Source organism: Chlorocebus sabaeus, chromosome 1, assembly GCF_047675955.1.
Source record: "Chlorocebus sabaeus isolate Y175 chromosome 1, mChlSab1.0.hap1, whole genome shotgun sequence".
In the NCBI taxonomy this organism is placed as follows: Eukaryota; Metazoa; Chordata; class Mammalia; order Primates; family Cercopithecidae; genus Chlorocebus; species Chlorocebus sabaeus.
In genome coordinates, this window is record NC_132904.1 from 99,084,299 (window position 1) to 99,156,387 (window position 72,089).

At 39.1% G+C, this 72,089-nt stretch overlaps 1 protein-coding gene across 1 annotated transcript; it reads right to left on the bottom strand.

Moving 5' to 3' along the window:
* Positions 1-3,182: 3,182 nt before the first annotated feature.
* On the bottom strand, positions 3,183-51,687 carry MMP20 (matrix metallopeptidase 20). The gene is made up of 10 exons (XM_008020664.3): positions 51,427-51,687; positions 43,075-43,322; positions 38,118-38,266; positions 36,029-36,154; positions 35,067-35,228; positions 32,674-32,815; positions 20,998-21,134; positions 19,812-19,968; positions 5,396-5,499; positions 3,183-3,830 (listed from the first exon to the last, which is right to left on the bottom strand). The coding sequence occupies exons 1-10, from the start codon at positions 51,550-51,552 to the stop codon at positions 3,730-3,732; spliced, it is 1,452 nt and encodes a 483-aa protein (XP_008018855.1). The 5' UTR covers positions 51,553-51,687; the 3' UTR covers positions 3,183-3,729.
* Positions 51,688-72,089: the final 20,402 nt, after the last annotated feature.

Consider the following 72,089-nt stretch of genomic DNA (forward strand, 5'->3'; position numbering starts at 1 on the left):
GTATGCATTTCCTCTCAAATGGCACTTCACTGGGTACTTTTAGCTATGAATATTCACAAAGAACCTTCAATATCATTGTCTGTAGAAGAAAACTAACAGGAATAAAGAAAAACATCTGGATAACATATAAATAAAAGCACCCTGAAGACCCTGTGACCATTTAAAAATATTACACGCAGAATTCTGAATGAAAAACTGCAGTTTGTTTGCCATTTGCTTTGTGAAATGGACATCTAAGACGTTTCCCAATAAACATTTGAAAAGAAACAGAAGACCCAAAAGACAAACTTAGGTCTTTCATTTAGGACTAGGCTAAATGGAAGAGGTCTTGGTTTATACGAGAGAAAATTTAATATGGAGCTATTAGGAAAGCTCCCCACCGAGGTAAATCCATTCATCCTTAGTAGCCTGTCTAGTGCTTTCAAAGGTCTCTACCCACAAAGAGTCATCACTGAGGTTAATAGGATAATGCACAGAATTCATCAGGAAGTGAACTCTGTTTTGCTACCTCGTGATCCTCAAGGGAGTACTTCAACCACACTTTGTCCAAAACTGTTATTCAATGAGTCATGTTTGCACTCAGTTACTCGGAAACCAGATGAGTAGTATACGTTATAAATTATTTCTGTTCAAAGTTCTTGTATCATATGAGGATAAGTGCTCTATGTTATGACACAATCACCCCTTCTTGTGCTTTAGAGAGACTGTATCTTTCCAAAATACATAATAATTTTATATCTGAGAGCCAAGAGTTTTCTTTTTGAGACAGGGTCTTGCTCTGTCACCCAGGCAGGTGCGGTGGCACAATCTCAGCTCACTGCAACCTCTGACCCCTGGGCTCAAGTGGTCCTCCCACCTCAGGCTCCCAAGTAGCTGGGACTACTGGCATGTGCCACCGTGCCAAGATAATTTTCTGTATTTTTAGTAGAGATGGGGTCTCACCATCTTGCTCAGGCTGGTCTCAAACTCCTGAGCTCAAGTGATCCATCCACCTTAGCCTCCCAAAGTGTTAGGACTACAGGTGTGAGCCACTATGCTTGGCCTAAGAGCCAAGAGTTCTTTAACTTAACAAAAAATGATGATTTATAAGAATTATTTTTTGGAGATGGGGGATAAACATAGTATTTTTTAATTATTTGATTTAATTTGACATTTGGAAGAGAAAAATTTCAGGTCATTGATTATTAATTCTTGTGATATTATAGCTCATCAGATTTTTAGCTATCTCAAGGGATATGTACAAATTCTCCAAAATATCACAAAACAAAATGAACTCTAATGGCTTCAAAAACAACAATTATAGAGCCCCTGTAGAATGCCAGGGACTACTTTGCATATTTTTACTCATATATTTAAGCCTCTAAATATCTTTAGGAGATAAAAACTGCCATTATTCCAGTTTTAGAAAGGAAGACACTGAGACAGAGAATGAGGATGAGGGAATTTGGTCAACATCACACAGTTGAAAATAGAAGATCTGGAGTTTGAATCCATGAGCCAGACCTGAGAGCATGTGCTTTATTGCTTTCAGTGAATTCGTTGACTAGCGAAGTATCTTCTATATGTACAATTCTGGGCTAGTGCTGGACATGAGGAGGACATCTGGCTGGTTGTGTGCAGCACTGAATGTCCTCAGGCTGGTGCTTCATTGTCATGTGGTCCCTGACACAGTTGCCAGAATGCATGACCTCCATGGATCACCACACTACTTTGATCTCCTTGTTTTTTTTTTTTTTTTTTAATGTAGCAGCTTTATTGAGATATAGTTAACATAACATATAATTCACTCATGTAAAGTGTACAATTTAATGGCTTTGAATATATTCACAGAGTTGTACAACCATCATCATCGTCAGTTTTAGAAGATTTTCATTATTCCGAAAAAAAGAACCTCATACCCATTCGTAGTCACTCCTTGTAAGCCCCTCTCCCAATTACTGACAAGCACTGGTCTGCTTTATGTCTCCATAGATTTTTTTATTATGAACATTTCATATAAATAGAATCATACAATATGTGAACTTTTCTGTCTGGCTTCTTTCATTTAGCATGATGTTTTCAAGCTTCATCCATGTTATAGTACGTATTAGGACTTCATTTCTGTTTATTGTCAAATAACATTCTATTGTCTGAATTTGCCACATTTTATGTATTTATTCATTACTCAATGGACATTTTTCTACTCTTTGGCTATTATAAATAATGATACTATGAACATTTGTGTGCAAGTTTTTTGTGTAGATGTGTTTTAATTTCTCACAGGTATACACTTAGGAGTGAAATTGCTGTGTCATAGGGTAAGTCTACATTAAACATTTTAAGAAATTGCCAGCCTGTTTTCCTCCTTGCTTATTGATAGTAAGAAGTCCTTCTTAGCAGTTTTTGCAAAAGTGACTTTTTTCCTCTATAGAAGCACCCTTGACATTAGAAGGCAAGGATGCCAGACCTTGTCTTCAACAAATATTCAACATCTGGTGGACTATAAGTGGCCACTTCCAGTAACAGAAACCAAATGGAAAATGTAGAATAATCTTGAGTAACTACCCCAACGCTTCTTAATATTAGGTCTTTTAAGTGACTGTATGAAACAAATTTAATAAATGATGGTAACAATAGTAGCATCTGTTAAACACTGTAGATGTATCAGGAGGTCTATGAAGTATTACAAGTATTTTATCATTCAATTTTAGAACCACTAAAATATTTTAGAATCTTTATATTCTAGAGACTAAGACTAAAGCAAAATTATAAGAATGACAGAGCCATAGTTTTATCTATACTGATCACTAGGTAGTGGAAAAAGGTTTAGCTTGAAGTAAGAAAAACTAAAACAAAAAGATGAACTTCCCTGAATGGAAGACTATTCAAAAGACACTCACTTAGCTGGGTCACTGAGGCTGTTTTCAGGAAGCAGGAAGTAGAATGAGTTACTGTTATCTTTTTCTGGGTCTGTGTACTTATGATGCTATCTTATGGTTTAATTTTTCTGTAGGTACACAGGATGTGTGGGTGGCCAAATAAAGTATTACAGAAGCAAGTAAATATTAACAGAAAAAAGAAAAGAGGAACTGTTCTATTAAAACATTTTATTAGCTTTTGTTAAAAAATTTTCCAGTTGCAGAGTGCCCGTCTCTTGCCTACTATGAAAATTTATTTGAATAGGTTTATCCACCTAAGCCTACATCAGAGACCAGTGAGTAGACACAAAGTTAAACACACAAGAAACAACTCTTATGCAGTATTTTGTTGTGATGTCTTTTAAGTAAAAATTGGGAAATTTATATTTATTATAACAAATGATGGCCAAATGATGGCCACAAAAGCCATTGCTTGCAAATAATTATAATTCATACGGTAATGACATTTCCTGTGAAAAGAATTAAAATATATGTCGTGGGATCCACCACTAGTCTTCCTTCTGGAAATAAAAATCAAACTGATCAATTTGCTTCAGTATATTAGGTAAGAAAAAAATAATGGTGTCTAACTGCAGAGGGCGTTGTGTTGATTCGGATTTTGTATAGAGGTGTCCATATAGGAACTTTCTAATGTGGATTCTGATTATACAACTATGAAAAAATTTGGAAGTATTATTTTTCTCAATGAATTCTAATTTGATTTGAAGGCCATGGGAAGAATCCCTGTCCTATATTCTGCTTTAGTCCTTAAGATCCAGTTAGAAGCTGCTTGCAGTCGTCCTCATTGCTTGGGAAGACTAGGCTTTTCTATTTAGCAACCAATCCAGGAACTAGATTTCACCACACTAACCACATCTTCCTTCTCTGTGTCATACTTGTATGTTTTTGGTCCTGAAAAGAAGTAAATGTAGCCTAAAAGAGACAAAGTTGAAATTGTGGTTACTGAAGATGACCAGCACATATATAAATGGAAGGATTTGTCATTGTCACTTTCTTAAGGTGTCACCAAAGAGGAATTGTGAATTTGTCAGGTGGCAGTTAGCTTGTCTTCTGTCTTCATGCCCTAGAACCCGACTCCTAAACTTCTCAGTCATTTCTGAGTTTTCTCCTTGTTCCAGCTCGGGTAAGGCCTTCTCGTTGGGGTCATCCAATGTGTCATGCTCAGTTATGTGCTGTGCTTCTGCTCAGGCTGTTCTCCAGGAAGCCCCTTCCCTTCTCTTTGCCTAGTTAAGCCTCTGGCCAATCTTCAAAACCCATCTGAAGTCTCACTATAAAATTTCCAATGATTGCTGCCGATTCTGATCTTTTAATTCTCAGATCGGCTCTTGCAATTATTGTGAGGTCTACCACATGACTCAATACTAAATTATAGATGGTCTGTTTTCCAGTCATTTCATCTGTGTTGGGTGAACCATTCTGTGAGAGCAGAGGCCACGTCTGGAATGGTCTTTGCACTTCTGAACAGTGTCCAGCCCTGTGTTACTTTTTTCAGGAAGAGTGTACTGACTGATTCAGAAGATTCAATTAAATTTATTCGACAAAGTTCTATTGAACTTTCCTAGCTATGTGTTAAATTGCAGGAATTGGATGATGGAATGGGAAAAAGCACTGAGAAGCTTGAGAATATTTTTTTTTTTTTTGAGACAGGGTATCACTCTGTTGCCCAGGCTAGAGTTCAGTGATGCAATTACAGTTCACTGCAGCCTCGACCTCCTGAGCTCAAGTAATCCTCCCATCTCAGCATCCTGAGTAGCTGGGACTACAGGTGTGTGCCATTATTCCCAGCTAACTTTTTTGTAGAGACAGAGTTTCGCCATATTGCTCAGGCTGGTCTTGAATTTCTGGGCTGAAGCGATCCTACCACCTCACCCTCCCAAAGTGCTGGGATTACAGGTGTGAGCCACTGCCCCTGGCCAAGACTATGTGTACTTTAAAGATAGAAAAGGTAATCTTGACCCAGGCAGACTTTATGATCTAGCTGACTAATCGATTGAAGCTATACTTTAAAAACTTTCCGTTAGGTGGTCAACATGGTGAAACCCCATCTCTACAAAAAATACAAAAATTAGCTGGGCGTGGTGATACGCACCTGTAGTCCCAGCTACTTGGGAGGTTGAGGCAGAAGAATTGCTTGAACCTGAGAGGCAGAGGTTGCAGTGAGCAGAGATTGCACCACTGCACTCCAGCCTGGCCACAGAGCGAGACTCTGTCTCAACACACACACACACACACACACACACACATGAAAAAAAAACCAAAAAAACTTTCCGTTAGGAAAAAGAGAACTACAATAACCAGAACTTTTATAGTTACTCTTTCTAGTGGATAATCTGTTTAGATAAACTTATGAAAGGACCTAAGACCAAATATAAGAATCAATGACTCCCACTTGGAAATCCACTTTTTGTTGTGTTAAAGCAGAGCCCAGACTTCTTATGATAGTTTTCATGAAGAAAGTTTTCAGTGGAAACACTCACCATTTAATTCTACAGCAGCATCGATTTGGCCATTTACTCCTGAAAATTCTTCTTCAGTATTCTTTGGATAGTCTTTTTCCATTTTCCTTTTCCGTTCATCGTAGCTAGAAAAAGTATTATTTCATAAATAATATTACTAAGAGGTTTTTACTGGTTGTAAATGACACTATATTGATCAGGCATATGCACACTTATAACTTATTTAGGTTTCTCTCTCTGTCATATACGCATACACATGCACTTATGTTGTTGTTTATTTATTTTTTCTTTGTTGTGTTTTTGTTTCTTTTGAGATGCGGTCTCACTCTGTTGCCCAGACTGAAGTGCAGTGGTGCCATCATGGCTCACCACTGCCTTGACCTTCCAAGCTCAAGTGATCCTCCTGTCTCAGCCTCCTGAGTAACTGGGAATACAGGCATGTACCACCACACCCTGGATAATTTTTGTTTTTTATAGAGACAAGGTCTTGCCATGTTGCCCAGGCTGGTCTCAAACTCCTGGTCTCAAGCAATCCTCCCACGTCAACCTCCCAAAGTGCTAGGATTACAGGAATAAACCACTGGTCCTGGCACTTGTTGTTGTTTAAATTGGGCTCTTAAAATACCTAAAAGAGATTATAGACCTTTATCACTATGCTCACATGTCCCTGAGATTCTGGAAGTCACTTGCTTAAAGCAGTCTCCAAAAAATTTCCACATACATTGTTTAGAATTATTCATTCTACATATTATAGCAACATGTTCTGTTAAATCAAAAAAACCTTGCCATTTGAAAGGAACTCTCTATATTTTTTATTGCCTTATTTATTGTTGTAATTAGTTCTCTCTCTCAATTCCTTGGTTCATCAAACAATTGAAAGCCTTTCATAGGGGCTTTTATTCATGAACTTATGCTATGTATCCATGCAGAAAGGGTTGAACAAATAATGCACATTGAACAAATAAACAAATGTGTGAACAATAAGTAAATAAGAACCAAGTAAATATGTAATAATTGAACTTCTGCCTTTTAAACCAATTTACTTGAATTTCGTTGCTTTTGTTTCCTGGAAAGCTTATATGACTGACTGAATAGTAGACCTGATTTCTTTTTCTGGATCAGCAACCAGCATTCAATGATAACTCTGAAGATTGATTAACACATCTCTTTGTGATCTAAATTACTCATTGTTAAAAAAGACTGTGACCGTGTGAGTCAGCATGACTTGTATGAGAATCAGACTTCATTTAAAGTTTGAGAAAGTCCCTTCTTCATTAGCACAGAGTTCCAAATGGGGACACTCCCAGGTGGACACCCCACTCCTTTCCCACCAAAAGGTCAGACAATTTCTCCCAGTGCCTGGGCTACTGAGAAATTTCCTGTGGCAGCAGATCCCACCCACCGTCTCTTGAAATGTGCCTTTTGTGTGGCTATGACTACACAGGACAGGGACAACTCTCTAGTGATGTTGAGCCGGAGGCAAACATTGAAAAAGACATACTCAGGCTGAAACTAAATGCAAGTCTGAGCTGCTCTACAGAATGTCTGGAGCTAGGGGTGGAAGCTAACTGTCCCAGCATATTATCCATATTAACTATAACAATTAATGTTTCATGTGGACCTTATGTGTAGACATTATGCAGTGGCCTGCATAACAAACACAAGGTTACCTACTTTTCATTTCACTAAGTGAGAACATTACCATTTAACCTTGATTACCTTGATTACCACCTGTTTTCATAATCATTTCACAAAGAAAAAGAAACGTTAACACCAAAAAGGCAGAAAGGACATAAACTCAGAATAAAAGATGGTTTTCACCAATAATCTGTTTTTATGCTGACATAGACTGCAGCTCCCTGATTTATAATATTGTGCTGTTCTTATTTAGCTGTGAACTGGTGAGAACTTTGTGATGATCTAGCCCTTTGTTTCTGGACAGATATTTAAGGATTCCTATTATAGTCCAAAGAGCTCAACATGTACAGTCTGATGGTACTGGGTTTGAATTTCTGACTCTGTTACCTGCTGACTCCGTGATCAGGAGAACGTACTTTGAGCTCTGAACCCTGGTTTTTCTCATCTGGAAAACAGTGGTCATGAGGGTAAGAAACAATTTACACACACACACATGCACAGACACCACACACATACACACACACGTGGCACATGTAGCACCAAGAGCAGGCCCAAGCCAGCCGACTTTATCGTTTATTTTGGCCCCAAGAACAATTAACTCTGATTTGTCAGTATAAGATTGAGTGAATTTAGTGGTTTGATCTGGGATCCTAAGTCATTAAGGAGTTTAATCTTTAAACTTACTTTACAAGGTAATATTTGCGGTGGTAGGCAAAGTTGAGAAGGGGTGAAAAAGGAGGGCTAAAAAATGTGGGAGGCAGTCTGGAGAAGCAAGTCAGAGAGGGGATTAAGATGAAGTAGGTCTGCTGGTGTGGTGAGGATTTTGCTGAGAGAGTAACAGAAAAGGAGATTATATGATAGGATGAAGATCATGGGCATTTTGACTAACAACAAATAAATGATGAAGAGAATTGAAGAATGAACATATGTGGTGGTTGGGAAGGCCCACTGAATTTGGATTCAGAGGACACGAAATACATCTTCAGATGGACCACTGTAGCTGTGTGATCTTGAGTGAATCAGGTAACCTCTCGGAGACACAATGTTCAATGAAAATAAAAGAAATACCTACTTCTCAAGATTGTTGCAAAGGTAGATGGGACAATGAGAGAATATGAGAAAATGCTCAGCATGATTCCTGGCACATAGTGAGCCAGTTGTTAAGAAATAGTAACTGAATTTCAGTATTAAGGAAATAAATACAATTTTTATTGAGAATCAACTATATCTTGAGTATCTGCTAAAATCATTGCATATATCCTCTCATCACTGAGGTCTTATTTGTGAAACCTAAATACCAAACTAGAAATAGTGATCTGAATTATGTTTATTTCCTTTGTGGGCATTTGTTACATCATTTAATATTGATTCAAGGTATTTACATTTAATATATATTAAATAAATCATTGCCTATACAACAGATATGTGATGTGGTTTTTCAAATGTGTTATCTTACTCTCCACATTTGTATTCTAAGGACTCAGAGTCTGTCTTGATAAAGTGCCTGCATTTTTGTTTAACCTCATCTGTATGCTTAGAACTTAGATTTGTTAGGTATTTTTGGTGTTTTGATTGTGCTGATTTCAGTCATATGTCAAGGGCATAACTGACTCCATTCTACCCTCTTAGAAGCACTAAATGGGGATCTGAGTTTGCTAAAGGATGCTTAAACAGAATGCAAGAAAGGGCGGCAAAAAGGGGAATTTACTGATAAGGTTTCTGAAATGGTTTCAGGGAGTTTTCTCAAGGTGACCTTTCCAGTGTGGGTCAGGAGGGACAGTGAAATAGAAATCTGAAATTCCATTTTGAAGTTAATGATTTCAGCCAGACATCACATGACTTTCATGAATGAAGTGGTCTTTGTGATCTATACTAGAGACGGGCAGGTAGGAGAGTGATCGGGAACAAAGAGAAGGCAGGAGAGGAGGAAGCTGCCATGTACAATCCCAGATGAGAGTCAGGAAACAAGACCCCATGAGGAAAATGATTGTGAGGAGATTCTGGGACAAATAATTTGTAACAACATAGAAAAATATGTATCCTACAATATTAAGTAGAAGAATGTTAGGACACAAAATTGCATACATAATTACTTAAAAATGGGGAAAACTGCCAGGAAAAAAAATAGAAGAAAAACATTAAATGAGGATCAAAAGATGTTGCAGGTGTTGGCCATTGAAGAATTTCTTTCCCTTTCATATATTCTGTGTTTTCTGTAACAAACATCACGTGCTGCCCTTGGACTCCATCTTCCTGGGCAGGCTTATATCCTCACATGGCCTTAATCACCACCTGATTACATGATGAATTCCAAGCTTATCTTTCCAGCCTGAGTGCTCTTGAGTTCAAGACCTGTATGTCCAAATCTCTTTTTGATATTTTTCTTCTCAGTTCTCACCAGCACGTCAAACTCCATGTGTGCAAAATGAAACTGCTTCTTGTTCCCCTAAATCTGCTTCATTTCTTAAGTTTACTGTCTTGATAAATGCCAAAATTGAAAACCCATTTGTTAAGGAAATTACCCCCAACTAGTCAGTCACCCAGACCTATGTTTTCTACCATTTGAAGAACAATCAAATCTACCCCAACTCCCAAACTTATCATCTTTGGCAGAATTCTTGCAATAGTTCTCGCTCTTATTTAAACAATTCAGTGGTTTTTTAGTGCACAGTCATTTGCCATATATTGACATTTCAGGAAATGACAGACCATGTACATGATAGTGGTCCCATAAGATTGTAACACGTATTTTTACTATACCATTTCTATGTTTAGATACACAAATACTTACCATTGTATTGCAATTGCCTACAGTATTCAGTACAGTATCATGCTGTATAGGTCTGTAGGAGCTATAGGAGAAATAGGGTATACCATATGGCCTAAGTGGGTAGTAAGCAATACCATCTAGGTTTGTGTAAGTACACTCTATGATGTTTGCTGATTGACCAAATCACCTAATGACACATTCCTCAGATCACAGCCCCACTGTTAAGCAAGTGATGTATGACTATAGTCACAGAATTGTGCTACCATCAACACAATCAATTTTAGAATGTTGCCATCACCTGCCCCCACAAAAACCTTATACCTTTTCACTGTAAGTCCCCATATCCCACAAAAACCTTGTACCTTTTCACTGTAAGTCCCCATATCCCACACCCCCATCCCTCCATCTCAACCACACCTAGACAATCACTATCTACTTTCTGTCTGTTTAAACTTGCCTATTATGGACATTTTATATAATATGCAGATTTTCATGACTGACATCTTTCATTTAGTATAATGCTCTCAAGATTCATCCAGGTTGTACCGTGTACCAGCACTTCATTCATTTTTGTGGGCAAATAATATTCCATTGTATGAATTTATCACATTTTATATATCCATTCAACACTTGATGGAGATTTGGGTTGTTTCCAGCATTTGTCTATTATGAAAAATGCTGCTATGAACGTTTGTATACAGCTATTATGTGGACTTATGTTTTTACTTCTCTTGGGTATATCCTCAAGAGAAAGTGGAATTCTGGGTCAAATGATAATTCTATTTTCTACTTTTTGAGGAGAAAGAGACTGCTTTCCAAAGTGACTCCTAATTTGCATTTCTGCTACCAATATATGAGGGTTCTGATTTCTCCATATTCTCACCAACACTTATTATTATCTGACTTTTTGACAATGCATTCTAGTAGGTGTGAAGAAGTATTTCACTGTGGGTTTCATTTGCATTTTTCTCATGACTATTGATATTGAGCATCTGTTCATGTGCTTACTGGCCATTTGTATATCTTTGTTGGAGAAATGTCTATTTAGATCTTTTGCTTATATTTTAACTGAGTTATTTTTGTTATTAATTGAATAGTCCTTTATATATTCTAGACACAAGTTCTTTATCAGATATATGACTTACAAACGTTTCTTCCCATTCCTTGGGTTGTCTTTTTACTTTGTTGATAGTGTGCTGTGAAGCAGAAAAGTTTTTAATTTTGAGTAAGCCTAACTTGTCCATTTTTTCTTTTTGCTTATGCTTTTGGTGTTGTATCTGAGCATTCATTGCTAAATCCAAGCTCATGGAGATTTATCTTTGTATTTTCCTTTAAGAGTTATGTCATATTAGCTCTTATATTTAAGGAATTTGATCAATTTTGAGTTAATTTTTGTATATGTTGTGAGGTAGGGGTCTAAGTCCATTCTTTTGCATGTGGCTATCCACTCCTTCCAGCACCACTTGTTGAAGATACCATTTTTCTCCATTGAATGACTTTATATATTTGTCAAAAATCAGCTGCCCATAGATACATGGATTTATTTCTGAACTCTAAATTTTATTCTACTAACATATACGGCTATCCTTATGCTAATATGACAGTCTTAGTTACTGTTTCTTTGTAGTAAATTTTGAAATTGGGAAGTACGAATCCTCCAACTTTGTTCTTTTTAAAGATATTTTGGCTATTCTAGGCCCGTGAGTTTTGACTTTCAAGAAAAACTTAACAATTTCTACAAAGAAACTAATGGTACTCTGATAGAGATTGTGTTGATTGATACAGATCAATTTGGGGACTACTATCATCTTAAAAATATCCTGATTCATGAACATGAGATATCACTCCATTTAGATCTTGCTTAATTTCTTTCAACAATGTTTTGTAGTTTTCAGACTACAAAACGAAATTTTCCATTTCTTTTGTTAAATTTATTTCTAAGTATTTGACTCTTTTTGATGCTATTCCAGGCGGAAGTGCTTTCTTAATTTCATTTTCAAATTGTTTGTTGAGGTGTATAAAAACGCAATTGATTAAAACATTGAACTCATTCCTTTCAACCTTTCTGAACTCATTTATTATTTCTAAAAGGTTTTTTAGAGTATTCTCTAGGGTTTTTCTATTTAAAAGATAATACCATATGCAAAAAGAAATAGTTTTACTTTCTTTCCTATCCGGATAATTTTTATTTCATTTATTCTTATTTAATTCTCTTGTTTAGGTCCTCCAGTACAATGTGAATGGAGAGATGAGAGCAGAAATTTTTGTCTTGTTTTTGATTTTTAGGAGAAATGCATCCAGTCTTTCACCACTGACTATGCCATCAGCTATGGGTTTTCATAGATGCTCTTTATTGATTTGAGAAGGGATTTTTTTTATTCCTAGGTTGTTGAATGTTTTTTATTATGAAATAATGTTGAATTTTGCCAAATGCTTTTACTGCATCTATTGAGATGATTATATGATTTTTGTTTTTATTCTATTGATATGGTACATTACATTAATTGATTTTTGGATATTAAACCAATCTCGAATTCCTGTGACAAATCGCACTTAGTCTTGGTGTATAATTCTTTTTATATGTTGCTGGATTTAGTTTGTTAGTGTTTTTGGAGGATTTTTGTAGCCATATTTATAATAGATACTGGTCTGAAGCTTTATTTTCTTGTGATGTTTCTGTCTGGTTTTGGTATAAGGGTAATGCTTACTTCAGTGAGTTAGGTAGTGTTTTCTTCTTTTCTATGTTTTGGAAAAGTCTGTGAAAAACTGGTATTAATTCTGTTCTCTTCTAAGGTTTGGAGGAGTTTGTTAAAAAATGATATTAATTCTTCTTTAAATGTATTGGTAGAATTTACCAGTGAATGCTTCTGGACCTGGGCTTTTCTCTGTGGATAGTTTTTGATTACTACTTTAATCTCTTTTCTTATTGTAGGTATATTCAGACTGTGTATTTCTTTTTGACTTGGTTTCACTAGATTGTGTCTTCTTAGGAATTTGTCCATTTCATTTAAGTTACCTAATTTATTGGTATACAATCGTTCGCAGTATTCCTTTATGACCCTTTTTATTTCTGTAAGGTGGGTAGTAATGTCTCCTCTTTTATTTCTGATTTTAGTAATTTAAATTTTTTCTTTTGGCCGGGCACGGTGGCTCACGCCTGTAATCCCAGCACTATGGGAGGCTGAGGCGGTCGGATCACAAGGTCAGGAGATTGAGACCATTCTGGCTAACACAGTGAAACCCCGTCTCTACTAAAAAATACAAAATAAATTAGCCAGGCATGGGGGCGGGTGCCTGTAGTCTCAGCTACTTGGGAGGCTGAGGCAGGAGAATGGTGTGAACCCAGGAGGTGCAGCTTGCAGTGAGTGAGCCAAGATCGCGCCACTGCACTCCAGCCCCGGGGGGAAGAGCAAGACTCTGCCTCAAAAAAAAATTTTTTTTCTTTCTTATTTGGTCAATCTAGTAGAAAGTTTGTCACTTTTGTTTATTTTCTCAAAGAACCAATCTTTAATTTTGTTGGTTTTCTCAAACTGTTTATTTATCATCTACTTTATTTATTTGCATTATAATATTTGTATTTCCTTCTTTCTTCTTGCTTTAGGTTTAATATGTTCTTGATTTTCCAGTGCCTCAAAGTGGAAGGTGAAGTTATTGATTTAAGATTTTTCTCCTTTTTAAATATAGGCATTTATAGCTATAAATTTTTCTCTGAGTTCTGCTTTCACTGCATTACATAAGTTCTGGTATGTTGTATTTTAATTTTCATTTATTTCTAAGTACTTTCTAATTTCCCTTGTGATTTCTTCTTTGACTTATTGGTTGTTTAATAGTGTGTTGTTTAATTTCCACATATTTGTCAGTTTTCTAGTTTTCTTTCTAGTACTGATTTCTGGCTTTATTCTATTGTGATCAGACGAGATACTTGTATGACTTAAGTTGTTTTAAATTTGTTGAGACTTGTGTGGTGGCCTAACATATAGTCTGTTCTGGGGAATGTTCCATGTTCACTTGAAAAGAATGTGTATTCTGCTCTTTTTGGGTATAGCATTCTATAGATATATGTTAGGTTTAGTTGGTTTATAGTATTGTTCAAGTCTTTTATTCTTTGTTGATCTCTCTAGTTGTCCTATCCATTATTGAAAGTGAGGTATTGAAATCTTTATTATTGTTTCATTATTGAGTTATCCCTTCATTTCTGTCAATTAATGCTTCATACATTTTTGGGGCCCTGTGTTAGATGCACATATGTTTATAATTATGTCTTCATGGTATATTGACTTTTTGTCATTATAAAATGTCCTTCTTTATTGCTAGTAGCATTTTTTATTTCAAAGTCTGTTTTGCCTGATAATAGTATAGCCATTCAAGCTTTCTTATGGTTGCTATTTGCTGACGTATTTTTTCCATTCTTTTACTTTCAATCTATTTGTATCTTTGAACCTAAAATGTATCTCCTGTAGACAGCGTATAGTTGGGTCTTGTTTTTTACAATCCAATCTGGCAGTCTTTGCCATTTGATTAGACTGTTTAATTTATTCACATTTAAAGTCATTGATAAAGTTGGATTTATGCTTGCCATTTTACTTTTTGTTTTCTATATAACTCATGTCTTTTTGGTTCCTCTATTCATCCTCACTGTTTTCTTTTGCATTAGTAAAAATTTTCTAATGTAACATTTTAATTTCTTTTATAATTGTTTAACTATATTTTCCTAAGTGATTTCCTTAGTGGTTGATGTAGGGCTTGCCATATACATGTTAACTTACAAAAATCTTAAGACTTATACTAAATTAATTCCAGTGAGATATAGAAACATTACTCCTATTTAACTCTATTTCTCTTCCCTTCCTTCTGTGTTATTATTGTTATACGTATTATATCAATATACATCTGAAGCCCCAAATTAATTGTTACAATTATTATTTTATATAATTTAATGTCTTCTAAAGAAGCTGAGAAGAGAAAAGATAAGATGTATATATTTGCAGCTTTTGTTGCATTAATTGTCTTATTTGCCATTTCTGGTTCTGTTCTTTCGTTCCTATGAAATTTAGTTACCATCTAGTGTCATTTTTTTTTTAAGTCAAATACAGTTGTGCTCCCACCTACTTCCTTCATGTTATTGATAAATATATTTCTTTCTACATGTTGTAGCCTTAACAATACAAATATGCAATAATATGCACATTGTTTAATATAATTGATTTTCCATTTTTAAATTAAGAGAATAAAGAAGAAGAAATGTGCATTTATGCTGTCTTTTACATAATTACACTTACTGATGCTCTCTGGATATTTGTGGGGGCTTGAATTGCTATCTAGGCTCACTTACTTTCAGCCTAAAGAACTTTCTTTAGTATATCTGGTTAGACAATCTGCAAGTAACAAATTCTCTCAGTTTTTGTTTCTCTGGGAATGCCTTTATTTCTCCTTCATTTTTGAAAGATAACTCTGGTGGATGTAAGATTCTTGGTTGAGTTTTTTCTTTGAGAACTTTGAGTATGCTTTCCACTGCCTTTTGGCCTAACTAGTTTTTCTGGTTTCAAGTCTCATTTCCCTCTAATACAGTCGCATTGCTGGCAGAGTGTTATTTTTATAACATGAATCTTACTGAGTTTCTCCCTTGTCGAAGATATTTAACATGTCCCTCTTCTCTGCAGAATAAACACTGATCTCCCTAGAAAAGCATTGACCCTACCTGATCTTTACCCTGGTTTCCTTGGGCCACCGTTTTGATTTTAGTCTATATTCTAGTCATACTGAACTGCTTGAGGTTTTCCCCATGCTCACATGCTATTTTGTGCATCAGTGCCTTTGCTTTAACTGCTTTCTCTGCCTGGAAGCCACCCACCTGCACCTCAGCCTCTGTCTGGGAAACTCCTACACAACTCTCAAAATGGAGCTCAGCCATCACTTCCTCTAAGAATTATTTCCTGATAATTTTGCTAAGTTGGCCATATCCTCTTTGTTTTGACCCACTGATCTCCCTGAAGTCTTGAATCAGGGCACTTTTGGCACTTGGATTTCTGTTAGTTATTTATCTATGTATTTACCCTCAACTGTAAGACCTGTTCACCCAACATGAACTGAATGCTTATTATGTGACAGGCATTTCACATTTTTCTCTTTCAATGCCATAATTCTAGGAAGTGTATAGTATTTCTACCCCTATTTTGCAGATGATGAAACTAAGGCAGAAAGGTGATCCAAATTGCCAGATGATTGTTGGTAGAGTTAAGATGAACACTAGGACTCTTTTACTTCTGCCCATTCTTAACCAGCAAACTCTACACCTTCTCTTGAATGTCACTAGTACACAGGCTGACACATAATATGTCTAACAAATGTAGGTTGAATGTGGTAGTTTAGTCACAAATTTTTTAAAATTTAAAACGTGAAAAAACAAGATTTTTTAACCCTATTTCATCTTACTTCTTTTTGTTACTTATTATTTATTTATTTATGGTGACTATAAAATCCTCAGATAAAAACATCTATTTCTAGTATTTCTGAGGCATTCAGGAAGGAGAGAATATGGAAGACATATTCTACTTTGCAGCAATGATGTCCTGAGTCTGACTGTATAGAAAGAGTTGATTCATGGTAGAGGGGCAATATGATTGAAAAGGGGTAGGACCTGCAGATTTGCAAGTCACTTTGCATGAAATTCAGAAATCATTGACTATCTTGAAGAATTATGGAGGTGTTGACATCCCCTTCCCCCAGAAATCCCTTGATGTAGCCACTGCTGTGCTACTGGTAGGCGAGGGAGAACATCTAAAAGAAGAAATTAGCCATAGGAAGTGGAAATAATGTAAAAAATGAAAAACTGGTGGAACCATTAGGGCCTGCTAGAAAGAGAAAAGGAAGGAATAAAAGTAAGGGGAAGTGGCTCTAGCTGGCAAAGTTTAACCAATATGTCATTTGCTGATATAGCATGTAATGGCATCAACATAGTAGAGCCTCCTATTTGGATTTGACATTGTGGTCCTCTGTGTGCTGCTCCCCTGTAAGTAACTACCACACAGAGACATGGGTTCTCCCTTTTAGAGTCTAATCCAACCTGGCCCTAGGCCAACCTTCAATCCTCTGTGGAGGAAGTTCCTCGGTCATTTCCTTGTGGCATTTCATTCACTAAAACTGGGTCCAAACTCTGGGAGTTCTTGGAGAATTTCCAGAGACTTTTCTTCTCTTGGCACATTCCTCTGTCACAGAGTGAAGTAGCATGAGGGGCAAGGAAGAACCTGATAAATGTCTAAGATGAATAAGACCTAACACACTTTCAGTGGATGTCAATGTAGTGAAATTCTTATTCCATAACTTGAGGCTTGGGACCTTCCATATTTTTGAGTGTGGCCATGTGCTTACCTACAAAACTTCATTTGTCTCCTTTGTCCTTTCTTTGCAGTTGCATCCTTCTATAGTAGGGATGTAATGACTAAAGCTCCCCTGGCCACCACGAGTCATGAGGCAACCATGAGAATGGAAGTATGTGTTAAGAATAGCGGAGCAAAATGTTTAAGGGAACTTGGGTCCCTGGTGATCACCAGTCAGCCATACCAAACTGTCAGACTTTTTATATATATAAGAAAAACAAACCCTCATGTGTTTAAGCCACAATTATTTTGGGGTTTCTGATACTAATGGCTAAATTAAATTTCAAACCAATAGAGGACTTCACATGACATTAAGATGTCACACATATGAGGCCCTGTAAAGCACACTGTGCAGAATTCAGGGGTGTTTATGAATAGGGCCAGTACAATAGCTTTCTCTAAACTTTTGAGCTATAGGTCAGGGTTGTCTTACTCCTTGGGGCATACACCAGTGTGTGTGTTGGAGTGTGTAAAGTAGAAGATTCCCATTGCTGATGGGAGTGTCTATGTTTTGCCAAAAGCAGCAATTTCAGTCCAATGTTTGGGGCCTTCAGTATTTAAAAAGGAAATTCCCTTTGATGAGATTTTTGACTGAATCGCTGCTCAGAGAAATATTGAGGTTTAAGCAATTTGCTAAGCATCACAAGTTGTTATGAAATTATTTGTTAATTACCATATAAGTTCCTACTGTTGCTGAACAATAACTCTTTTTGAGCACCTACTTTGTGCAGACACTGCTAGGTGTCTGTGTCTGCATGCATTGTATCACTTAACACTCTCCGTAACCTGGGAAGGTTAGAAGTGCCTACCATGGTTTCCTTTCTTAACCAGAAAAATGAGCTTGTTAACATTTTAGTTAATGCTCTAGACCAACTTTTTGGTGAATCTATTTATCTAGATTATGAAAGACTTCTCCTTAGTAGATACTCACAGAGGGCCAGTTGGAAAGGACAGTATGATTTTCTCTGGGGGCAATGAGCATCACTAAAATCAGAGAGCCTTGACTTCCCCATCCTAAAACTTACAGAGAATTTTGAACCTCTGCCCACATCTCTTAACTTGGCTGTTAGGCTTCAATTCAGCCTGACTGAAGGTATATGCTTTACTGCAGGTGCTGGTGGGTGGTAGATTAGACCAAAGATCAGGTGATAAATGGGCAAGAGAGACAATGGGAGAGTGGTTAATTCCCCCATTGAGAATCACACTGTGAATACCCTTTAAAACGTTAACTGAATAATCCTAACATAAACGCCCTCATACTCCAACACACATGCTTACACATGCTTCTCTTGATTTTATTCTCTGAAAATTCAGCAGGGGAATTGGATTTCTCAATACCTATCTTCCTGTATATCTGCTCTGTGACTACAGCCACCTTATCTTAAAGAAAGACTTTAGAGAATCATATTCTGTCCTGCAGATATTAGGGCCTCAATAAGTGAATTCCTGTCATCACGTTTTAAAAAGGAAGGTCTGAGAGAAAAATAGCTGACCTAGTGGCTTAAACACTGGTCTGGAAGTGACAGCTCATGACACCACATGACACTAAGCAATGCTTCCATGGCTCTCAGTGGCCCAGAAGAGTCAGCAGAATCCATATTTGTTTGCAATTCTTTCTTTATACAAGAAATTTGCTTTCTTATGAAATGTATGTGTGCCTCACTTATATTATTTTCTCAACTCCAAATTGGGGAAGAAAATATGAATCAGAATAAGATGACAAATATCTATTTTAAAATTTCTTTTATATCACAAAAATGATTATTTAAAATATGTGATAGGAAATAAAATGAAAGCTCTTGGAACAAAGTTGGGTGCTCTGTTTTCTTCAAGACCCTTTCATGAGCCTAAGGTGTCTAGCATTGTCACCTGCTTAGAATCTGCTTTTGCTTTTATCTTCAGATGTTTAGGTAAACAGGCAAAAAGAGAAAACTGGGAACAGAGGGAAGGTGTGCAGAGGCAGGGGTGATCTTTGAAGGGGCTCCACTCGTTCCTCAACATGAGTCAACTAAGGATAGAAACTCAGTAGCTAAGATAAGGTGTGACCCTTTGTGCAGTGATTGGATGACAGATGACACCTAATTCAGATTTGCTCATACAAAGCCCCTGAGGACAGGAATTGAAATTATATGGTTTCCTTTGGATAAGAAGGATCCTCATATTCTAGGCTGGATAAAAGGACTAAGAAATAAGGCCTTTTCCTTCCAGCAGAACTATACTTCAAAGAGACCCATAGTCAGGACCATCTCCATTTTGCCCTAAATCATGGAGTATTGTGGAATGCATTTTATGCTCACATAATAGCAAAGTCAGGCATTCTCAGAGGGTAGTTAGGGATTTGGTGATGCTGCATCTACTCTTTTAGGCCACTAGGTGTCCAGTTAATGAGTGCATTGAAAGATCAGGATGTGTCATGTCCTAGAGATCAAACAATGAGATTGTTGAATGAAGGTTTCACTCATTATTTGGATGATTCCATATCTTGAAGACAGTCAACCATCTGTAATTGGCACCCCAGTGGCTGAAAAGAGTCAACAGGCCTATTGCAAACTTGCCTTGCACTCTTTCATGGAAGGGTTTTGTGTTTTTTTTGTTGTTGTTTTAATCCTTCTCATTGAATACATATAGAGAGTCAAAAGGAAAAAAGGCATACCTGTAGTATTCATCTCCCACAAAGAAAAGGGTCTTCTGTGGCTCCCTGAGGTAGACAGCAGCATCTATTCGCTGCACGTGCCTTGGAAATCCAAAGTCATAAATAGTTCGAGGAGGACCTTGCATTTGGAATCCTCTTGTTATCCAGTAGTGGGGACCTGAAAACAGAAATTAAAGTTTATGAAAACTCTGCACCACATGTTGATGCACTTCTCTCATAAAGATTTCTATGAAGGCTCATAAATGGTGTTAGTCTATGGGATACTTGCCATGGCTATAACCCAACAGGAGATATAAGCTTCTAACTACTCAGTTCAGTAAAAGACTTCAAACTTCTCTGGAGGTAAAATTCCCTAGTTATACCTTAAGAAAGCAATAACATTGATACAATTGTGTTTTACATTTAACATGTTATGTCTTTCAAGATATTCTTCATTTATAATCTCATTTCACCTTCAGAGATCTACGAGAGAGAATGGGCAAGTGACATGCAAATGCCATGATTTTTACTTAAGCTGGCACTTGCTTTCTAACCTTATCTCTCCGTATCAAGAACATATAAGCTGAAACTGCTAGTTATTACCTACTGGATAACTTCCATTGACTAGCCATTGTCACACCACATCTTCAAGGTTTGTATTGCCATAATCACTTTGCGGAGGAAGAATTGGAGCTCAGAGCCATTAGATAACTTTGCAAAGTCACTCAAATAGTAAAGGCTAGAGCCAGAGATTGGTATGTGTATCCACCTCCTGAAGTCAAAGGTGTCCTCGTCTCCTGGCTGCTTCTGACCACAGCATAGAAGGAAGGGTATTGTTTACCTCCCACTGAGTTCCGCGTTGGCTTTTATTTATTAGTGTCCCAGTAGAGTATACACTGTCACTCTGAGCAGAGGTCCTGTGTGGCAGTGACCAGGTTTTTAGCTCCCTGGGCGCTATCACCTAACACAGTGCCTTACTAGCCTAACAGGCATGGTTCCGAGAAGCTTAATGGCCACTGCCATCACTTTCATTGTTACACAATGTCGGGTATAACAAATGTAGGTGGCATTTCATACCCAACCTGAGGACAAAGAGCAACTGAAATGTGCTCCATGATGACTGGAAAATGCTGGCAGGGCTAGATACGCCAAATGGAGGGGGCACTGCAGCCCTGCCATTTCTTTCATTGAGAGATCTGGAGGGTACCTTTGAAGAAGTAAGCAATGCCCCTCTCAGCCACTTCGTAAGCTGCATCCACATTGGACATGAGCTGAGGGAAGGAGCTGGTAATAGTGCTGGGCCGAATTCCTGTCCGCAAGTGAACCTGCCGTCTCCAGAAAATCCTATGGGACATACCAAAAAAGAAAAAAAAAAAATCAAGATCAATGATTGATATACATATAAAATTACACTTGGACCGAAATGTACTCAGAGGCCACTTGCTAAATGCCCTTTACCCTCGCCTTGCCTTGTTTTTTTTTTTTGGGGGGGGGATGGAGTATCTCTGTGTGGCCCAGGCTGGAGTGCAGTGGTGCGATCTTGGCTCACTGCAACCTCGGCTCACTGCAACATCCACCTCTCCAGTTCAAGCGATTCTCCTGCCTTAGCTTCTGGAATAGCTGGGGCTACAGCTGTGTGTCACCATGCCTCGCTAATTTTTGTACTTTTAGTAGAGATAGGGTTTCACTTGACCACGTTGGCCAGGCTGGTCTCGAACTCCTGACCTCAAGTGACCCACCTGCCTCGGCCTCCCAAAGTGCTGGGATTACAGACATGAACGACCGTGTTCAGCCCACTCTTGCCTTGTTTTTAAGGAAGAACACAACTTTTTGGACCTTGGTAAACAGTTTCTACTCCCTTTTCATTGTCTTACCATTTCTGTGATCCCCTCTCCTTCATTTATTTAAGGATGTTCAAAATAATGAAAGAATATAGCAAAGTAATAGTATCAGTTATTTACGCATTTAAGTTATGCATCCCCCCCATTCCAAATATCACCTGATATAAATTTCTCTTTCCTTTTCTGATCTTTTGAAAGTTAAAATCTTTCAAAGGTAACTATGATCCAGAAGGTGGACATTATGGATAGTATGTAAATGAACCAGAAGTCTGTGGTTGAGTCATGCTGATTAGACCCTGTAAAAATAACAAAAACATTAATAATCATAAATTATGGTGTTGCCTACATAATTGTCTTCTGGAAGTGCTTGCATGCATGAACCTGATATCTAGTTAACAGAAAATCTAGTACACACATATTAATTTAAGGTTTAGCAATTCATCTATCCATTTACCCAATATTATAGTCATAAATTTGTGGCAGTATATCTGTGAGGGTACATTATTGAAACTGACAATGTAAATGTGCTCTATTTTATAGTTTGAAGAAGAAAATCATTTTGATAAAACATGAATAATCTACTTGGCTTCTTAGGAACCCAGAATTAATGCACAGGATTATTTGGGGACTGGGAAACCGTAATAAAATTTTGACATTGAACTTTCTTAGTGGCTAGTTTAGGAATTCTCCAAATTTTATGCTGAGTTTTCCTATTCAGTTAATCTAACAAATATTTACGGAGCACCTATCATCAGGCACTGTGGTGGACATCAAGAATGAAACACTGAAGAAGATGTTGGCCCTGCCCTCAATATGTTTACACTCTAGTAGTAGAGACTGATTAGTAATGATCAGAGTGATTGGTGCTACAAAGAGTTAAGTTCAGGATACTCTGAGAACACACAAGAGGGATATATGCCATTGCATTTAGGGGCTTAATAAAGGTATCCCCGATGAGGCAACTTAAGCTGATGATAAAATCAAAAAAGGGATATATTGAGAAAAGATAAATATTTCCTCATGTTTCATAAGAGGTATCATGGTGCAGAAGGAAAAGTACATTGTGTTTCAGAAAATGTGGACTAAAGTTTTAACTCCACTGCTAACCAGCCTCTCCAAGCCTCAGTTTAATCATCTTAAATGGGAAAAATAATTTCCTGGCCAATATCATGAGATCATTGTAAGGACCAAATGAGATAATGAATATGAAAGTGTATTATAAACTGTAAGGTGCCATATGGATAGATACCGTTTGTTTGAAAAGGTATTATTTGTTTAGGACTTAATTACCCACTAATTGGGCACCCACCATAGTCGATACACAAGCTCCAAACATCACAGCCTTATCTAAAACGCATGTATTAACTGATGAAAAACTGAGATCCAGAAAGGCTGCTGGGCCCAAAGGTCACCAGGTGGTGAGGGGGCAGACAGGGCCTGGCTCAGGCTTCAGCTGCCTTGATGTTGGTCACATGTCCAATCTCACCCACTTGCTCAAGCTCAGTCTTGTGATCTCTGGTTTTTCTTTGTTTGTACTTTGATCCTTTGTCCAATCAGATGTGGGCTTTTCTGAAGTCCAGAGGGACCGCTTCCCTTTTCTCTTTTCTCTCACCACCTTGTAATGAACACAGTTTTGGGTATCCGGAATTCAGCAACTACTTCTTGGATTAATTGAGAACCTGGGATGAAACCTAAATAGCAAGTGTGTTCCAATTAATGCAGTTCAATACACAGCTCTGAAATGTTGTCTCTTATAAGTTGCTGTGCTAAGACACAAAGTGTGCATTTCAGAATATTATAATGATGAGGCCATGTGGGGAAAGTGGGGAGGTAGAGGAGCAGATATGTCTTCCCAAAACTAGGCTCTGTCTGAATGATCTCTGATGAGGTGTAGTTGACTTCCAGCTGCTTTCTCTTTGATCACTCTAAAGCCAGATGCATTTTCTTTCATTTCTCACTTAAAAATCAACAAGCAACTCTAGGCAAAGCTAAGTCCTACTTTTTATTTGAAGTTATGGGACAGTGATGTCCTGAATGACTCAACATGAGAGGTAGTAAAGCTGAGTAGTTAAGAGCTCAGGCAAAGGGAAATCGTACTCTTGAAACTTTTCACAAGTGGTAGACTCTTAAATTCCTCACTAAAGAAACTTTGATGTAGGATATTGTGAGGACTAAATTGAAGTAGTCATTCTAAATCAAGTGTGATTTTGCACTCCGGGGTACATTAGGCAATATCTGGTGACAATTTTGGTTGTCACAGCTGGGGATGGGCAGTGCTGTTGGAGTCTAATGCGTGGAACCCGGGATGCCACTAAACATCCTAATGCAAAGCACAGCTCAACACAACAAAGACTTATCTGGTTCGAAATACCAGTAGTGTCAATGTTAAGAAACCCTGCTTTAAACACCACTATGATGTAGTATAATGTATATAGTGTGTACATAGGATAGAAATAAATGCTATCCATCACTTATATAAATTATCACAAATTTATTTCTTTTCTTTTTTTGAGATGGAGTTTCACTCTTGTTGCCCGGGCTGGAGTACAATGATGTGATCTAAGCTCACGGCAACCTCTGCCTCCTGGGTTCAAGCAATTTTCCTGCCTCAGCCTCCCGAGTAGCTGGGATTACAGGCATGTGCCACCACGCCTGGCTAATTTTGTATTTTTAGTAGAGATGGGGTTTCTCCATGTTGGTCAGGCTGATCTTGAACTGCCTACCTCAGGTGATCCCGCTGCCTTGGCCTCCCAAAGTGCTGGGATTACAGGCGTGAGCCACTATGCCTGGACAAATTATCACAAATTTCAAAAATAATCTGTAGTCATGAAAAACTTCAGTAAACTAATGAAAAAAAATGATGTGGCAATAAAACAGTAACATACTCAGAGAATTTGCATCCTTAGAGCTATAGATTGTAGTAATAAGTGAAGTAAAACTCATAAAAACAATTATAGCAAGTAACTTCCTTATACATCTGTGAATGGATTTAAAATATAAACAAAAAAATCTATAAACCTCTTGGAAAAGAACAGCTGCAGGATGTATTGGAATGAAAATAAAGAGATTATATCACTAGTCCATAATTTGATCTTTGATAAGGAAGGCAAAACAATGGAGTTTATTGATGTTTTAGATCTGCTGATTAGACATTTAGCTGCACTATTTACCTTCATGTACCCACATCTAATGCTGTGCTGGCACATAGTCAGGATTCAATACATATTTGTTGGCTAAATGAATGGGTGCCAGAGAGATGACTGGAACTTACTTGATCTGTTGATTTTTCATTCAAAGTTTCATATTCTTTGAAATTTTCATTCGCTTTTACCAAAGAACAGTAACTAACTCATCAAATTTGAGATTCGGTCTCTGGTAACTTTCACCTGGCCTCTTGCAGCTCTTTTCTAGTTCCTTGAACTCCTCCTCCAGCATCATGTGTTATTCATCTTTTTATCCTTGGGCTTAGCATGGTGCCTGGTGTATCCAGGGACTTGATGCATGTTGTCAAGCCTTAAAGGTCTTCTTTTGTTATACCCAGCCATCATTCTCCACCTACCTAAGCTGACCCCATTAGTCTTTCATTTTCAGGAGATGCCTTCACCCTTTATTTGCTGGACAATCAAGGCAATTTAGCACAAGCTGAATGAATGGCCCACTTTTCATCCTCTTTAGTCTCACACTCTCCTAGATTCTGATCTCTGTCATCCTCTTTCCTACTTGTGGGAAGGGGTGTCTTTTCTCCACCTTTTTTTTTTTTTTTTTTTTTTTTTTTTTTGAGATGGAGTCTTGCTTTGGCCCCTAGGCTGGAATGCAGTGACGCAATCTCAGCTTACTGCAACCTCTGCCTCCTGGGTTCAAACAATTCTCCTGCCTCAGCCTCCCAAGTAGTAGGGACTACAGGCACGTGTCACCACACCTGCCCAGCTAATTTTTGTATTTTTTTCAGTAGAGACGGGGTTTCACCATGTTGGCCAGGCTGGTCTCGAATTCCTGACCTCAAGTGATCTGCCCGCCTCGGCTTCCCAAAGTACTGGGATTACAGGCATGAGCCACCACACTGGCCTCTATCTTTTTGATGCTCTATTTGATTACTGCTCACTCCCCTGAGATCAGGCAATGTGATGCAATGAACAAAACAAGGAATGCTTGAAGCCTTGTTTTGTAACTGGCTGTATGACCTCGTGTGAGTCATTCAATTTTTCTGAGACTCAATTTCCTACTGTCAGATAAGAGTAAGAATAATATCTGCACAAACACTTCAAAGGATCATCTGAGATAAAGCATATGAAAGTGTTTTATAAAGTCAGGACTACCCTTATTTGTAGATACTTTAAAAAGACATGTTTTTACTCTACAAATTTATTAATAGGTGATATGTAGAATATAAACTTAGAATTTATCAATATAGCTAAGTTTCCTTCTTAGTTTTTTTCCGCTGGAAACTTTGAAGTACAAACTGTCATGTCATTGGCTGAGAAGCCATTCTTTCTGTGGGACTCATTAACCAGGGTTGCTTAGTTCAGGATGCATCAGAATCCAAGAAATCGATCATGCATCATCCACCTCACTGAACCCAAGAAAAATATAGCTCATACAACTAAAAACCCATGTGTAGCCAGTGGTGTAGATTAATGGTAGTCAAAGCTGTGCATAGTGTCCTTAAATTAAGAGTGTTTGTACCCATCTGAAGAGCCTGTGAAAATCCATATTCATAAACCATAACCTGTGAACATGTAAAGGGCCCCTCCTCTCTCAGAATCAGGTGGTTCAGAAGAAATGACAATGAGTCAGGGATCTTAGTTGACCTCTGCTTCTTTATCTGAATTATTAATAGATCACAGAGAACTGCTCTAAGTAAACATAATGCCATTTGTTGGCTTTCAGGGAAGCAACCTTCCAGCCAGAAAAGACACATCGCCAGGGAGAATGAGAAGGAGGAAGACTTCCTCCTGTTCCATGGTGGGCTTACCTCAAGCCCATGGCATCCTGGAAATTCCCAATTTCAAATCTACTCTCCAGAAATAGTGGTTACTGTTATTGTTTCCCTTCCTGTAGCATCTCGTATTTGTTTTTCTCCACTGTCTTCAAACATGAACAGTTTCCTCTTTGAAATCCTCTCTTGGCCCTGCTGTTACTGCCAACTATTATGTTAACTTCTTTTGTGGTCAACAAGCTTCTCAAGTGAATGCTCTATCTCAACTCTTTTGTTTCCCCTCATTTGCTCTTATTTATTTATTTATTTATTTTGAGACAGGGTCTCGCTCTGTCACCCAGGCTGGAGTGCAGTGGTGCAATCTCAGCTCACTGCAACCTCCTCCTCCAGGGTTCAAGTGATTCTCCCACCTCAGCTTCCTGAGAAGTTGGGATTACAAGGCACCTGCCACCACACCTGGCTAATTTTTTTTGTGTGTTTTTAGTAGAGATGGGATTTCACCATGTTGCCCAGGCTGGTCTTGAACTCCTGACCTCAAGTGATCCACTTGCCTCTTTCCCAAAGTGCTGGGATTGTAGGTGTGAACCACCGCACCTGACCCCGTTTGCTCTTTAATCCTTTTCCATGATCTGCTTTCTTCCTCATTGCTCTGCTGTGACTACATTCTAAATTATCCTGGCCACTCAGTCCCTTTTCTTCAGTCCTCAGTCTGGTGACCTTGGCAACATTTTCCACTGTTGATCACTTTAAAAAAAAAATACACCTTTTTTCCCGAGATTTATTTGGGATTCCACTACAGGCATTTTGTAATCTGATACCAAACAGAACTAAGTTATAATTCCAGCTGAGGACAGTGTCAGTGTGGATTAAATGAGTGAATGTCTGTAAAATGCTTAGCACAACACATAGCACATTGCAAATTACCATGAAGTGTTGGCTATTATTATTGTTATTATTTTTGGAGTGCTGAATCTCTCTGGTTGTTATTGAATCTTTTTCTCCCATTTCCTAGGCTCATTCTTTAGACTTTTTTTCTTTCTCCATTCTCTCTTCAGAGCTGTTTTTCATCTCCACATCTTTAACTATCTCCTTTATATGGGAGATTCAAAACTCACAAAGCCTCCAACTATGACCTCTTCCCTGAGCACTAGCTTATTTCTATGAAACTCCGTGAAAATTGTCATTGCTTTAAATCTGATACATCTCACCCTGAGTTTTACGTCGTGTTCCCAACAAATCCTCTCAATTTTTCTGAGAGAACAATGCTATATTATACTCTCAGCCATGAGGCTTCTACCTGCTTTAACTCTTCCTTTTCTATTGTTCTTCTCACCAAATTAGTGTCCTAATCCCGCTGGTGAGTCCTTAGAATGCCTTTTATTAATATATCCATTGTTCTCTCCAATTCCTACTTGCATAACCCTTAAAAATGTTTTTCTTTGCCTTCTAATTTAAGATACATAACATCTTTTGAAATTTGACAATTAGTTACAGATTAAAAAATATATATAGAATCCTATTTTGAAAAAAAAAAAAACAAACGTGAAGAAATATATTAGATATTCTTGGGAAACCTAAATAGTCCAAGAACATCCTCCTCTTTGTGGCTGGTTACCCCACCTGCAAGCAGAGGGCGTGAAAGCAAAGGAACAGCTTGAAAGTGCTCTTCCTACTAACTCAAATGCGTAACAGTCAATGGGCATATGTTCATTCAGGTTAAATTTCAGTGCTTTTCTTGGTAGTTCCATTTCATAGGCAGAAAGCTTTCTATATTAGTGCTAGGATAGACTCTGGACTGGAGTCAGAAGACCTGGGTCTCATGGGAGGGTCTGCTAGGGCTAAAAGACCTGTGCCTATTTTCCTTATCTCTACACTGAAGGACTTGGACATGATTGACCTTTATGCTTACTCTATTTGTAAAATCTATTGTACCTCTAAGATTTATAGATGATTGTGTGTGATATTCTTGATTTTACCCTTAAAATTATATTGGGCAAAACCCAACATAATATGATAGATGCAAACATAATTTTGGTATGGTTACAATTCCAATCATTTCTCTCTTATTTTCCCTAAGTGACTGAGGAAATCTGATATAGCCTTAATAATTTTGTCACCTATTATTAAAAGTAAGTGTATGATCTATCTACCTACCTACCCTTCAACTTATTATAGCTAACACTTATTTCCCTTCACATAGAACGTATGAATGTATGTTTACACACTATGGAGAATATCTGACAATCTCACGGTTACTTTAAAAGGACTGCATTCCATCTTGCTTTGGAAACAAACCATGTGGTTATTATGCTCATAGCTTGAAATGTCCCATCAACAGACTATTGTTGGTGATGGGGAATTCCAGGCTGTTGAGTGGGAGAGAACAGACTGGGAGCTCTTTCATAATCAGTGGCTCCCTGGTTGCCATTATAACTGTGGCTTGAAAGAATTCTTTGTTCTTTGTCCAGGCTTAGCAAGCACTCTGGGACTTTTAGCGGCAGCTGGTAGGGGATCAGAGCTAAAAAGTCATGGGATTCCAGCTCTGGACAGCATCTTAGGAGGTAGTACAGCAAGGTAGTTAGGAGCACGGGCTCTGAAGTTTGCTAGTTTGGGTTTGAACTCCAGCTCCACCCTTTACTAGCTGTGTACTCTTGAACAAGTTGCTTATCCTTTCTATCACTTGTAAAAGGAATGGTATTTCAGGCTTCACAGGGGAATTGTAAGAATGTGATAACGTAGTGCTTTGCATAGTAAGCACTGAACGCTTTGCATAGTAAGTACTGAACGCTTTGCATAGTAAGCACTGAACGCTTTGCATAGTAAGCACTGAACGCTTTGCATAGTAAGCACTGAATGCTTTGCATAGTAAGTACTGAACGCTTTGCATAGTAAGTACTGAACACTTTGCATAGTAAGTACTGAACACTTTTAAGTCACTATTAGTAACAGAAAACTCCCTCACTTTATAGAAAAGGAAGAGAAGCTCCAGGTGCCACGGTGAGTTAGTGGTCCAGTGCTGGAAGGGACCACTCCTGACTCCCCATCCTGCTTATAACTTGTGCTAGTTCTTTGGAATCATCTGCCCTACCCCAATAGCTCATTGAATCTGAAATGGAAGAAGATGAGAAGGTGGTGACTAAGCAGATACATACGTGGTAGCAGACCATCTCTCCTTCTGTAGCCCCTCTGCTGATTTTTCGTTTCTAGACGTCTCTTGCACTAATGCCTCACTTACTAGTCTGTTACTACCCTCAGTATTTATGAACAAGACTATGTCAAAAGATGTATCGACTTCAGGTTGTCATTAGTAATTGCTAAATGCTCACAGTTTGATAAACAGAAGGCTTTTTTTTTTTTTTTTTTTTACTTTTTTAAGAAAACAATGATCATTGAATGAAATGGTATCATATCTTTGACTTCACTGTCTCCTTTGCCCCCACTGCAACCTCTGATATTTACCAGAAGAATAAGCTACACCCTGCATGATGGCTAGCAACTCACTGCTTTATCACTGAATGAGTGCTACATGCCATTTCAGTGTCTGGGAGAGTGGAGCCTGAATGATATCCCTTAGATGAAGCCAAGGTTACTAAGATCTGTGCTCCAAGTTCCTCCTGCCCTGCCTGGTCTACTACTTCTGGGTCGTTGCCTACCAATTCCATTTGATGTACTTTTTGGTAATACTTAAGAAAAAGAACATCAATGGTCAGTGTCTTAAAAATAAATAATCATCAGAAAATTAATAACACAAAAGAATCAGTTGGGTTCTCTAAATACCTGAAGCTGTTTATAAGCCTCCCTGCCATTGTAAATATTTTTTGATGCCCACTCTTAAGAATAGTGACTGTCATTTATTGACACTATGTGTCTGGCATATTACTTGCTGGGGATCACCTCATCAGTAAGCGGTAGGGCCAGAACTTAATCCCACTGACTCTGCTGTGAAAGCCTGGGTTCCTGGGCGTGGCTCTAATTTGCATTTGAAAAGTGAATGTCTGTCCATTGTCAAAGATTTAGTTCAAGCTCTTTCTAATTTTTAAAAATTAGAAATAATCCAGTATGGGACTGATTAAATAAGTAATGATATATCTAAGGATGAGAATTAAAATTCATTGACAGGAAAAAATAAAATTTTATGAGTGAAAAAACTTTATAAATCAACACCACTAGTAAAATTCTAGTTTTGTGGAAATCATTGCACCTCACTCCCATATGTACAATATCTAGCTCTCTATCCAGAGAAAACATCTGGAGGGACACACAACAATATGGTTAACAATGGGAATGCTCTGTGTTATGTGCCCTCCAAATTCCTATGTTGAAGCCTTAACCCCCAGTGGGATGGTATTTGGAGATGGGGCCTTCAGGCGGTAGTTAGGGTTAGTGCTAGAAGAGGACATTCCTGACTCATGAGGTCATGAAGGCAGGGGCCCCATGATGGGACTGGTGCACTTATAAGAAGAGAAACTGGAAAGCTTGCTCCCTCTTTCGCTGTACACGAAGAGGTCATGCGAGCTCACAGCAAGATGGCGGCTGCCTACAAGCCAGGAAAAGAGGCCTCAGAGTGAAACTTACCTTGCAGATACCTTGATCTTGAACTTCTTACCCTCCAAAACTGTGAGGAATAAATTTCTCTTGTCTAAGCTACCTGGTCTATGGTATTAGAAAGCAGATCAAAGAGAGCAAGTAAGTTTCCCAAGGTGACAGTTAAATGGCTGAGCTAGGACATCAGCCTGAATTGATCTGATGTCCACTTTATCCCTAGTGAGTGTGCATAGCAAATGCTCAATAAATATTTGGTGAATGAGGGTTGGCTAGCTGGACGGATGGACAGATAGGAGACTGGATAAAAGGATGGATGGGTATCAATCCTGCAGACTGATACACTCCAGGTGGTGGAATTCTGGGTAAATTTTGCTTTTTAAAAACTACTTTGTTACTTTCTCTCTATGCAGAAGGAGCAAAAAGTATTCTTATAATAGTAGCTCAGCAATATATCCCCAAAAGCATACAAGATAAGGAACATCACATTTCTCAAACGTCACCTCCTTGGGAAACTCTCTCTAGATCTTCCCAGGTACTTGCTTCTTGTTTTGTTTCACGGGCCTAACTTTTAGAGCTCATGTCTCACTATCTTGCAGGGCTTTTGGAGTCATATACCTAAGGGGTATGTAAAGGTGGGGGGCAGCTATCAATCCATCTTTATACCCCTAAAGACTACACTGCTTGAAAACCACAATGGGCTCCATAAACACTTTTGCAATAGTGAAGAAGTAGAAGGAATAACGCCGCACATGAATGCTCCTGAGATGCCTCTGCCTATTCTGGTGTGATTGAATTCTGTCTCCAGCAAAGGGAGGAATAGGGTGAATGTTGCTATGTTTCTCTTTGCCTTCATGGGAAGAAGTAATTAGAGTAACCAACATCATGGAGAAAACAGCCATACTCCCTAAGAAGCCAGAGTTGGGGGAGAATAGGGATCTGCCTTCTCTGTGCTACCTGACGGGTGAAAGGCCCAGAGGCATTGAAGAGGAGGAGTTTCAGAAGAATGTTGGCCTTGGAATTATCCACCCACCTATCTATCCATCTGATCATCCATCCCATCCATCCATCCTTTTATCCAGTCTCCTATCTGTCTATCCATCCAGCTAGCCAACCCTCATTCACCAAGTATTCATTTAGCATTTGCTATGCACACTCACTAGGGATAAAGTGTTAAACAAAACGGACATCAGATCAATTCAGGCTGGTGTCCTAGCTCAGCCATTTAACTGTCACCTTGGGAAACTTACTTGCTCTCTTTGATCTGCTTTCTTTATGTGCACATTAGGGATTCTAATCTCTACAGTGAAAAGGGTTAGAATAAATATTGTCCATTTATGGAAATCACTTAGCACAGTAGCAAAACCACAGTAGGTGCACCACAAACAGTAGCTTTGGCAGTACTCTATCTCCCCCAAAGACCCCTGCCTACCACCCTCCTGCTGCATAGGACAGCATTTCTGCATGATCTTCATACACGGCAGCAACAAGGACCTGTGGGACGACGTTTATCTGGGAGTGGAGTTGAGGCCCAACGAGAGTCGGTGGCATGTCTGAGGCTTACCGGCCCTTGAAGAGCAGGAGCTCCTTCCCCAGCATTGTCACTGCGTCAAAGGATGAGCTGGAGTCACAGAGGTCGGGGGTGGATGGCTTGTGAGCGGGGGCATGGGGCACCATGGGCTTCCCCAGGAATGGTTTCCGAGGTCCTAGGATTCAAAATGACTTGGTCAAAATGGTAACGGGAATTTGGAGTTCACACACTTCTGTTCTAGATAGAGTGCCAGGGGAGGTTGTACACTTTCACCCTGGACATATGATCATGACCATGGCTGTTGAGGGCAAGTAGACTGGGGTTTGAGTCCTGGCTCTCCTGGTTGCTGAGCTGTGTGATTTGCCGCACATTATTTAACTTTTTAAGCCTCAGCTTCCTCACTTGTTAAAAGGGAGGGATGAAAATAGTACTCACCTCAGAAGGCTGTTGTGAGAATTAAATAATTCCTGTAAAGCGGGTAGCAGAGTGCTTGGCACATAGTAAGTCTTCTAAAGATCATTATTTTATTATAGAACGTCTTTGATATCTACAAGTGTTCCAGATTAGAAATGTAATTTAAAAATTGGCATGGATTATTTCTTTGTAATTAAGTTCTCTTTTTCTCAATAAGAAAATTTTCTTGTGTGTTTTCCTATTATTTTCATAGACTCCTTGGCACCCTGCCCTGTGCTTTTGTCCTTTACTAGGCATCCAGGAAAAACTGAGCGAATTCTTGTGGAATTGAAGTACACTGAAAGTGTTTGTTACTTAAAAGTATCTTCTGGTGGATCGTCTTGGAAAACATGGACTCAAATCTTGCGAGAGCTGTCAGTGAGTCTCCTCTCCTGCTCTGCATCTCTGAGGACCTTGCCTCAGCTCCAGAAGAATGGATCTGCACAGCTGGGACTGTCGCCTCTGGTGGGGTCCCTGCTCTTTGATGAGGCCTCGTCATAACCACAGTTGAGAGTCAGGGAAGGAATGAGGCACAGGGAAGGGAAAGGTTCAGGCCTCTGATAAGGGTCAGATGAGGTTTGAGATCAGGGATGGAGTAGGGGTTAGCAGCAAGGTGAAGATCAGAGGCGGGGTAAGGCTTTGGGAGAAGATCGAAGCTGGAAATTGGAGAGGGTCAGCAGCGGCAAGCGACTGGCTGGGTGATATGAATGCTCCCTTGTAACATAAACCCATGTTTTCACATTTCATTCACCTGTGTCATAATAGCCGTGCCAAAATATGTGCTTTGCCTCCTGGCCGAGTGACAGTGGCCATCCGAAGGCAGTGACTTTCCAGAGCACAAGGACCTCTAAAGGCAAGTGTTTGAGCTCAGCCCTTCTCAGTGGCCCACAGAAATTGCTTCCCATTGGAGCGCTGCCACCAAGGCTCTGGAGTTGAGTTTGTGACATTCATGGTGTTTTTCCTGTCCCTCAAGGGTCAGGCAGATCTGGTGCTTTCCCCCTCCTGGAAATGGATAGAGCTGGCTGAAGACTTCTTGGGATGAAATTTGCCTTTTGTGCCTCAGGTGAAATCTGACCAATTTTGAATGGTGTGCCCATTTCTGGGCTTCCCACCCTCCAGATCCCCTGGGGCCAGATTCCTAGTGCCCCAGGAAGGTGCTGGGGGATCTGGGTCTCTAGGCACTGAGAAGATGGGGAGAAGCTCTGATAAGCAGAAGCCTAATAACCAGGTCTCCAGGGCTCAAGGGAAAAGCAGTTTCCTAGATCTTTTTGCCTTTTATCCATTAAAGAAAAATTGTCAAGGTCTAAGGATGTTTCAAGATTCCTTCTGATGGATTAATTGGTTTGTTTTTCCCTTAAGGAAAATTGGATACAGAGTTTCTAATAATCCCTCATTACCTTTTAGAAGAATGCTAATACTTGAGGTAGCTTATCTTAGGATACTTACTGCCTTTGAACCTCAGCTTTCTCAGCTATCAAACGAGGAAAACACTTCACACCCCACAGGTTAGTCGTGAGACTGGTATAAGACTACACACATGAACCTGTTTTGTAAACTGCAGATCGGCTACATGGCTGGGCGTGGAGTTATTTTAATCATGATTGCTATTTTTAGGGAGATAAGGCCACTTATCTGCAAATGGGTAAGCACCACGTATAAGAACTATAAACTACATCCATCCTCTCCCAATGTGTAAATTCTAACCTGCACTCAAAGGAAAAACACAGACAGACAATGACTATATTTTTTAAGGCTATCCAGGACTAATATGCTCTAAAGGAAAGGTGTAAAATTTAATCACACATTACACACATATTTATAACTGGCAAATGAGCTCTTCACAAGAAGGCATAGTTGGGGCTATCGTTTCTAGATTGATCTTTACCAATGCAGATAAAATGCACTTTCTTTAAGTTGGAGACTGAATGCCTGCCAATTTCAGGGTTAGTGGTCAAAGAAGGTAATAATCTTACCGTATAATGCCTGGATCCCTTTCACATCATCTTTGGGGAGGTGGAATCCATAGGGATTCTGGTACTTATACGTTGGGTACATCAGTGCTGATGGGTCTGTGGAATGGGCCAGGCCCAGGGCATGACCAAATTCATGAGCAGCAACGGTAAACAAATTAAAACCTAGACAATATGAGAGAGAAAAAACAGTATCACCACAGGTTTTTGTTTTCTCCATCTTCCATTTTTATAGGATAATTTATGCCCACATCACAGTTAACTCATCTCCTTTTCCTAACTGGATTATTCAAAGGTTGGTAGGTTATTCTGACACTTAGCTTTGGTGACTTAAATTTTCCCCCTCTTGGCTAGAAGGGGGTTGGAGGTCGGGGAGGATGGAAATGCACATCAATCCATTTTGCTCATCATCAGTGATGTTTGGTAGACTGATAAAGGAGAGCCTTGGAGCAAATAGTGGCAATGATATTTGGGAATAATTCATAAATTTAGACCACAAATGCCTTAATAGTTCCCTGCTATTACAGCCTACACCTTTTGATCCACATGTTTCACACTGAAGATTTCCAGATGACCTGTATGATATTCTGGAACCTTTATTCCCATCCCCATCACACTTCTTAGGACAGTACTGATTCTCTCGGGTCATTTCTGAATGTAGCCTATTTCCAAGAACAAGTAAGAAATCATAAATACTAGGTTGTTGAAGGAAACGAGAGCAGTGCGTTGAGAAGGGGATGACCAGTTCTTCATATGCTATGAAACAGATCAGACAAGTCTACAACACAATTTGGGGTGGATTTTTTTCCCTTATGTGATCCCTTTTGGATTTTTGGCTTACTTGTTTTTCCTAGCCAGCCCCCCTAGTTAAAGGGTGGCTTGGGACGTTGAACCTCAAGGTTTCATGATGGAGCCCAGAAGAAGGTACAATATTTTCCAGGTTATGGTGAATTGTGCATATATACCATTCGTTCCCATAGTCCACTTCTCAGCATTGTCGAAATGTGTATCTCCTCCCAGGCCTTCTCCAGGAGCAAATGCATGGGCTAGAGTCCCCCGAGGCCCATCGAATGGATAGGAATCCCCATGATCTAAACAAGTGGGGAGAAAGGCCAACAGGATTGAGTCCTTCTAGCAATTTTGAGGGCACATCATATTACAGAAAATGGACATTTTGAATAGCATTGACACTTAAATTTACTTTTCAGTATTTATTTGTTATAATAGGAAGTTCACTTGTCAATGAGTAACTGCCCATTGAAAAATAAAAGAGGCTAATTCATACTGCAAAGATAGTAAGCATTAAAAATAAAAAAAAAATAACACCTTTTTTGGGTTATTGTTGCTATCACAACATCTGTTAACTGACACATAGGATGCTGTGGACTTTGCACATGCCATGGATTACAAAAGGAGAACTAACCAGGGGGCATTGGATGGAAAAACCTACTCCACTGATTGGAATGTGAACCTGTTGGCAGAATGACCTTTCAAATTTGATTCAGCTGAGATAGTGATAGTGAATTGAACAAGTGTGTGCTTTTTGTTTCTATAGCACAATACAGTTTAAGAAAGTGTCAAAAATTTATCTGTAATTTTGACATACTTTCATGTGGAAAACTTATGAAAGTCATAAAGGCATTTATAAAATCCTAACTTTTGAAGCTTTTTTATGTTTTTGTTTAATTATCTATTTTAATTAACAATTCATTACAAATTTAATAGAAGAGGAGGAGGAAGAACAAAATGAGGGTTATAGTTTACCACTTTAAAAAACCTTAGTAAGGATACCCAGTTTTAGTTTTTTTTTTTTTTTTTTTTTTTTTTTGAGCCGACAGAACAAAGTTCTGGTATGCCATTTCTCAGGTTTCAGTGACATGCAGTCTACTCAGGTGCCTGCACGGAGGACTTCATGCAATGGCATCACAACTAAGTAGACTAGCACAGTTCCTGTGTTGGCTTGTGTATTAGGGGACAGACTGCAAGCTTGAAAGATCAAGAGAGAGCCAGACATTCATTCCTTGGCCTTCAAAGCTACCCCAAGTCACATTGCCCTCCCTGCCACTTCACCAGGGGTGGCCTTTGTCCTTTGGGAGGAATAGGACCTGCCCTGGGCCAGGTCACACCCAGGACCATTTCTAAAGGCTCTATTCTCAAAACTTGCTTGATCTTCTCTCTCCTAGCTCCTAAGCATGTTTCCCCCTCAGTGACATCAGATTCAAATTAAGATCTGGACTTGAAATGACAAGGACACTTAGAAATGTTATCTGAGGAGGGGAATAGGTAGTAGCTCTCACTTACCCTGACTGTTACAAAGCTGAGAAGGAAAAGAAATTTCATGAGCCATTTGGCCCTCCCTTTATCTATTTCCTAGACTTGCTTCTCTGAAAAGGGATCAGAGTGAGCCATTTGGCCCTCCCTTTATCTATTTCCTAGACTTGCTTCTCTGAAAAGGGATCAGCGCTCTCACCAATCCCTGTGCAAACTTACGCCTGGGTGAGCAATGGAATGGAGAAGAAGTGGGAAAGTTGGAGGCAGACCTCTCACACATCTCCCAAAAGGTGGTCTGCAAGTGTGGGCAAGATAGGAACGACACTTTCCTAACCATTGCTGCAGGGGGAAAGCTGTATCAAGGTCACTGTGGAAGGTATTTCCTTCAGTGAGGATTCATGGTGGGATATTCTTGGCTAATATGGAAGGGGGTATATAAGTGATAAACACCATCATGGGAATGGATGAGGTCATGTGGCTAACGGGAAAGCAAAATCTGCAAGAATTTGTCCCCTAGTGGGGCAAAGTCATAGTGAAAGTTTGTTACAGTGAATCTACTCTACAGCTGTATCTGATGATGACAAGACATGCTAAGAACTCCTATTTTCTTGATTCTATTTTCCGGCCAGATGAAGATCATGGCTTTGTCATGGTCTTGGCCTTGGCCCATCACAGCACTGTGTGAAGGAGAAGTGTGTGATCACTCGAATTAAAGATGTAGAAGGAACAGTATTGGGACAACTCTCCTTTGAATTAGTTGATGGAATCCAAGTACCACAATACCTCCATTTTCAAAAGATATCATAATATCCGCTTCTCCTGAGTTTATTCTGACAAAGCTCAGAGGGACGGCGCTACTCCAGGCCTGCAAGGCCATCTGCACTGCTTTTTCCACCTCGGCAGAACTCATGGAGGTTGTGTATTTAGATACTCTGTGAAAACGGAAGAAACATGTTTTCTTTTCAGTAACTGCTCCAAAGAAGGCAAGAATTATATGCTGTATTCAAAAAATGTTAAATATAAATCTACAATTTAGATTTTTTTCTCTGAAGTGATAATTCTTACTTTGCTTTATTATATGTTAAATTGCTTCATGTGAAACAACAAGACAAATGAAAGGGAGAGATGAGAGAAGTTGGGATAATCCAGTACTGAAACCGTTTAACTTTCTTTGTTATTATACTACCTCCGACTTAAAAGAATAAAATTTGTGGCCAGGCACAGTGGCTCATGTCTGTAATCCCAGCACTTTGGAAGGCTGAGGCGGGAGGATCACTTGAGGTCAAGAGTTCGAGATCAGCCTGGCCAAGATGGTGAAACCCCCATCTCTACTAGAAATACAAAAATTAGTTGGGTGTGGTGGTGCAAACCTGTAGTTCCAGCTACTCGGGAGGCTGAGGCAGGAGAATCATTTGAACCCGGGAAGTGGAGGTTGCAGTGAGCCGAGATCCGGTGATTGCACCCCAGCCTGGGTGACAGAGTGAGACTTTGCTCAAAAATAAATAAATAAATAAATAAATAAAACTTGTGAAATGTCACAGGTAGTAAGTAGTCCATTTTTCTTAAAGTCGTTTTCATTGAGAGAGGACCTCTTTTTCCTCAAAGGGACTGGATGATTTCAATATAAAAAATAGAAATGTGGAGTTTTGAAGTTTTGCTAATTCTTATTCAGAGTTTATCAGGATTTCCCCAGGGCTGTTGGGGAAGGTTTTTTTCCTCAGAATAATGCATTCTTTTCTTCTTCTTCTTCTTTTTTCTCTCTCTCTCTCTTTTTTTTTTGTTTGAGACGGAGTTTTGCTTTTGTCACCCAGGCTGGAGTGCAATGGCATGATCTCTGCTCACGGCAACCACTGCCTCCCAGGTTCAATTGATTCTCCTGCCTCAGCCTCCTGAGTAGCTGGGATTATAGGCACCCACCACCACGCCGGGTTAATTTTTGTATTTTTGGTAGAGACAGGGTTTCACCATGTTGGCCAGGCTGGTCTCGAACTCCTGACCTCAGGTGATCCGCCCTCCTTGGCCTCCCAAAGTGCTCAGATTATAGGTGTGAGCCACTGCCCCCCAGCCCAAAATAATGCATTCTTAAAGAGGAAGGGCTAGCTTTAAAAGTGGAGGCTCACTGGAACTGAAAAAAAGTGAGACTTTCAGCAATTACTGGTATGACAATGACACCTGAAGGCAGAAAAATGTAGTGCTTTTTGGACTGTGGGTGGAGTCAGAGTTGGTGATTGTTCGAACTTTCTGCTCTGAAGCCCAGGGTCTGGGGATTTCTGGCAACATACAAAGGAAAGGCAGGAATGGCGACTTCTACCTGAGACCTTGGGCTGGGTTGGAATATGATGAAAGTGAGAAGCTGTGTCTGTGAGAGCCAACCCCATGAGCAGGGACGGGCCCTGCTTTCTCTCTCTCTATAGCTCCTAGTCTAGTGCCTTGCACATAGCAAATGCCTAGCAATTGCTTGATAAATAAATGAATGAATTAAATAATTAAAGCTAGCTGTTTTAGGGCCCACTCAGTGACTCTCGAAGTTTAGGACCCGTGATAATTACCTAGGAAGCTTGTTAAAGATACAGGTATGGTCCAGAAATCTGCGTTTTGAAAGGTATCCTAGGTTATTATAATGCAGACAGTGCAATTTCAATGAGAAACCAACAGCAATAATGCTGGGGTCCCAAGTGAAAGGACTGTGCCCACAGAAAGGATAGCAACTAGCTCAATTCAGGACTTGAGAGGGAAGGAACAAGGAGCTCTTCAATCCCAGGAGTTGGGGCCAAAAGAAGAGAGCTATCGAATTGAAAGGGGAGACCAGAAAGACCCTCAAAGGGACTATTTAATGCTTTCAAAATATGCCAAGGCCACTGTGTAATATGAGTCTGCAATTTATCACAACTAGGTAGACTTGTTACTTTGACATGCCGTCGCATTTTTGATAAGTCAGTCATATCTTTGAGCTGACAGTGTGTGTTGGCCTGGAGAAGACAGGGAAGGAGAGAGGGATAGCACCAGAGAAGAAGAGAACATGGAAAAATCCCCGACTCAGGGTCTGGAGCTTGATAAAGCAATAATAATACTAGCTAATATTCTTTGAAGTCACACTATGTGCTGTTGCTGCATACACTTTTTAAGCGGCATTTATCTAATCCTCACTACGACCCGTAAGAGGAAGATCATCTTCATCATCTACATGTTATGATTAATGAGGTTTAAGCCCAGTTCTGTCTGACTCCAAAGCTTATGCATATAAGCACTACGCTGTATTTTTTTTTTCCTTTTTGTAACCCTTTGGGTTATATTGCAAGAAGTTATTCTGAAAGTCAGTAGCTACACGGGCAGAGTACTGTGATAGCGTCTAGTGTCCTTTTTCATGGGGAGGGGACGGTGCAGTTGTTGGGGAGCAAGAGTGGATGGGCAGTGTGTGTGTTGAGGGGTTTTAAGATTGCCCACCTTATCGCAAGAATATTATACTTCCCTAAGTATCACATTGTCTTGACCCATGCTTCTCGTCTTTGTTGTATGTACATAGTCATGGACTAAAATTCCGGAACACAGTTTAAGAAAACTATGAAAACACTCTGTTGACGCATATACATTTTTCTTCCCTTATTCTTACTATCTCAGAATCGCTTTTGTGTTCAACTCCCTATGAGGTTTTTCTTCCCCAATTGCTTTGATGTTTTTGTTCAGCCTGCCACCTTATGGATTTATTGGCTGATAGCAGGTAACAAATGGCCTGTTCCCTGAGTTCTGGCCCCTCATTTAATCAAATGGACTCACTGGTGTGCCAGAACAGTTTAACAAGTGGCTCTACAAGGAGGAAAAAAAATCCCTTGATTTGTATGACTTGCTGATTTCTGTGTTGTAAATATTCTCACTATGGCTAATTCAAGCTACCAATTTACCATCACTGAATGCCAGGTTGTGAAGAGATGAGCATGAATGAGCCACCCAGATTATACAGATGTACATAGCCTCATGAGCAGAGAAAATAATAAAATGTAGTGAAATAAGAGGCAATATGTTTTTATTACCTTTGTTTTTAATATACTTTATTTAATATAATTATTTAATATAATTTACTAAGTAATTATAATTAAATAATATAAAATATAATAATATATTTTATTATTAGAAAATAATATATTTTAATAATATATTAATAAACAGTATATTTATTACTATAAAATAATATATTTTAATAATAAATATAAATATTAAATAATATAATTATTTAATATAGTTTAATATAGTGTAATTTAATTTAATATGATTTAATTGTAAATTTACATAATTTAACAATGGCTGTCTTAGCAACCAGCTCACAAAATTCTTGGGAGCTTAACAAGTGGCTGCAACCTTCCTGACATTTTAAGGATTGGCTTCAGTGAGCTATTAGGAGGCAGCTCTAGCACACCACTGCTTGGACTATTGCACAAGGCCAGCCTTTCCCCATCTCCAGTTATCATCTAGACGTGCTCATCCTAAAAGCAAAATCTGATCCCTGTCCTAGCTCTCCACTGCCCTGGAGATAAAGTCCAAACTCCTTAACATCACGCTCTAGTTGCCCTTAAGGCTGCCCCTCCAGCTTATTTCCTGCCATTGCCCTTCCTGGACCCTCTGCCACAGCCGCATGCCCTAGGCACTGGTGGTGGGAATGCTGCCCATCAACATGCCAGTCTGTCCACTCTCTGCTGCTATATGCTTGGTCTGGGTTTCTTCTTAGAAAACTCCTTACATGTGCAAGGCCTGGGGCAGGACCACAAAGAGTGGAGGCCACTCATCTTTTCCGACCTGTACCCATCTGGCATGCGTGAGGCCCACGCAGGCAGGCACCGTCCACCCCTACCTCAGGCTGAGGGGCAGGTACCATAATTTGCCCTCGGTTGTACCAACCTGGGGAGGAAGTCTGCGCTGGCCCCAGAATCAGGTCTGGCTCTGGGAGAGGGAATTCCAGCCTCTGTACCCTGAGCACTGCAGGGAGGGACAGAGGTTCTGGTTGGGTGTGTTCCCTTGGTTTACACAGGATGAAGTCAGAGGATTAGTGGGGGGAAGAAAGAGGGCAGGGAGGGAGTGAGGGGAGCTTGGGGCTAAGAGTGGAACTACTTCTACTTTGCCTTTGAATCAGGCTCAAATGTCACTGCCTGGTCCCTGGGCCACTTGCTAGCTCTCTCCATGTGAACTGTGGTCCCACAGTTCACTGCTTAGAGCTATGATTTTGCACATTTCACACAGAGCTACAGCTGTCTGTTTGCATGTCTGTCTCTCCTTAAAGGACTGTGAGTTCCCTAAGGTCAACAAAGTTGACCTGTTCACCTTTATGTCCCTCAAATGGAATGCATTTTTTGAATCATCAATAAAAGATTTTTGGAGTCAATGAAATAAATTACTTTATTAGTAAGTTATATTTTTCTTTCTTATTAAGTAGGTTGTTTTAAGAAAACTGGTTTTTACTGCCAGGTCATTAATCCTAGACTAGATTAAAGATAGTTGTGTTGTTTCTAACTGATGAAATTGTTTGAAATGCCTAAAATAGCCAGTCATTATGATAATCCTAAGACCATATTTTCTGGTGAATTGCCCATTGTCATTGCCTGACAGATGGACGTAAACAGTTCTTATTCTTTCTTGCGGTTGTGAGGCGTCAGGATTTTTATACAGATGAGAAGGAAGATTTTTTTCAAGAAAAGAGAAAAAGAGAGAGGGAGTGTTTTTCTCTGAATTTGAAAAGACTTGATCTCATTACCTGTACGTCAAAATATTTTTTTTCCATTTGGGTTCACCAGGGAAGAGGCGATAATTGGCCACATCAGGAACTCCACAGCGCGGCTTCTTGATCACGTCCATTGTGGTCTGGTCTAACTTCCCGGTGACTCGGAGGCCAAAGAACGCCTGTAGCTCCTTAATCTTCCTTACCATGGAATTGCCTCCTCTTGCAACCATCTCACCAATCTGGTGTCCTTCTTTATTTGTGTAATATTTGTCAAGATACGCCTGAAATGGAGAGGCAGGCTGACATGTCTACAGCGTAGTCTGGGAAATACTCATGCTCAGGTAAGGCAGGGGACAGCATTCCTGATGTATTAAAAGCAGTGTAGAGTATTTTCCCATTTATGAAAAAGGCAGACATATTTGTATACATATAGCTTAGCTATACTCCAAATTACTAACAATGATTGGTTTTGGGTAGTGGGGATTATAGATTATTTAATTATTTCCTTTTGTCCACTTGCATTTTATAGTTTTTCTACAATGAATATAACAAATACGCATTTTTGCTTTAATTTTTTTAAAAGAAAATAATTCAGGGAAGGAATCTGATGTGAACATTATTTCCATGGATCACTTATTTGTCACTGAAGTTCTTTACCCAATTTGCAAAACAAAGGCTATCTGGTTTCTTTGGTAAACAGTTATTGGTATCATCTTTCCATTGTACATAATGCAAGATCAGTATGCTTTTAACCCTTGGAGGCATTGTATTCCAGTCTGTCATACTTTACAAAGGCAGAGGGTCCACCTGTTTTTCAGCTGAGGATTTTAATGAGTTCAGATGTGTTCAGTATGTGGGCTGGAATTTGTTTCCATGAGACAACTTTCTTAGGCAAGGCTGTTTGTCCCTTGAAGCAAATAAAATAAGCCATAAATTACAAGGCTTTCATTTGCACAAAAAGACATAAAGCCCTTCAGTATATATTGTTCAAAACACTTTTCTATGACTCAGGGCTGGGATTAGGGTAAAACGAGTGATGCAGGGACATGCAAATACAGGGTTGAGGCCTGCCTTTGGCCCAGGAATTTCACCTACTCAGCTGATTTTAGGAAAATAACCAAAGAGCTGCTAACGGTTCAGTCATCCTTTCATATCCATGGGGGAATTGGTCCCAGGACCTCTCTCAGATACCTAATCAACAGATGCTCAAGTCCCTGATATAAAATGGCATAATATTCACATATGACTTAAGTACAGCCTCCTGTATGCTTTAAATCATCTCTAAATTACTTATAATACCTACTATAATATAAATACTATGTAAATAGTTGTTACACTGTATTGTCTAGGGAAAAGCTACAAAAAAATGTATGTTTTGAACATGCCTTCCCTGAAACAGATGCAACCATTGATTTTTTTCTTGAATATTTTCAATCCACAATTGGTTGATTCCATGTGTACAGATCCCATGGATACAGAGCACTGATTGTATTTAATTATCTACAATTTTGTATTTATATAGTATATATTTATTTATTAGATATAAATTACATACTATTCACCTATATATTAGCCATATATTACCACATATAAACTATGCAAATAGTTTACTTACATATCATGCACACGTATTTTTAACATATATATAAAGATAATAAATAATTGGAAGTAACCTTAATGTCTTATGTCAGGGGATTTAGTATATATATTATCCTATATTCATATGAGGCAATACTAGGCCTCTAGTAAGATCAGTTTTGAAAAATAAATATTTAATGTTATGAAAGAATGCTCTTTATGTAATGGCAATATACTGAGAAAAGAAGAGAAGAAATCTTTATAAGGTTACAATAATAATTTTCTGAATAAACCATACATATACACACATGCACACACACACAATAATAAAAGGAAGTCTGCCTGAATATTAATGTTGATTATGTCTGGGTAATGAAATTATGGATGACTTAATTTATTCTTTATTCCTTCCAATATTCCAAATTTTTTTACAATGAGCATGAACCGTTACTGTTGGGGAAAAAATAAAAAGGAGTAAGTCTCACTCATATGTTTGGAGAGGGTACTCTATTTTTTCACTGCAGGATCAGCCGATCCTTCACTCCCTGCCCTGCTTGTGAGAGAAGATCACTTTCCCTGTTGTTGTCCCTTATAAAAACCTTAGGTGAGATGAGAAGCCAAGAGGAGGAAAAGGGAAGGAAACATGGGGTGCCCAGGCTCTGAAATCTAGCCTAGGTATTCTGAAACAAAGCTGCGACTTTTTGGTTCCATTCCACCTCTAGTTAGACCACCTTATGTAAGCATTTATGTTTCTCATCTTTTTTTTTTTTTTTGGCATGATGAGATGGATTGGATGAATTGTTCCTGTCTGTGCACGTTGATGCTGTGATAATGCTATGCTTGTGGTAATGTCTGAGTTATACTCCTCAGGCTTAAGTTCCATGTATAAGACCAGGTCCTCTGTGTCTCTGAGATCATTGATTTCAAATATTTTGTTCTCCTGTTAGATTATGTGTTACACTCTTCATTCTAGTTTTTGTTTCACAAAATAGGTTATATAAGGGAAGATGCTCATGATAAATTAAGTGGAAAACATATTTGCCGTATTTACCACTGCTATTACAATATGAGCCATGTTTATAAACGTAAGTGATATCTAGTCATACCATCCCAGTCATATCACCAGGGCTGAGATGAGGCCAGTGGTGGTTACCAAAAACTCTGTAATCAAGACAATAATTTAATGCAGAATTAAAAAAAATAAAATCAATGCCAAAAAATCCGTGATAAACAAAATTTCAAAATTTTAAAAACAGGATGCATTTCCTGCCTAGGTAACCTCACACTAATCCTGGCCCTGAATCATAGAAAAGTGTTATGAAAGATACAGCCTAAGGGACTAACAGTGGTTAAACCTTAATAATGGAGTTAAGATGATATATTTTTAAAGACAGGGTTTTTACTTTTTTTTTTTTAACTACGAACCTGCGTAATTTTTATAACCAGTAGTTTGTTTCTTTAAAATATGCACAAGATATTATTCTGAGAGCACGAAAGGTTTATGGCTGGTCATACAGGAAGCATTGAAACAGTACCTTTTAATGAAGTAAAAATAAAATTAGAAACTATTCCTTCTTAAAAACAAAAATTCATCACTGCAGTGATATATAAACAAAATCTCTCCCTAGTTGGTGCTTCCATAAGATGTGATTCTTGTACTAGTAAAACACGTGTCTCATTGCACTGTAAACCATCACTTCCTACCAATTTCTTATCACTCTCACCTGCTTGTTTGCAACCTCCTTCCAATCAGGCACCGTTTTGCCTTCACAGATACAAACCCTGGGTTTGACTCAGTTCTAGGCTCAGAGTAGATGCTCAGTTAATGTTTCAGCTCTATTTCTTTAGGCAAAATATGAAAGTGTGTTTCCTTGAAGAATTATCAGATATCCTGAAGTACTGAAAGCTCAGAACTCTGGGCACTTTCCTGCTAAAGTTACTGACAAGGTTTTGGCATACTTTTCACAGTCACAATATTCTATCAGGCACTTAGGTGTGTGCTTAGAATTGCTTTCATGTGATACCCTAACACTTGCATACTGTTGGCTCAGCACCTATTGTTGGCACTGAGACAAAGAATTCAGAATTTACCAGAATTGTCCCATTTCCCTCCAAGCTTCCCCACTTCCTCATTGTTAAAATTATAGAATATTGAGATCAATTATCAGGTGATCCTCTCTCCACTTCTCTTCCAGTATCTGACAGATAAAAGTACAGGAGGCCAGGGGTTCCATTCCTGCAGGCTAGCAGCTTAGGACTCCCTCCCAAGCCCTCATTCAGTGCATTTCCTTAGTGTCTCTCCTGAAACTTAAGAGTTTAAAACTCAGTTTAAGTACGCTCCAGGACAGGGTGAAACTTAAGGTACATTTCGTCAACATTTTTCTTTTTTGGCGAAGTCACTGTCAGGTTCCAGGGTCAGGTTTGGGGCCATCGCTACACCAAATGCACTGAATACACTGACATGCTCAGTGTCAGGTTCCAGCCCATGCTGAGGTCTGAGGGGAATGGGTGGGTGGCAGATAGCTGAAAGAATCCTCAGGGAGGGGGTGCGGGCATAGGCAGATGAATATGGTTTTATTCAGCAGCTCTCTCTTCAGCAGCTTTCTCACACTATCCCCCCTGTTTCAGCTGCTAGAGCCGGCTGCTCCCACACACAGCTGCGCGGCTGGCCCGCCCTTCAGGGTCAGCAGCTTAACTCTTTCTCTCTCTGGGAGCAAACCGGTTCCTGGCTCCCCTCCACCCACCCGAGAGATGGATAGCTTTGGCTGGCTCTCTATTTCTCTGGGTGAGAGGACTCCTGTACAGTGTCAGCAGGGCAATTATACCTTTTACAGACAATAGTGGCTTAGAGCTAAGTGATGGCCTTCCCCATGTTGTGGCTACACGGCTGTGATAACAAGTGGAGATATACGCCTGCACCCTGAACTCACCGAGTCACACAGGATGTTTACCTCGGCCTATGCCTGCTTGGCTGGAGCACAGCCATGTTCCTTACAGTCACACAAATAGATTTGTGCGAACTTTTAAAGCTGTCTGAAAAATCCTAGGTTCTAGTCCAGGCTGTGTCACTAACATGCTTTTGCAATTCTTTTAATTTCTTGTGGTTTCAGCTTTCTCATCTATAGAGTGGTTTCTGCCCTACTGGCTACACGAGTGTGAGGATCCAATGAGGTCCTCAATGTGAATGCTTTTAAATGTGTCAGAATACTTTAAAATGCCCTTTTACTCATTAAGTCCATGTCTGGAAACCTATCCTGAAAAAATAATTGTTTAAATTAGCTTGATGTACAAAGATGCTTATAGAAGCTTTGTTCATATGGAAGTAATCTATTTGCCAAATAAAAGAAATGGTCAAATAAATTATAACTTATATTCTGGAATATTTCTGAGTGTTTAAAGTGATGTTATGAAAATAGTATAAAATCAAAATTTTCTTATTACATAATAGTTAGAAAAGTAAAAACCACATTTTGAAGACAATAACAATTTTAAAAAGTCTTTATCATAGAGAATAAAATGGTAGTAAAACTGCCTGAATTAACAGTGTGTATTTTCATTTTCTTTAGTTATGAGTTCATAATAATGGGGTAATTAAAATTTTTGTTATTTTTAAACATAATTTAAAATATATGTTTTAAATGTCATATTGATACTCATTTTTTTTTAACAAACAAATCCAAAATAAAATCCTGGATTATGAAAATAGGTAAGCATTTTGCCATCTCATCATTTTCAAAGCACTTATGCAAATTAGCAAATCAGAATTTAAAGGACACAAGTGACATTAAATAAATCAAGAAGCTGTTTATCTTCTCAAGTACAGATTTTTTGGTGGGAGGGAGAGGTGTATGGTGTTTGGAAACATGACCTCTTTGGTGTTTCCAGGAACCGTTTGTTCTTTCTTAGCGAGTGACCTAACAGATCACTTAGCAAGAAGAGAGCATCTCTAAGCATTCTCTCTGCTTAGTATGACCCAGGCCACCAGGCACCAGAGGACCCGCTGGCCTCGCCTGTCCTTGGGACCCTCTTCCCTGACCTCTTGGCTCTGGTCACATGGGCCTGATGATCGCATTCCAAGCAGCTGCTGTTTCCTCTGCCAGGACTGCCCCATCTCCGGGTCTTCATGTGGCTGGCTCTTTCATGCAGCTCAGGTTCATCTGAAAGGTCACTTCCTCTGAGCAGCCTTCCTGGACTACTTCGTTAAAAAATACTCCCTCCCCAGACCACTTCCCCAGTCAGTAACTCTCTGTCATCCCGATTAACTGCTTTCCAATCTCACCGATCACTTTGTGAAATAATCTTGTGCACTGATTGGCTGACTTGTTTAGCTTCTTGCAGCACCTTCCCACCAGCTCCCTCGTCCTCATGGAAGCAGCATAAGAACAGCGGCTTCATTTGTTTGATTCCCTCATGCTTCTCCAGCACACACCGCACTGGAAGCATTCAATACATGAACTTTTGCTGCCTATTTTACTGCTTTTGTTCGTGACTTTATGAGGCTGATGAGGTTGTTATATAACGTTTCTATAAATTATAAGGTAGGATGTTATTAAATACTTCTTTCTTGTCACTGTGATCCTCATTAGAGGTTTGGCCAGATCATTCCAGACTCATACGGAGTGATGAGTGTCCCTGCCCAGAGCTGAGGGCCAGGGCCATTACAGGCAGAAGGTGCTGTGTGCCAGCTGAGGAGATGTGGACAAGTTTCCCTGCTCCTTGGTCTAAGATCTTTCTGAGAGTATGTCGTAAGGGAGACAGAGAAGGGCTGATTTATTTTGGAGAGGAGGAAGTAAGGAATCATTAAATGTCCCCAACATTCCCAGGCCATGCCATTGTTTCTAAAGATGCCCAGCTGACTCCTGACCAGCTAGAACAGCAAGAATGGCTCCACCCAAGAGTGTGTAGCCCAGGGATCCGCAGCTCCTGGGCTGCACGCAGGAACCAGTCTGTGGCCTTTTAGGACCCCGGCCCCACAGCAGGAGGTGAGTGGCGGGCCAGCATTACCGCCTGAGCTCTGCCTCCTATCAGATCAGCACAGGCATTAGATTCGCATAGGAGCAGAAACCCTATGGTGAAATGTGCATGTGAGGGATCCAGGTTGCACGCTCCTTTTGAGAATCTTAAGCCTGATGATCTGAGGTGGAACAGTTTCATCCCCAAACCATCACCCCCCAGCCTCCTGCTTCCCATGTCCATGTAAAACTGTCTTCCATGAAACTGGTCCCTGGCTGGTCTAGCCTTATTCCTTCATAGACTAGTCAGGGGTGGCTATTTTTTTTCTGCAAAGGACAATAATTAATATTCTTTGCTTCTAGGCTAACCTCTGCCATTGTGGCACAAAAGCAATCCTAGACAATCTGTAAACTAAGGGGCAGGGCCAACTGTAGTTTCCCTGAACCTTGGATTAGAAGGTTCCCAACACCTCAGATCCATTCTGGCCTCAGCATGGCTCTCCTTCCGGAGGTCACAAAACCTCTTTAGTTTCAGAATCACAGTGGCATGAGGCAGGGTAGGGAAAATTACATTTGGGAAGAAGGCACCTAAAACTAGGTGGCTTGGACAAAATACAATTGAATAAAGATCCCAGTATCCTGAGTTACTTTGAAATTAGTTCATCTAAAAGTGAGCTAAAGTCAAAGGAAGTTCAATTCAATATGGCTGTGCTGGGCATCAGCTGTGCTGTTCATCTGTGGAGCTGATATTTAAGTGTTTAATGACTGGTACGGCTGGGGAACTGACCAGTTAATAAGGATGAGTAGCAGAAACAATCGGTAGGGACATGCCATTGCACATGGGTGGAAATCAGCTCTATGATGCAGACAGCCAAGCGGTACACAGGTGCAGCCTGGCAGGCAAGAAAGCAGCCCTGAGGCAGAGCTAGTGATCACAGGTATGCTATAATGTTGGCAGACTCTTGAATAGGCCTGTGTACAAAAACATTTCCTCTACATATCTTTCACTAATGTTGGAAATTCCATCCTTAGACATCCATTTCTTTAGGTTAAGGATGCCACCCTTCTTTTAAAAACAAAAAACGCTTGGAAGCATATATATAATATATATAGAGAATAATTTTGAATCAAGTAGTCTTTGCAAAATTTCTAATATGAATCATTTCTATCAGACCCTTTCCAGCAGTCATATAGGAGAGATGTTAAAAGAGGAAAATACACAAAGTTTAAGTACATAAACTTTGTACTTTGTACTTACTACATAAACTTTGTTATGTACTTTGTACAGAAACTTTTACTTCGTTGGGGAGTATGCTTTAGGGAGAAAAGGCCCTCAAATGAGAAGTGGGTTGGCACCCAGGAAGAACTTAGTCCACTTTAAATTTTGATCAGGGTCACCTTGAATATAAGAGCCTTTTAAAAAGTGTAAACACAGGAAATCTCTTCGTTGTGACTGCTAAAGCTTAGCACTAAATTCACAACCTGCCTCTAGCGTGCAGATTATTCCTCGGTTTTTATTTTTCTGCTTCTGTTTTTCATCCTACATCATTCCTGAGAAGTACTTGTTTGGTCCTTTTATATTGTATGGTTTTCACAAGCCACCTGGAATTCTTTATGAAGCAAGATAACTAGGTAGATATATATTTATGTATTTATTCAGTCATGTAACATGGTACACCTAATATGCACCAGACACCAATCTAGATGGACAGAAGATAGCATCGATCATACTTCAATGGACTCACATAAAATGATTTTAAAAGAACAATAGAATTTTTTTCTTATTTTCTCACTATGCCCTTTTAGGTTTTCTAGGGCAAAGGAGCAAGAAGGAATTGGGCAAAAGTTCACAAACCTGTGCGAGGCGGTAGTTGTTCCTCCAGGTCCTGGGGGAGGCTGCAACTAGGGAGGGGGCTGCAGTGGAAAACTTCAAAGCCATGATGAGGAGGACAGCAAGGCCAGATGCAGGGAGCACCTTCATCCCCTCACAGTAGCTTGGTAATTATATCAGCCTGGGGGATGGCAGACAGTGCACGTTTGCACTTCGACCTTGAGCTCCTTTTATAGAGTCAAACAGGTCTGGACCCTCTGAGCAAGGATGATTCATGTCTCAAACAGTAATTATACAGCTCATTTCTCTCCCTGATGATGGGGTAACACAACTGTACACAGAAATCAGGGAAAGCTTCATTTTTTTTTTTTTTTTTTTTTTTTTTTTGTTATTTGCCAAGTGGCAAAAGGAGAACAGTCACTTTTAATAAAGTTTGTCAGCTAGTTACACAAATTGAAGTAAACTTGATTGATTTGAACCCAACTCAGCTGAAACATTTGATTAGTCTTAATTTGGGGACCTTTTGCCATTCTGATTACAGAAAAGATAGATGATTACAGTATAATTGAATTTGTCCTCCAAGTAATCCCAAACTCCCCATGCATTCAACCTAATCGCCTCTATCTTCTGCATTCACTTCAAAATTTTTCAGTAGCCACTGCTGTTCATAATGACGGCTCTGAGACACATAAGATCCTGAATCATCAAGGCAAGATTACATTATACTGTGCTGACGTAGGGTGGAAAGCGAACCGATAACTGTTAGAAAGCCTTTGAATAAATTAAGACAAGAGTTATGTCTTAGTTAACCAAAACATTAACCAGAACTCCCCAATCTATGCGCACTCTGGTTAATTGGAGTCATATTGTTTTTTTCTGGTCTGATTAAGATGGATTTTGATCCAGAGATGATATGGTGAAATGGTATCTTATGGTGGGAAAAGCACTTAGAGTCAGACAAAGCAAAATTAAATTTTTAAAAAGATATTTCCTAGCTGTGTGATGTGGGGCATGTCATTTAATCTCTGTGAACGTTAGTTTTTTTTAAATCTACAAAAGACTGACAATACTACCACTATGTATAAACTTTTCAAGGTTATGGAGTAACACACATAGCATGACATCTGCTAGCGCCACTTGGCATCTCTTAGATGTGGATTCAAATCCTAATTTTGATTTTAGACTAGATTCAAAGTTATTCCTATAGTGAATATAGTGAATTCCTATAGTCTTTCTCACTGTTGCATTTTGATATACTTTCTTGCATGGAAGAGAAAGTGATGGAGTTATAGCCAATGTGTAGTATCTAGTGTACAACCCCAGGTACTCAACAAGAGTTTGTCACACATTGATATGGTTTGGCTCTGTGTCCCTAACCAAATCTCATCTCGAAATGTAGTTCACATGTGAGGAGGGAGGTGATTGGATAATGAGGGTGGTTCCTCCATGCTGTTCTCATGATAATAAGTGAGTTCTCAAAACATATGATGGTTTTATAGGTGAAAGTTCCTTCTTTGCTCTTCTGTCTCCTGCTGCCTTGTCGAGAAGGTGCCTGCTTCCCCTTTGCCTTCCGCCACAATTGTAAGCTTCCTGAGGCCTCCCCAGCCATATAGAACTGTGAGTCAACTAAGCCTCTTTCCTTGATAAATTACCCAGTATCAGGTATTTCTTTATAGCAGTGTGAGAATGGACTAATACACACATGCAAACAGAATTTCTGGCATGTACTGTGAGATACACAAAACATGTGTTTCAGAAGAAGAAAAAAGAAAACCACAGATTAGATTAATTCAACTAACTAAATTGTAAGCTCTTTGAAGATTGTATTCTAAAAAATGTCACTTAATCAAGTTTGTTAAGAAAAGAATGAATCAATGTACAAACATATACTAATCGTCGCTTTTTGGTTTCAGGAAAGGAATAGGATATTGCAATACTTTTTCAAAATTTGCATTTATTTGGTCTCCTGTCTTCTAGAGCCCTATCTTCAGCAGCTTCCAAAATTGAAGAACAAAGAGAATCCTTAAAACTTCCCTTCAACTAGTCATCCTCTTCCCTTTTTTTCTCCTTTAAACACTGTTCCAATTCATTATGAGGGCCCCAATGCAAAAAAGACATGGAAGTGAACATTGGAGTGAAAGTAATGATGGTAAGAAATTCTGGGGCCAATAGAGAGAAAATATTCTCACCTCTAGGACTCTATAGAGTAATCTAAATTCTGTTTTTGGAAGCACATGGAAGTTTAATAACTGCCTGTAGGGTGTGATCTAGATACTTCTAGAAGGTTCCAGTATCCACTTTTCTAACACATAAATGCAATCAATCCCAATATTCTTAAGTGCAACATTTTAATTATCAAGTGCAAAACTTTTGAAGAGGAATAGCAATTTATGTTCTTATAAGTCATTTATATATTAGTGTGACTAAATCTCACCTCAGAGTCAGCCCTAGGCAACATCTTTGACCTTTCCAGAGAGAGGATAATAAAGTAAATGTCTGGTAGTTCCTTACTATGATTTTCCTTTCCTGATTTTTCTTTCTTCACAGGGGAGCAAAGGTCTGCTTTTTTTCTATCATTCTTGTATTAACTCTAAATTAAAACCCAAATCACTGAAGTCTAAAAAATCATATCAAAGCAAGTCAATGACTAAAAGAAAATGAAATGAGAGATCCTATCAGAGAAATATGAAAGGGAAAATACCACTGATTAAATAACAGTTAGGGGAAAAATAAATCATTACACCATTAAATGTATATGTTGATATACTATATGTTATTATGTGCTTATTGTCTTTCACCAGTAGAATGTAAGTCCCATAAGGGTAAGAACTCTATATATTCTGTTCACAGCAGCATCTCTAGTGCATAGAACAGTACCTAGCATAAAATAAACAGCTGTTGAACAAACGAATGTATAAATGAGTGATTAATTGAATGATTAAAGATAGAAAGAAGAAAAATAAGATTGTCCTTAGAGGGACAAATTTTAAATCAACCCATATAATGGATCAAATGAAGGTGTATAGCATCACTCTAAGAAACTAGAACCTTTATTAAACTCACAGTATATGCCAGACATGTAGCCAAGTACCTTATGTACATTTTCCACACAACTTTGTGATGCGCTATTTTTCAAGTGAAGAAATGGGCTCATGGAGGATAAATGATTTGTGAATTTCACATAGATATTAAGGTGGTGGCTCCAAGATTTTCACCCCGTTCTGTTAGACATCGAAGCCTGTGTTCTTTACAGGAAGTGTACGTTGGTGCCTTTGTGGAGCAGTGCCTTGGGAACATGGTATTTCAAGTTGGCTGTCAGGGAGATCCCTAGGCTTATTCTAGCTCCCCGGCAGCTCCCTGGCACTCCCGTGTGTCTGGACTGAGCAGAAGTTGGGCCAGCTAGACTGTGCAAGCTCCCTGGCTGGTGATGATGTTTCTTATTGCAAATGACTCCTATGTTACTCTGGTTTCTGTTTTTCAATCTTTAGTGAATTTAAGTTTCATAAATGATTAAATTTCTGGATTTCCAAAGAATTCAGTTACAACCTGGTAAATTTTTCAGAATAAGGGATGCTTCTCATTGAAGCAGGATTCTGAGTGATCAGTCACCAGCTACATTTTATTCTATATCCAACCTTACCATGGCCATCCTTTCAAATGACTCCAGTAAATATATGCCACTTTGAATGGCTGACTCTAAAAAATGTTTATTTATAAATGGCTGACTCTAAAAAATGTTTATTTACATAACTTATATATCACATCATATTCTATTTTGTAATGGTATTTTTTTAAGTTTAGAAATTTATTATTAGAATATAGAATAACATGAACCATATTCTGAATTTCTAGAGCACACATATTCTAGAATCAGATGGAATAAAAATAGAGGAAAGAAAAAAGTGTATTTAAAACCAAAGACTACCCCCAGAATCTCATACAAAAAATGAGTGAATGATCTTACCTCATTTGTGAGAATGAGAAGCTCAGAGAGGACCTTGGCAAGCTTATATCCAGAAGCCAACTGGTTTATTTTCACCAAGAACAGAAAAAGAAAGAGAAAAGGGAAGAGAAGGGAAGAAAAGAAAAAAAAAAAAAAAACATTTACTTTGTACTGTAGGTAATTTTGGTTAGAGAGGAAGAAGCAAACAGCCTTCTGATTCGGCAATCTTTAGCATTAAAATGAGCTATTAAAGAAGGTTGTGAGGTTGCCTTCAGCAGTCTTTGAGTACAGGGTAGAGCATCATGCTTTTAGAAAAGATTGGGTTCAGTGGGGTTCTGCCTGTCTGCTCAGGCTTGGGGTATGTGCACAGAAGTTAGATTAGATTGATCTGCCAAGTTTTATTCATATATATATACACACACACAAATATATATAATTTATAAATACTTATTGATATAATTTATATATATACAATAAGTAAAATATCTTCATATTTTCAATAAATATTTATTAAGTATCAATTATTTGTTAGGCACCAGGAATACAGAGATATGAGACACTGTTTCAACACTCTGGGAGCTCAAAACTTACTGCTGCAGTAAAATTGAACTTGGAGTAAAATCTTAGATAAAGATCGACTGAATCTTAGTGACAAAAAACATGTCTTTACATTACAAATTGGTAGAATCCTTCTAAAGAGCTATAAATGATTTAGCAATGTATAAAATATGAAAAGGACAATTTTAACCAAAACGGCAAATAAAAATTACACAACATTTGATTCTATATCTGCTAAAGAGAAGTATATAGGAAAAAAAAAAAAAGGGAAACCTGGGGTAGAGAAAACAGTAGTGTGAGGGTGTTAGGGCCTTACACCTATAATTCTTATACAATTTCCTTTAATGCTACCATGCATTTTTTCAAAACAGTAAGTGAAAGTGTGAAAGACTGTGTCAATGTACCCTTTATATTTGTATTTGAGTAAACAGAAGACATAGATAACGAACCCACTGGCATATTTAACTCATTCATTTGTTCGGTTGTGAGTCTTCTTTCTATTTACTCAGTCTAGAACTCTTGTATTTATTCTATATGCTGGCACTAGGCTTAGTCCTGGAGGTACAAAAGGCAAATAAAACCTGTCCTTAACCAGAGTCTTAGAATCTCCAGGGAGAGGCTCAGATATAAACTCAAAATATCTTACAGTGTAATTAGTAACAAAAGAAAGGTACTTAAAGGTCCAAATGAGGGCAGAAGAGGGAAAGCCATCTCTGCCTGAGCAGTTGAGAATGAGAGTAAAATGGAAGAAAGTAGGGGCCAGGGTGGACTTTCCATGGGGATGAAGCTTTAGTTGAGGGCTGATTGCCAATGGAGTTAGAACTCACCTGCAAGAAGGGTGAGGTGAGAAGGAAGGAGAGTGACAGGTAGTGGGGAGGGGGAAATTCCAAGCAGAGGAGGCAGTGAGGAGATGTTAAAGAAGAGGTTAAATAAAAGCATCTGTTCTTAAGAAACTGAAGATATTTCTACGTACAAGGCAGTTTGGGGGCAGCCAACAGGAGGTGGGCGGAAAAGAAAGGCAGACACGGGTCTGTTGGAGGACGCCTCTCACCCACAGTTCCAGGTATGGACACAGAAAAACAGAGGCCAGGAGTCATTTGCTGGGTGAACCTTGGTCAAAGGGAAAGCCAGACAGCAATTTCCAGCCCAAGCTGCAGATCCAAAGGGCAGGACTGACATGAGGCTCCAAGGTGCAGAGCTGGAATATGGTTGGCAAAACAGAAAAGGCAGTAGATGGGCAGAATGGCATGGAACAAATCCGGAGCAGCCACAGTGCAGCAAAGGCTTGGAGGGCTTGTGGGGTTTTATTTAAAGGGCCTGGAGAGGAGTGTGCTAGGTAACGTCACAGGCGTCTTGTGTGCCAGGCTAAGGCATCTAGACATTAATGGTTTGTGATGGGTAACCACTGGAGAGTTTCTTCCCCAGCAATGACATGATGAGGTTTGCATTTACAGAAAGATTGCTCTGAAAAGAGCATGCGGGATGGATCGGAGGAGAGTGAGGATTGAGGCTGCCGGGGGCACCAAGGGGAGGGTAATAGGAGGTCCAGTCAGAGGGCTTACTGTTACGTTTATCTTAGATCATGAACTGTGAGAGATGAGCTGTCAGTATAAATAACATTTTGTTTATTCTTGTAAAATCTCTGGACTGTATTGCAATGATCACCAATGTGAGCTTTTGAGATTGGATAGTAAATGTGTTTACAGCTGCCTGTGTAGAGGGCGGAATGTCAAAAGTCCCATTAGAGCACATTCCACTTGCCCATTTTAGTGAGTCAATTTGCTAAATTATAGACTTATTTCAGCATACAAATCAGCAATTCTGGAAACTGATAGTTTGCCTGGCAGCTTCTTTTGAACATCTCCATTTTTTCCTAGAGTGTTGTCTACAGGTAAAATCAATTTAACTGTTTTGAAAGATCTACCATATCCCCAGTGCTATCATCTGAATGTTTGTGTCCCCCTCCAAATTTATATGTTGAAATTCTCGCTACCAAGGTGACAGCACTAGTAGGTGGGGCCTTTGGGGTGTGATTAGGCTATGAGGTTGCAGCCCTCATGATTGGAGTAAGTGTCCTTATTAAAGAGGCTCCAGGGAGCTGCCTTGCCCCCTCCAGCAAGCAAGGACACAGCAGAGAGGCACCATCTATGTATCAGGGAAAGCTCCCTTGATCTTGGGTGTTGCAGGCTCCAGAACTGTGAGAAAATAATTTTTGTTGTATATAGGCCACCTACTTTATGGTATTTTGTTATAGTGACCCAAATAAACTAAGGCAAACCTGCAGCATATTGTGGTGCCAGGTAGTAGAATGATGAAGGAATGTTTAAAGGACACTATCCAGTTTTTTGGAGCCCCCTCTGGCCTAATGTAAGATACTTTGAGCATCAAAATCCATAATGATAGTAATGGGTGTGGTCCATTGAATGAAATAACTCATGAGCCTGTACTGATATAAACAAGCAATAATGGGGAGAAGAGAAAGCGCTTCTTTATGGTAAAAAGGTAACTAACAAATACATGTAGAAAGAGTGAAGGCTTTAGAAAATATGCATTTGGTCAGCAGGGAAGTGCAAACCAAAACCACAGTGAGATATCATCTTACCCCAGTAAAAATGGCTGTTATCAGAAAGACAAAAAATAACAGATGCTCGTGAGGATGCAGAGAAATAGACAAGCTAATACACTGTTGGTGGGAATGTAATTTGGTACGGCCACTATGGAAAACAATATGAATGTTTCTCAAAAAACTAAAAATAGGTCTGCCATATGATCCAGCAATCCCACTGCTGGGTAAATATCCAAAAGAAAGGAAACTCATATGTTAAAGGGGTGTCTTCATGTCCATGTGTATTGTGACTATTCACAATAGCTAAGATATGGAATCAACCAACATGTCCATCAAAGGTTGAATGGATAAAGAAATGTGGCATATATACACTATGGAATACTATTCGAGTGTAGAAAAGAATGAAATCCTGTCATTTGCCACAACGTGAATGGAACTGGAGGTCATTACCTTAAGTGAAATGAACCAGGCACAGAAAGACAAATATTACCTGTTCTCACTCCATAAGTCGGAGCTAAAAAAAAGTTAATCTCACAGAGGCAGAGATATATGCTCTGGAGGACATTATGCTAAGTGATATAAAGCAGTCACAGAACAAATACTGCATGATTCCTCTTATTAATACATGAAATACTTAAAATAGTTAAACTCGGCCAGGCATGGTGGCTCACACCTGTAATCCCAGCACTGTGGGAGGCCGAGGCGGGAGGATCACTTGAGGTCAGGAGTTTGAGACTGGCCTCGCCAACATGATGAAACCCTGTCTCTACTAAAAATGCAAAAAAATTAGCTGGGCGTGGTGGCGCGCACCTCTAGTTCCTACTACTTGGGGAGCTGAGGCAGGAGAATTGATGAAAGCCGGGAGGCGGAGCTTGCAGTGAGCTGAGATCATGCCACTGCACTCCAGCCTGAGCGACAGAGCGAGACTCCGTCTCAAATAATAATAATAAAAAGCTAAAAAATAAATAAAATGGTTAAACTCGTAGAAACAGAGGAGAATGCTGGTTGCCAAGGGTTGGGTTGGGGTAGGGGAGAATAGAGAGTTGCCGTTTAACGAGAATATAAATATCACATATGTGCTGATGAAACCTTAATTTTTATCGTCAGCTCAGATTTTTGTTTTAAGATATATTCAAAGGTTTCCTGCAATCTCTACTTGAATCTCTCCCCACAGGGACTGTGAAGTGGCCACCTACTGTACTGTCTGCTTAGAGTAGCCACACTGGTCCAATGGGAAGCTATCCTTTCAAACATGTAATTTGAATGAAACTTCTTATTGGCTCTGTCTTGCTGAAAGAGAGGGAAATGCTCCAGGTAGGAAAAGCCCCTGACCTGTGCTGGGCAAATCATAGTTCCTCATTTTCCTGGCCACCTTCCATTGGTCCAAGAATGGGCCAATCAGTGACCCAACTGGATTCATTAGACTGGTTTCCCAGTATTCCTGAATTTGGGATTAGAGATTGGGCTCTTTCTGGGGATGCAGAAGTAAGGTGCTTGAATCACTTGTGGTCATGTTCCCTGCTCAGTGGAAATGCCAGGTGGCAGTAGAAGAGAATGAAGCAGAGATAAGAGAAAGAAAGAGAAAGGGAGACTGAAAGCGTTTCATCCTCAGTGAGGCTCAGTAGGCATTCATTTTCTGCAGTTATGTGAGCCTCCCAGTAAATTTCCCCTTGACCTGAATTAATTCTAGTGGGATTTCTGTCACTTGCATTTCACCTTCAAATTGAGGTCGGTCCAGAATAAAACTTGCCATCTTTTGCAACATGCCTTTTCTGCCCGTTCCCCCACCACCTTCCCCGCTTATTTCTCCTCTTACATTCTCCAGTTTAGCAATGCCACTAGCCTTAGCTGATGTGTACTGGTAGAACTGTCATGGTTGCTCATGGGTTTTTGCTGTGTCAGTACCAATGCCATGCTGTTTGAAAAATACTTTGACTATTACCCCTGCCAACGTCTATCCAGAAACCAGGAATTTATTTTTGATTCCAGCTTCCCTCTACCTCTATGTATTTTTCCTCAACTTTTGAAATATGAAATACTTTACGTATTTGATGTTTATTACTTTATTTTTAAATTTTGCATTTTGAAACGCTTTCAGGCTTACAAAAAAGTTGCAAAAATTGGCCGGGCGCAGTGGCTCACGCTTGTAATCCCAGCACTTTGGGAGGCCGAGGCGGGCAGATCACCAGGTCAAGAGATCGAGACCATCCTAGCCAACATAGTGAAACTCCATCTCTACTAAAAATACAAAAATTAGCCGGGCGTGGTGGCACGCCTGCAGTCCCACTACTCGGGAGGCTGAGGCAGGAGAACTGTTTGAACCTGAGAGGCATACTTTCAATAAGTAATATACTATTATTTTCAAATGAACTATTAAATATTAATTGTCAATTTTAATTTACAATATGCTTAATGTGACAACTATACCCAGCCATAAACAAGAGCTTCTGGGGTTCTTAATATATTTTAGAAAGGCAAAAGGATCGTAGGACCAAAATGGTGAGAACTGCTGATCTAATTCATGGACTCAATTGTCTTTCTAATTTTTTTTTTTTTTCTTATCTGGGATCCAATCCAGGATTTTACATTGGATTTAGTCATCATGCTCCTTTATTTTCCTTTAGTTTGAAACATTTCCTCTTTCTTTATCATTCTTTTCAAGTCTGTCTTGATACTTGATATCTACTCTTGATATCTTGATACTTTCAAGTACTGACAAATCCAAAAAATAAATAAAAAGTATTGGCCAGGCCAGGTGCAGTGGCACACGCCTGTAATCCCAGCACTTTGGGAAGCTGAGGCAGGTGGATCACCTGAGGTCAGGCCCAGCCTGGCCAACATGGCGAAACCCCGTCTCTACGAAAAATACAAAAATTAGCTGGGCGTGGTGGCATGCACCTGTAATCCCAGCTACTCGGGAGGCTGAAGCAGGAGAATCACTTGAACCCGGGAGGCGGAGGTTGCAGTGAGCCAAGATCACATCACTGCACTCCAGCCTGGGCAACAGAGCAAAACTCCATCTCAAAAAAATAAAAAAGTATTGGCCAGTTATTTTAAAGGAGGGTCCTTGATCTGGAATTTTTTTATGCCTCCTCGTGGTTCAATTCAGATCATACATTTTTTATAAGAATACCACAGAACCTGTGCTGTGTCCCCTTGGTACATCACATCAGGAGACAAATGGTATCAATTTCTTTCATTACTGGTGATGTTAAATTATAACTTGGTCCCTGTGATGTCGGTCAGATTTTTTCACCTATTGTTTTCCCCTTGTGAGAACAGAGCTATTCTGTATGTCATTCATGATACTCCTGTCCACTGATTTTAGCATCTGCTGTTGATTCTTGCCTGAAACAATTTTTACAGAGGTGATTTTCTATTTCCTTTGTTCCTTCTGCATTGTTTTGTTGGAATTCAGTGGTAAGGAAGTGCTTTTTCTTCTCCTTCACCAGTTTACTTATTCATTCCATTATAACAGTTATAGAATCAAGGATTCTCATTTTATTCTCTAGATTATAATCTGTTGGCATGATTATTTTGTTTATGAAGTGTAAAACAATGGCACTCTTCACAACCAATTTTTTTGAAAATAGTTATTTTTTACAAAAATATGTGACATGAACAAATAATGTATTATTATTTTAAAATGAACTATTAAATATTATTTTTCGATTTTAATTTATAATATGCTTAATGTGATAACTATAGCCAGATAAACTTGACCAATGACTGTCCAGACTTGGCTGATGGAGGCCCCTGTTTCCATGTAACATGCCTCCAACATTTTGTCAGGCACTTTATTGTGTTCTGGCATCACGAGATATTTTGGGCTCATCTTGTACTTACCCTGGCTCATCCCTGGAATCAGCCATTTCTCCAAGGAGCTCTATTTCCTCTTATTGGAGAACACTATCTAGAAATCAAAATCTGGCTGGCTGTGCCAAATGGTACTGTGCTGCCTTTACTTATTTTTAGTAATTATTTTTTGTTATTACAAAATTTGTGCAAGGTGTCTGTTAATAATTTATAAGAAAACAGATTTTTAAAAGTAAGGAAATTAAAAATCACCTATAACATTACCACCTAATAATAACCGTGTTATTTAAAAATAACTGTGTTATTTAAAAATATTTTTAATATGATTTTAAATATATATGATATTTTGTATATATGATAAAGAGTAACAACTCAATTTCTAAATGGTTTACTAAGTCCTGTGGAGTCTAGTTTTGTAATGTCTTTGGAGTCTGTTTACTTCTTTCCCCTTTCATGGCCTCTGTTCAAGACCTCATTATTTCTTACTTGGATTCCTAAAATAGCCTCGTTACAGTCTCCCAGCATCAGTCTTGTAATGTTCTGATGCAAACTTTATCCTGTTACCAAAGTAACATTTAAAAAAATAAAATATAATCATGTCACCCTGTACTTGGCCTTTAAGAACATGCCCATCATCCTTTGCTTGACATTGTTCTCATCTTGCAGACTCCAGCCTCTTTTCCCACTCTCCCTGCTTGCAGCCTCTGCTACGGCTGTAATGAACTCCTTGTCACCCCTGAATTGTGCCATGAACTCTAATCCCACCCTGCCTTTTCAGTGTTACCCTGTCTACCAGGGACACCCTCCTCCACATCCTGCCTAGCCTACCTGTCCCTTGAGACTCAGCTTAGATATCATCTCTTTATCTGTCGCCTAATACTTCTCATGCTCTTGGGGAAATTGTCTTTCTTTCTATTATGCTTTGAGCACCTTAAGAAAGGAAATTTGGCATCAAGTAAATACGTCTGTTGAATAAATTATAAACAATTTAAAAAGTGAACAAAATATATTTGTTCAAGCAATTAATGAAATGACTTGATTAAAAAATGGAAATAGAACGAAGATTCAGTATGTAACAAGAATACCATATAGTAGTTTCTTTAGATTCCAGAAAAAGGTTAAACGTAATGTTGTTTGGAATTGAAATATTTAACAAATTAAGTTTTGTGGTACCTTTGTCAAAGTGAGGATTTTTCTGTTGTCATAGATCGAGTTCCCCTGGAAGCCAACTCTGAGAGGGACACGAGAGTGTAGGAAGTTATTGGGCAGTGCTCTTGGAGCACCACATGTAGATGGGAAGGGAAAGGAAGCAGGATACGGAGAGGAAGAAGATGGACTGTAATGGAGTCTCAGGATTGTCTCAGTGTCCCAGGGGTTGGGAGCTGACATAGCCCTTGTATTAGTCTGTTTTCACACTGCTGTAAAGAACTTCTCTGAATTTATACTAGGTAATTTATAAAGGAAAGAGGTTTAATTGACTCACAATTCTACATGGCTAGGGAGGCCTCAGGAAACTCACAGTCATGGCAGAAGAGGAAGCAGGCATCTTCTTCACGAGGCAGCAGGAGGGTAAAGAGCCAGTGAAACCACCACATAAAACCATCAGATCTCATGAGAACTCACTCAATATCATGAGAACAGCATGGGGGAAGCTGCCTCCATGTTCCAATCACCTTCGTCCTTCAACACATGGGAATTACAATTCAAGACGAAATTTGGGTGGGGACACAGAGCCAAACCATATCAGCCCTTCACAGTTGTCCTGGGTTGGAGCATGGTTGAAGGGCCTTATTACCCCTACATGGACCAATTGTTGGATGTGGTCTGCTCTGGATAGGGGATACGGCCTGGGGAGAGGTAAATTCTCTTCAGTTGAGGCAATTCAAAACAGGAGGAAATAAACTCTTTAGTCCAGCGTGGAGAACATCTAGACATTGTACCATAGCATCCACTACATCCACAAATACTATGAGCTAGGTGGATTGGACTCCATTATTACTCAGTGTAGTCACTAGGGAGGGTACATAGTTTCTTAAGTATGCTCTAGACTTCAGCCAGGGGCACAAATCCGGCCTTTCTATTGAGCTTGAGGGCAGTAAAACAACAACAAAATCCTTCAATTTGGAGTCAGGTGGGCAGAGCCTTTCTTTCATTGAGATCGCTATGAAGTAGGCATACTGGAAGCTATTAGTCAACTCGAAACATTTTCTATCTGGCAAAGAACAATGCAAGGAAGACAGAAGAGAACTAGGTCATACAATGCCAGAACCATCAGCCACAATTTCTGTGAGGGAGGACAGAGCAGAACTCAACAAATCTTCCATTGAGAACTGAATTGAAAATAAATTTTGATAACAACGACTTGAAACAATTTAATTGTTGCCTTTTAGTTTTATTGCTCATTAGTGCCCATTATTACAGTTAATGTTTCTGCTCAAAGAATATAAAAGGATTTTAAATACTGAATTCTGCAAAAGCAGTCATTTCAAAATTTTGAGACAGAGGATTTTAATAGAATTAAGAAGTCACTAAACACAAAGATTTACATTTTTAGATATGAAAAATGATGAGTAAAGGGCAATGTGGGTAGCAGTGATTTCAAAGAAGTATATATAAATAAAAATAGGTTGTCTTAAACCACATAATCATGGTAATTCATGAGCACACAATGAAACAACCACAGAACTTCCTGCTCAGTGTAACCAGCAAATAAAAAGGTATTTTGCATTCATTAAGCTTCTTAAATAGTTTTATTTTAATCTTTAACAGTCAGAGCCCTAGATCTCTCTATTTTGTAATTCTGAAGTACTTACATCAATAAATGTCTCAAGACCCACATAATGGTTAAATAAAACCTCAATTTTGTTTTATAAACCTTTCCCTAAAAATTTTGGGACAAATTTCAAGGAAACAATTCACTAGTTGTGATTCATTTATAATTAACCAGAATCTAAATAAAGGTAGCATTACATTTTGAGGAAGAATTATTGGTGTGTTTGAGACACGGGTGATGTTTTTGTAAAAGACAATAGTATCAGCAAACTCTTTCCAAGAACATCTACTGTTTGAATAAGTCAGTTTATGTATGGTGATGGGAAATTTTAGTTAATTAATTTATTTATCTTTTTGATTATTTATACATATGTAAGATAGGTAGGCACTAAAGCTGTGTGGTCTTGGGTAAGTTATTTAACTTTTCTAAACTTTAGTTTCTTCATTTATGAAGTGAGGATATTAATACCTACTATATCAAGTTGTGTGAATTAAATGAGTAAGTGTGTGTAAATGCTTGGCACAATGCTTGCAAAGTGAAAAGTACTGAATACATGATTGTTATTATTATACAGTATTATATATTATGTATACATATATAACAATTATATTTTAATATCGTAAATAGTCATTATTGTAATCATAAGATATAATTTATCTGCAAAGCGCTTCTCAACATCATTCCTTTTTGACTTGAACTCCTTCAAACATGCTTAGAACTGTGAAGCAAATGGCTACAGCTTAATGAGTGGTTATAAGAGTATCCTGTTTTTCTTCTCTTTCATACTTTTCTCCTTCCCAAACTTCTAAACATATCCTAAATTTATCTCCTCTACCCCTACCCAACCACCCACTCCACAATTAAAAGGCATTGTCTTCAAGGACACAGGGCTCACCATGGATTCCCTCCCCTCCCCTCCTTTCCCCTCCCCTCCCCTCCCTTCCCCTTCTCTCCCTCCCTTCCGCCCTTCCTTGCTCTTTTCCCATTACCCTCACAGTCCCTGGAACATTGCTTAGGAGGTTTTTGCCAGCAAAAGTTGAATGAATGGCTGAATGAAAGTTTACAAATATTCCAGTTATTCACTTAACGAAGAGCCACATGCCCGGAACCAATGCTGTTGTAGTAAACATTGACCCAGCCCTGTCCAGGTCACTAACTGATCTGACAGACAGTCACACAAAAGTGCAATTACAAAACAGGGGTCAAGGGCAGAGATAGGATGTCATTGTTATGGGATTACTGGGACGTGAGAGAAGACTTCCTAACCATGAGAGGATGGGCAGCCCAAAAGCAGGCAAAGAAAAGTGGCATGGCAGGAAGCAGGTCAGATGAGGTGGCCTGGTTTGTGCAAGAACATGACAAACCAGTGTTCCTGAAGCCTAAAGGGAAGATGAGACAAGGCAAAGGAGGTTGGCGGGGCCAGGTCACGGAGTCTCCTGTGCCACACTGGGAGTCCGGACTTGATGTGGAGGTGAGAGATAAGCATGGAGCGGTTTTGACCTTTCTTTCATTTTTCACTTTATTTTATTTTATTTTTTAAAAATTTTATTATTATTATTATTATTATTATGCTTTAAGTTCTAGGATACATGTGCATAGCGTGCAGGTTTGTTACATATGTATACTTGTGCCATGTTGCTGTGCTGCACCCATCAACTCGTCAGCACCCATCAATTCGTCATTTACATCAGGTATAACTCCCAATGCAATCCCTCCCCCCTCCCCCCTCCCCATGATAGGCCCCTGTGTGTGATGTTCCCCTTCCCGAGTCCAAGTGATCTCATTGTTCAGTTCCCACCTATGAGTGAGAACATGCGGTGTTTGGTTTTCTGTTCTTCTGATAGTTTGCTAAGAATGATGGTTTCCAGCTGCATCCACGTCCCTACAAAGGACACAAACTCATCCTTTTTTATGGCTGCATAGTATTCCATGGTGTATATGTGCCACATTTTCTTAATCCAGTCTGTCACTGATGGACATTTGGGTTGATTCCAAGTCTTTGCTATTGTGAATAGTGCCACAATAAACATACGTGTGCATGTGTCTTTATAGCAGCATGATTTATAATCCTTTGGGTATATACCCAGTAATGGGATGGCTGGGTCATATGGTACATCTAGTTCTAGATCCTTGAGGAATCGCCATACTGTTTTCCATAATGGTTGAACTAGTTTACAATCCCACCAACAGTGTAAAAGTGTTCCTGTTTCTCCACATCCTCTCCAGCACCTGTTGTTTCCTGACTTTTTAATGATCGCCATTCTATTTTTTCCTGTTTGTATTGACTTCCCTCTATTGCCTCCAAGGTCAAGAATAGAATCGTGGCTCTCCCTGAAAATGTGTATTCCTGAGAAATTGGAGTCCACAGGGAACAGAAAGAAGCTATTGGTGTATTTGCTTCTCCTCCTGCCTCTAGGACTGAGTTTACAGTGCACTGCTGGACTTCCCCTGGGGACGTGTGGGTTTCTTTTGGGTTCAGAGCTTATTTTCACTTTTTAAATGATCTATCATTAACTTTATTTTTCTCTACTCAAGTGAAAAGTTTCTAGATTTTATTCTCATGTTTCATATTATTGCTATTTTAAAAGAAAATTTCTGACTCTTAAATATGATTATTCTATTATTAAAGTGAGAAGGCTGGGCGTGGTGGCTCACGCCTGTAATCCTAGCACTTTGGGAGGCCGAGGTGGTGGATCACCTGAGGTCAGGAGTTCGAGACCAGCCTGACCAACATGATGAAACTCCATCTCTACTAAATAAAAAAATTAGCTGGGCATGGTGGTGCATGCCTGTAATCCCAGCTACTTGGGAGGCCGAGGCAGAAGAATTGCTTGAACACAGGAGGCGGAGGTTGCAGTGAGCCAAGATCACGCCATGGCACTCAAGCCTGGGCAACAAGAGCGAAACTCTGTCTCAAAAATAAATAAAGTCAGAAAAACAATTATTCAAAGGCACTTATTTACTGTAATAAACAATTATATTTATTATAAAAGTGGCCTCTTCAAGAGCTACTGCAATAACAATGACAACTTGGACTTTAGCTAAAGTTATGTTTATTTACTCAATGAATTCTTTTTTCTTTCTTTCTTCTTGGAGATTGAGCTTAAGGGAAATTGAATCCTAGTTAATGCTTTCATTTTTCATTTTGTCATTGCTGTTGGCTTTGTTTTCCCTCAGAACTGGTTGTCAAATATCTATATATTATAGTCTTTGTCTGTAACTTCTTTTCACAGTTTTTTTTTATTTCTTTTTTTTATTATTTGTTTGTTTATTTATTTTTGAGACAGAGTTTTGCTCTTATTGCCTAGGCTGGAGTGCAATGGCACGATCTTGGCTCACTGCAACCTCCACCTCCTGGGTTCAGGTGATTCTCCTGCCTCAGCCTCCCGAGTAGTTGAGATTATAAGAACCTGCCACCACGCCTGGCTAATTTTTATATTTTAGTAGAGATAGGGTTTCACCATGTTAGTCAGGCTGGTCTCAAACTCCTGACCTCAGGTGATCCACCCGCCTCAGCCTCCCAAAGTGCTGGGATTACAGGCGTGAGTCACTGCTCCTATCCTCTTTTATTTCTTAAAATAGGTGTTCCTGTTTTTTTTTTTTGAGCATTGAATTTTTTAAAAAGCATTCTTGTATGTGTAATTTAAAATTCAGTGTCCCCCCCCCGTCACCCCTAAATTTTATTAAAAAGGAATAAGTAAAAAGTAAAACGAGAAAGAAAGGGCACCATGAGTGATTTCTATTTAATGTGGTTTCATATATTAGTTAAAATATATTATTTTAATTAGGAAGCAAACTCAGCTGTGCTTTCAGATTATTAAGCAATATTAATTTTTTCCTTCCAGACAGTCCTTCAGATGTTAATCATTGGTTTATGATCATGGGATGAAGCTTATTTGTCTGCAAATAACCAGTTGACTTTAGTGTCTTTTGGTAGGAAGAGCAGAGGTTAGGGTCATGTATAGGCAAATAAGGATGGTCACTTTGTGGGGTTTCCAAGTCCCAAGGTCAAGCTGGCAGTGCTGGGCATGGCATAATTGCCGGTGGAGCTAAAATGATCTGAAGCATTTGTAGTTGTTGCACCCCCAAGGCCATCATCACCAAACCTAGTCAAGGCATTCTGTACTTCTACAGACCATCCTGAAAAAGTGGCAAATTCTCTCTTTATAATTTCTTTCTTTCTCCTCGGTGTTCATCTTACCCCGATTTCATCTGAATGAAGTGGTGGCAGCAGTGGTGAGCTACACCTCCTAAGGGCTGACTTTTAGTAGGATATTTAGTATCTTCTGACCCTTTTGATCCCTTGAATGGAGAGACCATGCTTTGGCTTATACTGCAAAATAATCCGACAGCCAGGCTGGTGGCCCTTACGGAGTTACACTCCAACTTCTGGGCTCAGAGCCTTGTTCTTTCTCTTATTTGGCATTATCAGCTATTGTAGTATTTTTGACTCCTTAAGGCTAGCTTGATACAGTGTCATATTTTGATATGAAAGATAACAGGATATGATAGTACCACAAAGGATAATGCTTAAGATTTGCAATGGATGTATTTTTCCTTGTCTCCAATAAGAATTTTTCATTAGGTAGCATTTTCACATAACTCCATTTTGATATTTATCTCTTTTATTTGGGCTATTTATTATATGTCTGTCCCTCAAACTAGATTATGAGTTTTCTAAAGGCAGAAAGCATATTTCACTCACCTTTGATTCCCCATTCCATAAGATCTAATATGAATTATAGAGAGCAGTTTAGCAATACTTGTTGTATCAATGGAATTACAGCAGCAAAAACACAGATATTGACCTGGAACCAGAATCGTGTTCTGAATGCAGAAGTATGTACTTTCTTTTTCTTTCTTGAGAATGCAGGATCTTTTTAAAAATGCTAATTTGCAGTTTGAAGCTGTTTAGGTAAAAAAAAAAAAAAAAAAAAAAAAAATACAAGAAGCAGCAGCAAAAGAGACCAAGTAGGCACTTTTGGATACTATAATTACATATAAGGCTTGTTTTTATTATAGTTCTTCAGGCTTAATCATGCTTTTGATTCCATGAAATGTCATAGAACCACAGGACTGAGAAGGTCTCAAAAGACCTTTTAGTCTCTGTCTCTAAAGAGACATGAGTTTAAACTTCTGCAAGCATTTGCTTACCCTATAGTTTTCTTTTAAAATATCTAAGAAAGAAAGGACACATAGAGGTCCAAACCATTTTTAAATAAAACTATTTTTTGTGCCTTTTCACTTATGGTTTAACCATCGAATATGCCTTTTTTTCCAGTTCTTTCTTTTCTTGCCAATTCTGGGTGATTTCTTTCTCTGATCTCTTTCTTTTTTTCTGAAAAAATTTTTATTGTGTATATTTGAGGTTTACAACATGGTGTAAGTTAAGAGTCTAATTTTATTCTTTTGCATGTGTAAATCCAGTTTTCCTATTGAAGAAACTATCTGTTCCTCATTCTGTCTTCTTGGTGTCTTCATCAAAACTCAGTTAACCTTATCTATTTAGATTTATTTCTGGGCTCTCTATCCTGCTCCATTGGCCTATGTTTCTGCTTCTATGCCAGCACAATACTTTTTCCCTTCCCCCCCACCCCCTTTTTTTTTGTTGTTGTTGTTGTTGAGATGGGGTCTCACTCTGTCACCCAGGCTGGAGTGCAGTGGCACGAACATGACTCACTGCAGCCTCTACCTCTGAGGCTTAAGTGATCCTCCCACCTCAGCCTCCTGAGTAGCTGGGACCACAGGCACATGCCACCATGCCTGGTTAATTTTTGTATTTCTTGTAGAGACGAGGTTTGGCTGTGTTGCCCAGGCCGGTCTCAAACTCCTGAGCTCAAGCAATCCTCCTGCCTCAGCCTCTTAAAGTACTGAGATTACAGTTGTGACCTCTCACACCCAGCACTTCTTTGCTTACTATTGCTTTGCAATATAATTTCAAACCAGGAAGTGTGATACCTCCAACTTTGCTTTTCTTTTGTAGTACTGCTTTGGCTATTTGGATTTTTTTGTGTGTGGTTCCGTACAAATTTTAGGATTGTTTTTTCTATTTCTGTGAAAAAAGCCATTGGAATTTTGGTAGGGTTGCGTTAAATCTGGGTATTGCTTTGGGTAGTACCGACATTAACAATCTGGTTTCTTTTCTACTTACATACATCTTTTGGCTTTTCTTTTTCTCTTTTCAAAGAGAACTTTCAACTCCTCACCTTTCTACTATGCAGAACAGTTTAACAGACAACACTTGTTTCTTGAGCATGCACCAGCAGCATACGGGGTGAGTCTTACACTTGACCACTAGTTATTAATCAAGACATCTATTCCAGGACAAACATGGTGCTTTCCCTAACAGTGATTTGGGTGAATGAGATTTTTCTTCATCTCTAACATTTTCACGTATTCTTCTAAATAAATGATTCCCTTCCTTTGTTCTTTCAACATAGTGCTTAATTTCCAGAAATACAACGTTGTTTCCTCTCTTTTTCGTTCTCTGCTCAGGTCAACACCCATCATCTAGTTTTAGACCCACAGCTGATTACATGGTTCCAAAATAAGTCAGACTGCTCCAGATTGTAGCATTTATAGGTTGTTGAAAGTGCTGGTGACTCAGTTCCTGGAGTTTGCCAAACACCCCCACTGGCAACACAAACTATATTTTGCCGTCATCTTCATTATTATTGTCATCATCATCCTCATTACCTTTGGCTTTCCATCGGATTTCTAGGTTTCCCACTCTACTTACTTTGTTCTACTAGTGGGTTGCTCTTTTTTTGGTACTCTTTAAAAGAATTATAAGGGTTAAAATAGTGTATGTGAGAGTTGCCTGTTGGATTCACTTTGGCCTGTTCAAGGCATATTGATCATATGAAGGCTGATCATTTGGTTGTGGACTTCTTGTCCTGCTGTCTTAAGAAAGACTTTTGAAAAATGTGATGATAGAAGCACCATGCAGCATGCTACGGGAGCCATGCTACGGTCTGAATGTGTCCTCCTCAAATTCATGTGTTGAAACTTAATTGCCAATGTGATAGTAT

Excerpts from the sequence above, each read along its gene's own strand:
- MMP20 (XM_008020664.3), bottom strand. The coding sequence starts at position 51,552 with ATGAAGGTGCTCCCTGCATCTGGCCTTGCTGTCCTCCTCATCATGGCT. Across the intron at positions 38,267-43,074 it reads AAAAATATTTTGACGTACAG|AGTATCTAAATACACAACCT; the intron begins GTAATGAGATCA and ends CCGTTTTCACAG. Across the intron at positions 36,155-38,117 it reads GATATCTTTTGAAAATGGAG|ATCATGGGGATTCCTATCCA; the intron begins GTATTGTGGTAC and ends CCACTTGTTTAG.